General features: G+C 31.6%; 3 protein-coding genes across 7 annotated transcripts; 1 reads left to right on the top strand and 2 right to left on the bottom strand.

The window, feature by feature from the left end:
- The first annotated feature begins 18,985 nt into the window (after nucleotides 1-18,985).
- LOC107418851 (histone deacetylase 15) lies at nucleotides 18,986-31,154 on the top strand. Its single transcript, XM_048473376.2, has 18 exons — nucleotides 18,986-19,144; nucleotides 20,323-20,637; nucleotides 20,753-20,926; nucleotides 21,121-21,235; nucleotides 22,373-22,449; nucleotides 24,972-25,047; nucleotides 25,192-25,256; nucleotides 25,469-25,524; nucleotides 26,429-26,552; nucleotides 26,658-26,783; nucleotides 26,928-26,978; nucleotides 27,320-27,388; nucleotides 28,148-28,256; nucleotides 29,299-29,378; nucleotides 29,798-29,880; nucleotides 29,996-30,041; nucleotides 30,275-30,446; nucleotides 30,841-31,154. The coding sequence occupies exons 2-18, from the start codon at nucleotides 20,419-20,421 to the stop codon at nucleotides 30,963-30,965; spliced, it is 1,767 nt and encodes a 588-aa protein (XP_048329333.2). The 5' UTR covers nucleotides 18,986-19,144; nucleotides 20,323-20,418; the 3' UTR covers nucleotides 30,966-31,154.
- A 346-nt stretch (nucleotides 31,155-31,500) lies between these two features.
- On the bottom strand, nucleotides 31,501-33,021 carry LOC107418859 (transcription factor MYBS1). The gene is made up of 2 exons (XM_016027544.4): nucleotides 32,491-33,021; nucleotides 31,501-32,167 (listed from the first exon to the last, which is right to left on the bottom strand). The coding sequence occupies exons 1-2, from the start codon at nucleotides 32,907-32,909 to the stop codon at nucleotides 31,693-31,695; spliced, it is 894 nt and encodes a 297-aa protein (XP_015883030.3). The 5' UTR covers nucleotides 32,910-33,021; the 3' UTR covers nucleotides 31,501-31,692.
- Nucleotides 33,022-37,290: 4,269 nt separating this feature from the next.
- On the bottom strand, nucleotides 37,291-44,858 carry LOC107418857 (uncharacterized). Of its 5 annotated transcripts, none has more exons than XR_007240941.2 (5): nucleotides 44,567-44,858; nucleotides 42,357-44,120; nucleotides 42,000-42,192; nucleotides 37,732-38,098; nucleotides 37,291-37,616 (listed from the first exon to the last, which is right to left on the bottom strand). XR_007240941.2 is itself a non-coding variant. In XM_016027542.3 (4 exons), the coding sequence occupies exons 2-4, from the start codon at nucleotides 43,967-43,969 to the stop codon at nucleotides 37,880-37,882; spliced, it is 2,025 nt and encodes a 674-aa protein (XP_015883028.2). In that variant the 5' UTR covers nucleotides 43,970-44,120; nucleotides 44,567-44,858; the 3' UTR covers nucleotides 37,291-37,879. The 5 variants fall into 5 exon arrangements, 3 of the variants coding, with proteins under 3 accessions (XP_015883028.2, XP_024929500.2, XP_024929501.2); XR_007240940.2 differs by having other exon boundaries at nucleotides 37,291-37,619; XM_016027542.3 differs by having other exon boundaries at nucleotides 37,291-38,098.
- Between the last annotated feature and the right edge of the window lie 19,811 nt (nucleotides 44,859-64,669).

The raw sequence follows: 64,669 nt of genomic DNA on the forward strand, positions 1-64,669 counted from the left end.
ATCCCCATCATCACACCACCTTGACATGAAATTTTGTGTCATCAAACTTCAATCGTTGATTATGGGGTTTAAATTCATCATTGCAATCTATTAACCATGGGTCCACCACCATTCATCACACTAAGTTTTATCCCATGCATACACATGGCTCTATATGGATTTTGGCTCTGTAACTACTTTTTATGATTCTATGACCATTAAAAACATAAAAAACAAAGGAAAACAAAACATAAAATATCAAGAAGAAAATGATATATTATTTTTCTCTGAAATCCATGCATAAAAAAACTTCTCTAAAAACTATTTTTTTGAAATCTCTAAAAAATCTATACTGTCTATGATACAAGACTGAAAGCCTAACACATATTTATAAGATTTTAAGGTTACTATTTTACAAATTAACTTGGCCACTAAATAAACTTAACCACTAAGTTAGAGAACAAGTAAAAACCTTAATAGGTTGGGTTTTAGAACAAGCAAAACCCCACAATGCTGGCTCGTACATATTGTTAGGACTAATTTTATATCAGCTTAATCACATATATATATATATATATATATAGATATAGATATTTCTTTCTAAAACCTCTTAATCACATATTTGTGCCGAATAAGTTCTTCTGTATCAAAAATTAATACTATTTTCAACAGATTCACATCAATTCCTTAATATTTAACTCATCTTCACAATTTTACTACCTTGTTATTTTGAAAAATATAAATAATATTTTTCCCTTACATTTTTTTTTTTCAAATTTTTGTTTAAAGTACTATATACTCCCATGAGCCTTTCAAAATCAGCAGTTGGAGAGACTTTCCACTAGCTATTTGATAAATATTAAGAGAAAAAATTTTATGTAGACAGAGAAGTAATAAATAAAGCCTTGTTAGACGACAATATATGGAGACTTGGAAGGCATTAGGGAAGATTCTTATATATATATATATATATATATATGTAACATATACTGTTGATTCCTTTGTAATCTCTTGATTTACCATGTTTATCATCATGTATCTGTATAAATGTAATATTTTATGTTAATGAGTATAGCACAGCCTTTACACAATATTGTTCAGTTATTATAAAGGGGAGAAGAAGAATACAGAGACAAGCAAGGAAAGAAAACATAAAAAGGTGAGAGCGACATCAATTTTTAATGAATTAGAGTTTTATTTAGAAAAAAAAATGCACAATGCAACTAAAGTGTAGGTACTAATTAAAATTTAATTCATCCTAGATTAAAGATACAATAAATTATTTTAGTGATTGATCAATAAAGAAAAAAAAATCATGAATTCCATTGAGCCAATTTTTAATTATATTCCATACTTATCAAATCCAACTCATAACTGTTTTTAAAATAGATAGTAATTTAGTATAGTGACAAACCTTAAAGAGTTATAAGGTTATACATTGTTGGGTTTCACCTGAAATAAAATTAGAATATGAAGACAACTTCGAGTAATTTTCGAACGTACAGAGATAGAGTATAATTAAAAGGTACATGGACCATTTTTTAAATTTATCCTATAAATAATTACATCATATACTTTAATTTAGATTCCCAGACTGACCATTCTAACAAGATTTATAATACTTTTCCACACATTTAGCAAGAAACAAAGAGTAAACAAATAATTACTACCTTGACTATTCATTTGCTTGCACTTCGATTTATTTTTGTTTTTTATTGAAATATAAAAATTATTTTTGTTTTCCTGATTATTTTAAGTAATCAGTCTATTATTTATTATTTTAAGTAATCAATTATTTTTTGTTTGAATTATGCTATTTATTATTATTAATAACGATTATTAGCTTATATGATAAATTTTAATTGGTGGATTTAGTTATGAATTGTTATATGAAAAACAACCTATACCATTCTATAAAGGTAATACATTACTTATTTATTGCATATTTAGTTATGAATTGTTATTATATCTTTTTAATTTAACGTATAATTAAATTTATTAGTAACTTTGTATGTGTTTTTATTATTATTATTATTAGTTATGTTTCATTTGTTAATCAATGTTGTTTTTGTTTGCATTAGTATCTTATTGTTAGTAAATTTATTATTGGTCAAATTTATAAGTAACTTATATTAATTTCTTTGTATGCATTTCTTCTTCTTTTTTTCTTTTCTTTTTCTTTTTTGTTTATAATCGATCATATTTCATTTGTTAATCAATGTTATTAAATATGTTTTAAATTTGCAGCAGTATTCCAATAAAGATGAGAGATTTAAGAAGGGAACTCTTACAGATTGTGGTGTGAAGTGGGGAAATTTAAGAGTTTCTTGTACACAAAATATGTTCAACCATATTTTGACACACCTGAAGTATTTAAGCATCCACCCGAAATATATCAATTCATAACCCAAGACATATGGATTGAATTTGTAAAACAGAGGTTGACGAAAGAGTTCAAGGTATATTTTTAAGTATTTATCAAATGCAATAAAGTTAAGTTACTTATATAATTGTGTTGTCATTATTTACTTAAAAATAAACTTAATTTATTACTTGATTATTAATTATTTAATTTTCTAATATATATGTGTTTATAATTCTGCAGGAATTAAGTGAGCAACAATCTCAAAAATGAATACCAAACAAGCATCCACATAGAATGGATGCAATGGGATATGCGAGCTTGGAAAATGCCATAGTATGTATTTTATTTTAATTTGCATTTAACTATATATGCATTTTTTATTTTAATCACATGGTATTATTAATATTTAATTGTAATTGTTGTAGGAAATTGAAATAGGCACCCAAGAATATGTAGAACATGAGAATTTATGGACATGGGTACAGATGGGGAAAAACGAAAAATATATAAATGAACAAATTAAAATTTTAGTGGAAAAATTGTAAGTATTTTTATTTATGATTGAAGTATGGAACATTTATATATGTTTAAATAATAATATTTTTATTAATTTTGTTATCATTACTACCATGAAAAGTATATAAACATATATATATATATATATATTTCCATATTAATTAGTTTTTCTAACTTTATTTGTAATGCAGGATGTTAAATGCAATCTTGCACATAGTAGTGTTGAAAATATAGTAGCATGTGGTATTTTGGTTTCTTCTATCCCAAAGAATGTGTGCCATAGTATTATGCTAGGTGCTCAAAATTTGAAAGTCACTATCAATGAGGTGATTGATGGATTTGTCTTTCTGCCTGATCCGTCCTTTGATATCAGACATGTTGGTAATGCAGAAGGGGCATTTATTGCATGGTCTAGATGTAAGATCTCGCCCTGAAGTACATCAAAAATGTTTCTCATGTTGACCAAGTTTATCGATGTTAACAAAGTGGGGTATGCTTTGAATTTTTGTTCCAAATAGAATTTTGTGTTGACTAAGGTACCATTCAAAAGTACGTGTCGACCCGAGTTCATAGACTAGTAGTACATAAAAAACAGAGCTACAGTTTAAAAGTTATGAACGAAAAAAGTTGCAGTCCGAACTATCAAAGTGGTGTCATGTTTGACATTTTATTTTTGCAAAATTTTATTTTGACTTATGTATGGTTGTAAAGTACTCATTTATACGAGTTCATAAACTAATGGCACGCTTAATTTGGACACTTGGTTAAAAACTTATGGACCTGTAAAAAATTTTTGAGATTGTGTTTCCGTGTACAAAATTGTGTGCATGTGGAAAATGTGTGCACGATGCCCACCGATACTGTACCATGTGTCACTTGTTTAACCAACCCGTGAGTGCACAATGGCACCCACAGTGGTGTTTTAATTGGTGGGACATGTGAGGTGGGGTGAGAGAGAGGAGAGGGAAGGACAAAGAGGAGAGAGAAAATAGGCCTTATGCCATTGACCCAATCACCATCAGTGTGTATGTGCTAAACAACCGTGTTGATGACCTTAAAACTAGTCGACCGGCCAAATTCCACAGCCAGGACGCCGGCAACATGCCAGAATCGAGGCTTTTTTCGATGATAGTGTTGTCGACTTCAACAGTCGATTTCTCCTAATCCGGCCATCCATTTTTTGACACCGTTGGTACCATTGTGTTTACCTTCCCACCAATTTTCATGGCCAATGTTAATCGAACATGCCGCTATCAGCAATGTTTTCCAATGACCACGGTGGCTCACCAGAAGTCTTAGTTCTGGTGAGTTTCTAACTACACCACCTGCCCTTTCCCACTAATTTGACCTCCCTAAATTTAAATTCGAGATCTTTTCCTCTAAATCTCGACGGATTGAAGATTTGAGGATGTTTAGACCCGATCCTTCTCGTTTAGATTTCGGCCACCACATGTCCAATCTCTGAGAGATAAGACCAATCTACAATCCTCATGTTAGGTGCACGTGTGAATCGTAGAATCGATCCCATGGAGGATCTTGATTGATTCACATACTTAAGGTGAGTGATCCTCTTTCAAATGCTATTTTTGGGTTGTTAAAAATATATATATTTTGTGTTATTTGAATTTATGAAAAATAATATGTATTTAATATTTAAGAGAAATCGTTATTTAAAAATTATAATGCCAATTTATGATGAATTAATATGTAAGTTGCTGCCAATTTATATTTTAGGGTCTTAAAAGAATTATTGTTTTAATTTTTGTTCAATTGTTGTTACATTATTGTAGAAATTATGATGCATAATATATGTGTTTATATGGATTTAATTATATATGAATCTTATGTGGTTTTAGTGTTATTTTTTATTTGAATTGATTTTAAGGATTTGAGAAAAATATTGTTTTAAATAATTATGCTAAAAATATATATTTATGCATTTAAATATTTGTGGATTTGATTTCATTGTGATAAAATTGATGGATTTATGGCGATGATTTAAAAGAAAGATGGAATTTTAATGGGTTTAAAAGGATGAAAAAATCTGATGATATTTATGCGATTTACGATTTTATGATTTTAGATACATTATATAGTATTGGTATTCTGTACTATATTTGTTATATGTTGTTAAGTGCGCAAGTTTATATGGTCATCTTGTGGAATGTCATGGATCTGAAGGTTGGCAAGTATTATACTGTGAGCATAAGTCATCCCCCTCTATGGCCATGATGATTGTTATAAGCATCAGCATCATTAGAATTTCAAGACAACCGTTTGCAAGTTCGTCTCTTTAACCTTCCTGTTAGGTGGTACATTGAGATGCTAGATACCATCTGATACCACTGGTATATAGTGTGGTGCATCAAGTTGTTTCTTAACACGATTTTAAAACAAAAATATTTTAAAATGCATTTTTATCATGTTTTTATTATTAAATTCGATTTAATGCTTTCAAATAAATCTTATGATATTTTTCTTGCTTATTTCAATGGATATTCTAAATTAATTAAAGTATTTCATTTATTATTTAATTGATTTATTAAATCAAAATTTTATAAATTATATATTGAGTTTAATTTTGCTTGGATACCAAATTTCTCTAATACAAATTTCAATCGTGATTTTATTTTATTCACAATTTAATAAATTGTTACTAAATTATTTTCAATGTAAATTTTAAAATTTGAATTATTTGTATTGCACTTATTTACTTATTTCCATATTTTTGGGGTGTAAATGATGGGTTTTTGTAAAAATTGTTTTAAAAGGAGAACCTTTTCAAGTGAGTGAAATTGTGGGGGTTTTGAGAGAAAATTTTTAAAATTTATTTTTTTATTATTAATCACATTTATTCTATATTATTATTATTGTTGTTGTTGTAGTTAGGGTTATTCACTGGGATAATTAACATCTCACATTTTTAAATCCATTCCCTTAGGCCTAGATTTGGTAGGTGCTGATCATCTAGGGGTGAGCTCAACGTCTTTGTTTTCCTCCAAAGTCCAAGAAGTCTTTTTCTTTCTTTTATTTCTATCCTGTAATATTTCTCTCTATCATGTGTTGTATTAAATTTTATACTTAATTGTAACCCTATAAGGCACTGTATACTGTGTTGAATATTTATTTAATTAATATTGCACTTATTCCCTGTATGTTATTTGAAGTATTGAAATTTATGGTAATTATTTGTAGTAAGATAGGAGGAATAAGATGGTGGTTTTAGAAGTGTATTTTCTGTGAGGGAATTTTGTAGTCCAACCTTTAGGGGAGATGCTGCCAGATTTTCCTTTGGAAGAGTCGGTAGGATTTTCCTAGGATCGGGCTTGTCTAGGATTTTTGTAAGGGATCTTGGATAGGTCTTGACATTATAGAATTTGTAATTTTACCATCGGATGAGATACCATTTGATACAATTGTATATAATAATTTATATGTATATGTAACACCCCGTCCCAAATCGCACCGGAATCCGTGCACGTTGACCGAGGTTGACTGTTGACCGTTGACCAAAGGGGTCAAAAGTTGACTTTTTGACTCGGTGGGAATTTCGAGTTGCCTAGGGTACCGTGGCGAAGTGCACGATGCCACGAGTTCGTAGACTGGTAGCACGTCGAAAACGGAGCTACGGTTTGGAAGTTATGGACGAAACAAGTTGCGGTCCAAACTGTCCAAGGAGTGCCGAGGTTGACTTTTTGTTTATGGGGAATTGAGCTTTGACTCATGCATGGTTGTGAAGTGCTCGTCGATACGAGTTCACAGACTAGCGGCACGCTCAAAATGGACATCCGGTTAAAAAGTTATGGACGTTTGAAGTTTACCGGATACCGTATTATTTTAATGTTTTTTTTGGGTCGGTGAACAGTGAAACGCCACGTGTCAATTTCTGATTGGTCCACGTGGCATGAACAGTGTCACACAAGGGTTTCTATTTGTTAAAATTATCGGGGAAGAGAGAGAAAGAGAGAGAGGAGAGAGAAAGAGAGAGAGAGAGCCACCGCCGGCCACCGGAGTTTTCCACTGTTCCGGCCGAGTTACTGTACACGCGCCGGACAGAAAGCTTGCCCACCTCATTTCCGGCAAAACCTCCAAGTTTCACGGTGAACGGCCGCCGGACGCGCCCGGATCGGACGTCCGAAGTTTGGCGGCGATTTTTCCCCTCCACCGCCGGCCACCGCGAATCGGCACTGTTCCGGCCACTTTCCGGCCACACGCGCCTGACAGCCTTGATCCTCTCCTCAAGTCCGGCCTACCCACCAAAAATCACGGCCATCGGACCACCGACGCGCCGGGATCGGAGCGTTTTCCGGCGAGGGGTCGAAAATCTTCAAACGGTGATTTCTCCGCCGTCCGACCTCCGTTTTGCTCACCGTTGGTCCCGTTGGATTGCTCTCCTCACGATCTACAAATCTGCAAAATTTCACAGCAAACGGCCACCGTCGGAAAATACTGTTCCGGTGACGGTTGCCGGTGACGTGGCGGCCTGCCGGAAATTACTGTTCCGGCGAGTACCCGAAAATTCCGGCCAGCTCCAGTCCGCAGTGTTCGACCTCCTGAACCCAAATCCGACTTCCGTTTCCGCCAATTCGCGACGGTTTGGGAGAATTGCGGAGCCGAAACTCGAAAAGCTTTCCGGCGAGATTCCGACCCCGTCGGGTTCGATCACCGGAAAGTAAGACCGAATCCGTGATCCTCATCACGTGAGCTTCGATTCGGTGCACGCGCGAGTAGTGGAGTGGATCCCGAGGAGGATCTTAGTTGATTTGCGCTCTCCAGGTGAGTGACCCACCTTCAAAAATTATTTTGGGCAATTAATTAAATTTAATTGGTATTTAATTTAGTATTTAAATTATGCTCATGTGGTGTGATTTATGTATGAATTTTATTGTGGTTTAAATTATTTATTATGCATGAGCAAGGTGTATTTTGGTAGTATTTGTATGTGTTTTTTTTAAATTTGATTTTTCGGGCATAATTGGGTTAAATATTTTATGAAAATATTTGGTTAAATTTTATAAATTATGCCCGCTGTATTTTTATGGTTGCATCTTGTACTTCGAGAAAATTGTGGTTTGTTGTTATCGCTGTTTCGTACCGGGTTGTTTAAATAAAAATATGTGGGATGGTGTTTTGTGAAAAATTTGGTATACTTCCCACGGTGGTTTTTGGAAAAACGGTACGGTTGGTTGTGTATGTTTATTTTTAGACGCACTCATACAGTATTGGTGTTCTGGTGTATGGTGTATGGACACGTGGTAGTGCGCGGTTATTATCTGGTTTAGCGCACGGTTATTACTTCACCCGTGAGTTGCCATTGGACCGTGGGCAGGCAAGGTTATTGTTGCGCACAGCCGCCCCCCTCCTTGGCCGGGTGATGGTTTTTAGCAGTCGGTACTGTCGGGACGCCGAAGTGACCACTGCAGGTTTATCTCTTTAACCTCCCGCCAGTCGGTGCTCGGGACGCTGGGTATCGGAGGGCATCACCGGTATATGGTGTGGTGCGTTAGGTGTAATTGTCGGTGTAATTGCAAATAATGGTTTAAACCCCAAAGGTGTTCAAAATTTATTTATTATAATTTATTATAGTTTTATTATATATTTGGGGTATGTATTTATTTAATTGTTGTTGTTAAATTATTTAATCCCTTGGTTTTTGGGAGGTATGCACATTGGGTTTTGCGAAAAGGTTTTAAAAAGGGAACATTTCAAACGGAGCGATTGGTGAGAGTTTTGAGGGAAATCATTATTTTCCAAAGGTTATTATTATTTATTATTAATTGTTGGTATTTGTTCCACTCCTTAATTGTTATTATTTTATTATTATTATTAAAAGGTGTTCAGTATTTCGGGTTACTCACGGAGATGATTAGCATCTCACACTCTTAAATTCCGTTCCCTTAGGTGCAAGTGGTGGTAGACGTTCTTCCGGAGCGAACCAAGTTTTCCGCTGCTGTTGTGTTTCGAGGAGTTTCTTTGTACTCTTTCATTTCAGTGTATTATTTCTTTTCAGCCTTGTTGTATTTCTGTTGTTTAGCACTTCTTAAAGCTCTGTATACTATTGGAATACTTCTGTTTTATTTATGCACTGGACTGTTGTTGCTTTGAGAAGTGCTGGAATTTGTGGAATCAGTTTGTAGTTTGTGGGAGGAATAAGGGGATGTTTTTAGAAGTGTGTTTTCAGTGCAGGTAATTTGTGGTAAGTAAATCCCTTAGGGGAGGCTCTGTCGGATTTTCCTTTGGAGGGTCCGGTAGGGTTTCCCTGGGATCAGGGCTGTCTAGGGTTCCGGGGAAGGAATTCTGGACGGGTCCTGACATATATGTCTTAAATAATTTTGTTTTTATTATACAAACATTTTGTTTGTTGATATTTGTAGGAAAATTCGAAAAAACCACATGTTGAGGATGATCAAGGTGGTGATGATGATGCCTTAATAGTTACCCCATGGAGCCGCGAGTTATTACATCGGATCGAGGATGTCGAAAGCTATCATTTATGGATATTTTGTATGACTGAAGAAACCGTGGGGTATAAACAAGATTTGTGCGTATCAAAGAATGATATAAGTGAGTTTTGTTACATGCACAAATTATCTTCCAAGTGCATCTTGTTAAGGTAACTTAAATTTAAATTTGTTTATATCTAATTTTTCAATCCAATTAATTATAAATATCATTATAAAAATTATATTTACTTGTAATTAGATGATGTAGACACTCATATAATGGATTCATAGGCATCCAAGATGAAGGAAATTATTATTTTGTTCATCCCACTGTCATTACACCAGCTGGTCATCCAAATCCTCATGAAAGATTATAAATATATTGAGTAGATGGCAACATGCAAAACAATGTCATCTATAGTTCTTTCCATATTGTGCAAGGTATATTGTGTAAAGTTATAATATATTTTGTTACATAGTTAATTTAATAAAGTGACATATTAAGTAATAATTTATGGGTGTTATTAGCAATCATTGGATATTAGGTGTCGTTGATCTCTACTGAACAGTAGTATAATATCATGATTCATTGAAGAATTATATTCATAAAACCTTTAGATCTTTGCTCGATAAGTAAGTTAATTAACTAATATATTATTTAATTAATTGCGTAATAACTTTCATAATATTAAAATTATTATACAATATTTATATTTGTATAGTGTATTCGTTAAATGGAAATAAGGGAAGACACCGGAAAAAAAGCTTTGATGGCGAAACAACAGAAAGGTAATTATTATATTTAAAGTAAGCATTATTAGTTATTAATTTATATACTTGTTATCTTACACATGAAGTACTTCTTATCTAATATTACATTTAAATTAATGTTTGCAAATTTAGACTCTTAAGTAGCATAGGAACATCGAATGTGGTTTTTATATCATGATGATAATGAGAGATATCATTAGGAGAAATATACGTTGGAAAATCTTATGAACAATTATAATTTTAACATTTCATATATTTATTTACTTTATAATAATTAATATTTATTTATTTTGTATATATGTTAATAATTTTTTAACATAATTTTTTCACGTCTAGTATGAGGGTGTAATTTGGTGATGAGATGATATTAATTGGTTTAGAACCGAATAGGCATCAATTATGATCTCAAACCTTTCATCTCAATAAGTATAGTAGTTTAATTACTTTTGTTTGTACCTGAATATATAAAATAGTTGATCAAATTCTAAAATTATTATATGAGTTAATATTTAATTTATTTGAATATTATTTTGTTATGCAAATATTTATTTTAAATTTGTTATCTATTAATTATTTTGTATTAAGGTAGCTATTAAACAATTTGAATTTGACGAAATTAAAAGCACCATTCAATTTTTTTATTTTTTTTAAAGGAAGTAAAGACGACATTTTTTCATAAAAGCGTCACTACAAAGGAGAACAGTCGATCTTTTTTTGAAAAAGCATCACGTATTGTATATATTTTTGGCAACATTTTTTTGAAAAGTGACGGCTATTTTGTCAACATTTAAAAATCTTAAGAAAAGCTGATTTTTTTTAAAAAGTATCGCTAAATGTTCACATAATAGCCGACGTTTTTTAATAAAAGCGTTGTTAAAAATATATGCAATACCCGCCGCGTTTTAAAAAAAGAGTTCACTTTTTTTTTTAACTTTTAGCCACGTTTTTTTTTTTTTTAAAGTATCAGTTATTACTGTACATTTAACGACACCTTTTCATAAAAGCGTCAAATACATTTAACAATGTCTTTATTTAAAAAAAAAAAAAAGTTGGCTTTTCTTGAATCTTAGGCGACACTTTTTAAAGTGTTGACTTTTTTTGTTTAATAATTTTAGTGACACCATTTCAAGCAACGCTTTGTTAAATATCGGCTTTTATTTTAAACGACACATTAATTGGTCTCCTATCATTGCGATTCTTATAGTGCCTATTAGTATCGATCATATAAATATAGTAAATTGTTTAATTAGTGACTTTGAATTGATATATATATATATATATATATGGTAGAGAAGCCAAAATGTTTAGAAAATTCATTTATCAAATTACATGTTGAATGATGTGGTAATATTTTATTGATTTGTATTAAGTATTTAGTTATCCATTTAAATATTTATTTATCTATCAAATATGGCAGAGCGCAAGCTAATTCATATTTAAATTATATTAATTTTTTAATCAATAATATGTTTATGTATTAATTTGCCATATGAGTAAATAATTGTGTCTATAGTAATAGCACGTCTAGCTAGTTGAAAAATTCAGCTCACGATGGCTGCCAGAAGTCTGTTGAGATTCACATCATTCCGACATGATTGATTTAAATATGTTGAATCTTTTTTTTTTTGTCATTAAATTTATCCAATCAATTTTGGTTAAATTTTAAATAATACAAAATAATTGGATAAAATTTAAATAGTCGATCTGGTACAATCCAACATTTCTTGATCGAAAGAAAAAAATTAAAAAACATCTAAAACAAGCCTCTCATAGTTGTTACTATAGGTTTTTGGGCTGAAGTACCTAGCATAAAAGTTCTTAGAAATAAAATATTACAGGGATAAACAATTTTCCGAAATATGGATGAAAAGATTAATTTTATTTTGGTACCTTACAGTTTTAGAATGATGCAATTTACACCTTCAATTTTTAAATTCACCATATCGAGCATTCTATTTTTGATTTGGTGCATATTGAGCTTTTGATAAACTTAATAATTATAGTTTTAACCCCTAATGAAGTTATAGAGTATGGATTGTATCCAAGATCCCTTATCCAAATATTAGATAAGCCGTGTTTTTCAGAAAATCCTATTGGACCTTCTTAAAAAAAATCCGACAGCATCTTTTCTAAGAGTTGGACATGTCATAAAATTTTCTACATAAAAAACACACTTGCAATTTTTTTCCTCCTACTTTGCAATAAAGATTCCACAAATGCAATGCTTCAAAATATAACAAAATAGGGAACAACATAATATTAAATAATTAAATATTCAACACAATATTTAAAGCATACTAGGGTTTACAAATGAATACAGAGTTTAATACAACACAAAGGGTTAAAGAAGAAATATTATAAGGAAGAAAGGAAAACAAAAAGAGCTTTTTGGGATTCTGCGATGAACAAAGGCATCGAACTCGCACCCAGACGGTCAACACCTATTAATCTGGGCCTAGAAGAACAAATTTAAAAACAGAAAAATAATGAAATGTTAATCATCCCAGTGATTGACTCAACTACTACATAAATTATAACAATATAATATAATACAAAATAAAGGTGGTTAATAATAAATAAACAAAAAATAAATAAATAAGTAATTAAAATAATGAATAAATGAAATTAAAAATTTTCTCTCAAAACCCTCACGATTTCACTCAGTTGGAAAAGTTCTTATTTTTAAAATTATTTTCACAAAATCCATCATTTTAAACCCCCAAAATCAATAAAATAAATAAATAAGTAAAATACAAATAATTTAAAAATTAAAATTGACATTGAAAATAATTTAGTAACAATTTATTAAATTAAGGTAAAATAAAATCATAAATAAAATTTGTATTAGAAAATTTTAATATAAAAACAAAATTTTAATTAATTTAGAACATCAGTTTGAAATAAATAATAAAAATATGATAAAATTCATTTTAAAACATCAAATTGAAATAAATAATAAAAACATGATAAAATGTATTTTTAAAATTAAAAATAAATAATAAAGATATGATAAAATACATTTTAAAACATCAATTTGAAATAAATAATAAAATATGATAAAATACATTTTAAAACATTTTGTTTTGAAAAATATACTGAGAAAACAAGTGATGCACCGCATTATATATTAAGTGGTGTCAAGTAGTATTTTCAGCAACCCAAGTACCACTCCTATCGGGAGGTTAAAAAGAGAAACTTACAAACAGTTACCTTAACATCCTAAACAATGGCATAAGAAGTTTGATAAAGTTATTTTAGATTATGAGTTTAAAATTAATAGACATGATAAGTGTGTGTTTTATAAGGAAAATAATGGAGAACATGTTATTTTGTATTTATATATTGATGATATTATGATATTATGATATTTAGGACAAATCTAGAAATAGTGAACGATGTAAAATTTTACTTATCTAGAAGTTTTCATATGAAGGATTTGGAAGATATGTGATCTTAGGTATGAAAATTGAGAGGAAAGAATAAGGAAGTACTTTAAATTAAACTAGATTCATAGAGAAATTGTTGAAGAAGTTTAATTATTTTGATTGTAATCCTAAGACAACACCATATGGTTCAAACATACACTTAAGAAAGAATTTAGGTGAACTGCTTTCTCAATTGAAATATTCTCAAATAATATGTTTTTTATTATACATAGCTAATACAACTAGATCTAATATGGCTTATGCAATTGGGAGACTTTATACATACGCACATAATCCTAGTAAAGAGCATTGGAATGCCTTAGAAAGAGTACTTAGATATATCAAAGGATCGATAAATTATACATTATGATATAAAAGATTTACTAATATTTTAGAGAGATCTAGTGATGCAAATTAGATAACCAATAATTTAGTTGTAAAATCAACTAGTGGTTATATATTTTTATTTGGTGGGGTTGCAGTCTCTTGGTGATCAGAGAAACAAACTATTATATTTAGAAGTACTATGGAGTTTAAATTGATTGCGATAGATACAACTTGTATTGAAGTTGTATGGATTCAAAATTTATTATTGGATATGCCATTAGTAGATAATCCAATACCTCCTATTTCAATTCATTTTGATTGCAAATTACAATTGATTTAGATGATCTCATACTAATAAAAAAGTTAATAGATATATAAGAGTAATATACAAATCAGTAAAAGGTCTTTTGAGTAGAAGCATTATCTTATTGGAATATGTGAAATTTAAGGATAACATTGCAGATCATTTGACAAAAGTTCTTTCTAGAGGGAAAATTGTTGAATTGTCAAAGGGGATGGGCTTAAGCTCGAAAAGAAGTCATGTAGGGAAGTAACCCAACTTTTGTGATTGAAGATCCCATGAATGAGATTCAATGGATAGAAACAACCCATACTGCATGACTTATTAAGCACTACTTTTGAGGAGATATTGTAAAGGTGACAATGTTGCTCATCCTTATGTCAAATTGCGTTTTGATAATGTAATGTAAGGAAATGTATTAACCTTGAATTAGTCTAACGCAAGCAAATTCTCGCAAAGTATAAATCACATATACCCTTGGAAGATTCACCTATGTGGGCTATTCTCTAAAACTCTCATGAAAAATCAAAAGATGAGCATATGACCATTAATTGCGCTAACTGGCTAAGCCAAGTCCTATATATCTATACGATGTGTGAAATAGTAAAAAGTTTGATGAAAAAGATAGATTTCAACACATAATTCACTCAGTTTCTTCAAATGGAGACTATCATCACTAAGTGAAGGTTAAAGCTTGGAAGCACCTATATTGCATGGTATAAAGTTGTCCAAAATTATATACATATATATATATATATATATAGACACCTCAAGTTTAAAATTCTTTTTATGGGGATTGTAGAAATTAAAAGATTTTTAAAATTAAATTTTAAATTTCATAACTAGATATTTATTATTATATTAATTGGACAGTTTTGACTTTGGTTTAAATGTGTCTAATTAATATTTTTGTATAGGCTACAAATCTAAGAACCTATATAAGGCCACACATTCTAGCATTCTATGGACACATAAAAATTCTAACTTTACAAACAGTTTTGCTACTCACCAATTTTAATTTTGTTCTTTTGAGTGTTTGAGCAAGATGATATTGTGATTTGATGTATTTACAAGGTTTAAAATATACAATATTTCCTCGATATTTTCATTTTTTAAGGGATCAAAATAAAATTTAGATACAAAATAGAAATGGATTGAACTTTCATAATATCCATTAAAATTTTTAAAATTTCGTCAAAATTTCCATGGAAATTTTCATAAAAATATCCATATCAAATCCTTAACAATTTGGTTAAAAAATCTATAATTTCCATGGAAATTTTTGAAATTTCAAAAATATCTAGGGAATTTTTTTAAAAAAATTCATAATATTATTGACATTTAGTAACATTTTTAATCAAATTAACTTCATTGATAATTTTTTTTTTTTACCCTTTAAGTGCTTTTAAACATTTAGTGCTATAAGCAGAATGGAATGAATTGAATTGAATAACATTAATAAGTTCTACTTATTAAATATCAATAAAGCAAAAATACAAAGATTATAAATTATATTTTTTAACCTGGCAAATCTTATCGTTGGGAATATCTGTTTTACAAATGTGGATAAATAGATGATGAAATATATACATGTGAAATAATAATGTTTGTTTTGAAAAAAAAAATCCTAACAATTCACATGTTTTTTTTTTTTTTTAAAACATTTTTGAAGAAGTTAGAAAAGGTAGTGGCCAAAGGGAATCACCAAGTCAAGAAGTTGGATTAAGTCCATTTACTGGTGAACAATATTACACACATGCAACGCAAGATGAAGATCATGAGAGTAGAGATGCAAATCAAAGATTCGGTACTGTTGAAAAAGACTATATACGTAAAAATAAATCTATAATGGAGATGTCACCGCAAGAAGAAGATTTGATTTTTATGAATTTTGGATCTATGAGAGTTGGAAGTCATTTTCATAACCCTTATTCATTGAATATTTATGGAATGTCATCAAGTAACAACTCATGGGTACTATCTCAAACTCAACCATCAGAAAATAGTAATTATGCACATAGTCAACCAATCATGGAAGATCCATATGGTTGGCATATTAATAATTATATGCAAAATTATTAGGGAGATACATCTTTTCATAACTATTTCTCACATTTCACATCTTAAAATCAAAATGAGGAAGAAACCGATGACTTTCAACTACCCAGAAGTTCTATGTGGTATTGAGATGACATTTATGAACTACAATGTAATTGTAATAATTGTTTTATATATTTTAGTTAATAAATAATTTTATCATATATGTATTTTTTGACATATTTTTATTAATAATAATTCATCTATAGTTATTAATGCTTATTATAAATCAATTCATTAAAAAAGATATAACATCCATTCAATATTTTAGCAAGTTTTATAATCAATTTGATAATTGATGCATTAAATAAGCTAATTCTAAAATTTTAATAAAAATTTTCATTTTTTAAAACAAATTTTCATAATTTTTTTATCAATATTTGATATTTTCCGATATTTTCATAGAAATTTTCATATTTTAAACTCTCAATATTGATTTTTTTGAACCTTAATGTATTATTCAACTATTTTGGTTGTGAGTTTTTTGAGATCCTATCTTGAAGTCTTTGTAGACCATCATAACCTAAATAAGGAAAGGCTATAAAGGCTTTAAGATGGTATCTTTGAATGTGCTTCTCCAAGCCAAGCTTGTTTTCTACTTTCTACTTATAATTATAACATTATTTTTATTACAAATATAATATATTCCTATTTTGTATTTTATCTATTCTAAAGTATCAAATAATTTTTTCTAAAGATTTTGAGTACACAATTATTTTAAAATAAATTCACAACACAATTTCTGTAAAAAGTAAAAATAAATTATCTTCTAAAGCATGTAAACGAGGAAACTCACTCGCAGACATGTAGAGTGAACCAATGTTATTAAACTTACGTGATTCTTCAAATTTGTTTTTATTTAAGTACCATCTTAGCAAACTCTAACAAAAAAATTACAAACAAGAAAAATAAAATGATACAGAAAACAACATATATAATACTACCCAACTTAGAAATCGGTATGCTCTTGAATCGAAACAAAATCTAAGAAAAAAACTATGCAATCCAACCATCTTATTTCTAAGCAAAACCCTTCTCAAAACTAAACAAAAAATAAACAAATAGAATAAGAAAGTATGCACAATAACTAAGTATAAATGAACAAAAACACTTTAACTAAAAGAAAAATAATTTTCAATTCATAAAATACCTTTCCAATTCAACTTGACTATGTAAACCTTTTTTTTTTTTTTTTCCCAATTGCCTTCATAAAAACTTTCATAAGAATAAAACACTTACATATATACATAACAAAAATATAAAATAAAAAAATTTAAAACTTTATGAAATTATAAAAAATCAAACAAGGTACTAACTGGCATTAAAAAAAAGAATATTAATTCGAAAAGCCTATTATTAATTTCAAATAACAATGGTCTTATTATAATCGCTAAACTTATTTGAATTCTTTCTATTAGGCTATGGAATCTAAACCTCAAAATAACCATTAAAAATTCAAAACTTAAAACATTTTCATTTTGAAAAATACTATTTTCCACAACTGACAACTTATATGCCAAATAATAATTTAAATTATCATCGTTAATAAACATACTTTTAAAGTTTTAAAATAAACAAATAAAATTAAAATATAAAATATAAAATGATGATAATTACTATGATAACAAATAAAAAATGGTGATAATTATTAATGATAACAAATAACAACACACTTCCACTTTTCTTGTAAGAGCCCCAAACCATATTAACTATAGTTTTAAGTGAAAATAATTTTCAACACATGAATAATACATAACTATTCACGAAATGACCACAAAATACAAATTAAATCTATTTTTTAATCAAATTATATCAATTATACACTAGAACAAATACACTTTTCCCATTTCATATTTTTTTTCAGTTGATATTTGCTCAAATTATTCATGCACATATATGAACAATCAAAGTGCTTATAAATGACAATATTAGATGTACACAAACTTAAATTACAGCTATAAACAAAAAATACATTTTAGCCACTTACAACACAAGTGCGAGAAACTAATACTTATGAAATTGCAATTTCATATTTACATGTGCAAGTCACATGAAATGCCACTAATAATCAAAATCAAATCACGCTAAATTGTATTGTTAATAAAAAATTAAAAGCCCAGATGGGCGAATCTTAAAAAAAGACGTTCATTCCCAAGCCCAAAAAAAAAAAACAAAAAAAAGACGTTCATATTATGGGTTTTGCTACATTAGATTCGAGAAAAAAATAAAGAAAAAAAACCTTTGCTTTTTAAATTTTTTAAAATACACGGACTATAAATTCCACAAGTAACATTTCCTCCTAATAAAAATGTTAAGCAAAAATATGTCCAACGTGGAGCCGTAATTTTTTTTTTTATATTTATATAATTTCACCCTTACGTTAGATCCAAAAAAGAAAAACAAAAAAAAAACTTACTTTACACTTTTAAATAAAAAGTCATGCCAAAAATAATTATTTGAGTTAAATTAAATGTTTTGAATAATTAATTGTGCTTCTAAATTTATTTGTTTGTTTTTAACTTAATAAAATACCCTTTTGTAATACCTATTTCGTAATTTTTGTAATTTAAAATAATTATATTCCAAAAACCAAAAAAAAAAAAAACTACCTTTGAAAATTAGAGGGGAAAAAAAAAAAAAAAAAAGAGCGCGGATTCGAAAATAAAGTCGAAAACGAAATGTAAAAAGATTTTGGAGAGAACTGAAAATACAAAAGAAAGAGAGGGCACCATTGCAAAATAAATAAATAAAATAGAAAAAGGAAAAAAAAAAAAAAAAAGGTTTCAAATTCTTTTTTCGAAACGGCGGTTCCTAGCTCGAAACCCCTTTTCTTTCATCTCGAAAATCTTGCTCTTGCTCTGTCTCTGTGTGTGTGTGTGTGTGTTTGGATCAGTAGCGGGGATTCCCAGAATATTCTCAGGTAACATTTTCACATCTTCTTCTTCTCTTTCATCGATCTGTATTTTGTCATACTCGCCTATGTATTTATGCTCTGATGTTGATGTATGTATCGTATTTTGTTCCGTACAAGTTAGGGTTTTATCGTGCGTCGCTCTACACTCTGCCTAACCGTACATTTTGCTAGTGTTCGATGTTTATCATTGAATATTCGCTGCTCGCTCTCTTTTACTTTACGCTCAAATTTTTTTTTTAAAAATTTTTTGTAAAAGATTTTCCGCGAAAAATGTAACTTCATGTTTCGATTTTTTATTAATTGCAGATGCATCGATTTCTTCAAGTAATGATTTGTACCCCAAAAAAAAAAAAAGAAAAAAAAAAAGGAGAAACAAAGAGAATCTTTGTGGAAACCAAGTTGTTGTTGTTGTTTTTCTTGTTCCTTTTTTTTGAAAATAAATTTGACACCAGTAAAAGCATAATGTGGAATGGGTTTTTATGTTGAAACTTAGGATTTGTATTGCTATTGTTTTCAATTTATTAATTGGGTTGCGGCTTTACTGTCAATTCTTTATCTATTTTCTTCTATTAATCAATTTGCAAATTTTAAAGCTGGTTCTATGGTAGCTGAAATAGATGTAGTTCATGAAGTTTCTTACTGCATTTTACCTGTTTGTGCAATCTACATATTACTTTTTCTTTTTCTTATTCTCTCTTCCTTCTTTTTTTTTTTTTTTTCCTCCTCCTTATGGTATGATATCTATTGATGGTTGTGAAGGTGGTGACAAACATTGTGATTAAAATATTTGTCCTATGGCCTCAAAGTTTGCTCCCTTTTCTGGGTTTCATTTGTTTTTATTAATTTTGTGTTGGTTAAAATTTAAGTCATTATTAAGTGCCTTTGGAAGTGATATTACAATGGTTAAAATCATTTTCAAAGAGATAAAAGCACTTCCTGTGGTGTTTGGCAAAAAAATGTGAAATCACTTTTCGGTGATTTGGTTCTTGGAAAATCACAAATTTGGTGATTCTAGAAGTAAGCACTAATTAGATGACTCTTGATAAATCACTTCCCAAAGGTGATTGTTAGGAATCATTCCCAAGCAGGTCCTTATTTTCTTTCTGGTTTTCCGTTTAGGTGCATTTTGTTTGCTTATATATCCTATTCACTGTATTGATCATGTCTTTTGGCACTCTCGGCAGATGATTGGGATCTTTGTAAGGGAATGATTGTGGCTGAAAACCTTCATGTGAACACTGAACACGAAATTGTTCCCAAAAAAAAAAGAAAAACTTAAAATGAGTTGTTTACCCAATGGTGATCGTGAGACTGAGATAAGTCTTCACAGACAAAATGATCAGGTGCAGTATCAAGGTTCCATTGGAAGATGTGGAAACTTTGATGGAAGTAATGCTAGACCTTGTTACAATGAAAACTATGGGGAGATAATTGTATCAGGAATATCCAACAGTTCTTCAGAAAATCAAAGTGCAAACTCACAAGTTGATGGTGTATGTGTAAGTATACAACATGTATATTTGAATCAAATTCTAGTAATACAGTTTTTGGTAATAGTGCTTACTTCTTTCACTTGTGACTGCATTTAGAAATTCTTTTTTTGTTTCTCTTCAGAGGAAGGCAAGGCAGCATAAGGAAATGACACTACAAGATATGTATAACAATCAGAACCTATTTGATGATGATGATGATGACAGTGACTGGGAGCCCTTGCAAAAGCATGTTGAAATTGTGAAGTGGTTCTGCACCAACTGTACGATGGTCAACTTTGATGTTGCTTACTGTGATGTATGTTTATGATTTATTCTTGTTTTTCTTTTTTTTTTTCTGTTTTCAGATATCTTGCATAATCGTATTTCAACCTTTGGTTCTTTATTTATATTGAAGTAGTAAGATGTTAACCTGCACATGATACTATCTATTGTTTTTGTAAAGGAGACATGCTTGTCGAAGGATGATGTGGTGTCATTTTTTCCATGTAGATATGTGGTGAACATAAAGAATCTGGGATACTGAAGCATGGGTGTTTTGCATCTCCCTTTCTGCAAGATGCAAACCTACCTGGTGTTGAGTCAGAAATTAAAGAATCAAATAAGGGTAGGTATTTATGATTGGCTGCTAGTTTTATTTATTTTCTTTGTAGAACAAAGAATATTAGTGCAAAGAATGTGTAAAGTGTAAAGAGAGGAGCTATGACATTTTTTTTATTTTTTTTATTTTATGTGTGAAGATTCACTTTTATGTTAAGTTATCTGGTCTCCAATTCTGTGTTTGGAAAGAAACCTGATATAATACTTAAAAAAAAATAGTAATAAACAATTTAATGGAAGGATCTGTGTATAGGTTATGAAACAAAGCCGTTATATCTTGAGTTGTGATTATGTGTTTTTTCCTTTTTTAATATCAGTTACTTTTTGAAATAAGCAAGTGATTGTTGATTGTTTTTATTCTCGTAAAGAGGGTTAAGTGTCAAAGCTATAGTATCCAGCCCTTTCAGTTTTGTATTTTAGTATTGGAAAATGAAAAGGGGCAAGTACTGCATCTCTATGCAAATCCAACCTTGCTTAATCGTGTTAAATGCATATCAATTCTTAAGGTTCCAACTTCGATAGTAGATGTGAAAATTTCCATCCAAGCAGCTTCCTAACTCCCCAACTGACTGTGGCATCATATGTTGATCACCAGAGATGATAAAACTCATGTATCTCTAAATTAAGGGATTATAGTATGATTTCTATTTTGACCCTGTCACCGTACCTTGAATGGCAGAGACAATGAAACTCATGTCTCTGTATAAATCTAGGAATTATGGTATCAATTCTCTGTCTCTGTGTGTGTGTGTGTGTGTGTGTGTGTTACAAAATGGTTTTATTTTTAACTTGTCCCTCTATTGGCATTATGTTTATAGATTTAGAGTTTGTTCTGGCCTTTACCATTCTAGTGGATCCTACAGTATTCTGTTGGCATTAATTATATGTATACTGCATGTAGATATTTTTATTATTAGTTGCAAGTTTAGCTGATGCTTTTATCTATGAATATAAATTGTCTAGATAGCGTGATCTTGTGTACTCATTCTTTCCTATGCTCACATTTCTCAATGTTATACTTCATTCTTCTTATTTCATTAAAACATGGTAAAGTTCCTGGTTGTTACTTTACAATAAGTGGATATAGTAGTTAGACGTGTCAAATGATTACATTAACAATGGTCTGTTTGTTCCTGTCATGTAGACATCCAGATACAAAAATCAGCTCCAAACAACACAACTGCAATAGGTTTTGATGAGAGAATGCTGCTACACTCTGAAGTATGGTGTTTGCTGTTCTAGATATCTCCTTCAAACACTATGTTAATAAGTTTCATATGTTTTTTTTTTTTGGGTTGATTTTAATCTTTTTACTTGCCTTAGTTTTATGGCGTTATTATTTCTTCTTCCCACTTTTTTATATCTAATATTGGCAAATGTATGACTGCGCATGGGATATCTTTATGTGTGCAACGAAAGGTTTAGCATATCTCCCATGTTTTTTCTTTCACGTGCCATGTTATTTTTGTGTGCATTGTCTTATTAGATATGTAATCTATTTTGCATAGTGATGCAAGATGGAAGCAAGAAATTGTTGCAAACTGGAAACAACCTTTGAAAATTTATCAAAGGAGAGGAAAATCAAATTCTAGAGCCCACACATTGATTTGGGATGATCTAGGATGAAGATGGGCATATATGCCTTTCATGGATCTAATAGCCTTAGTCTAGCTTAGTTTCCTTTATTTAATTAGAATTATTTTATTATTTTAGTTTTCTTATGTTGTTAGGAATTTTTATTAATTAGTTTCCTTATTTAATTAGGTTTCTTATTATTTTAGTTTCCTAATGTTTTTAGGTATTATTTTAGTTTCCTAATACTGTTAGGTGGTTTTATTACAAATAGGGGTCTTTGTAACTCTTTTAGTGAAGTTGATTAATAATGCAAGTTATTTTCTGAGAGTTATTTCTTTGGTTTTGTGTGAGGCGAAACAAACTTAGGTTTGATGACTAAGGATTTTAGGAGTGATTCCTAAAATTTTTCTAGTGTTATACTAGAGCCCTATCTATCAATTTTCAGTTTTCTTTCCTTCCCCACCTGTCCTACATCACATAGTGCTGTATTCCATGTTAGGAAAATTTGTATCATTGATCACACCTTTTTGCATCATAGAAAGCAATGATTTATTTATTTATATATATATATATGTATATATATATATATATATATTTTTTTTTGGTGTTTTATTCACTTTAAGATGGGAGTGAGTGATTGAAAAGAAGATGAGTGGAAGTTGTTTGAGATGGTTTAGTTGTATTCATAGAAAACCTAATGATCCTCCCATAGAAAATTAGTTGTGCAATGGATGAGAAAAACTTAAAAAGACATAAATTATTATTAAAACTGATGATGGTTAGGAGTAATCAAGAAGTAATTAAGTATCAGAAAGGACAGTTTATATAGAAATAAATGGCCAAGAGTAATTATGTTGAGGTGGAACCAACTAGTCTCGGTCCCTTGTAGGATGGCTTATGTAGTTGAGCCCTTATATTTTAGGACAAAAGCTTAGTCAAATCGAAAGTAAATCTTTTAGGTTTTTTCATTAAAAATTTTAAAGAAAAATCATGGTAGACAAGGAAGATGTGTGGTTGACTAAGATTGTTATTAAACCTGCACTATCTGATGGGCAACTGGTTTTCTTCTCAGGCTGTTTTGCCTACATTTCTATTACAAGTTTTATGTAAATCTAGCTTAAAGTTGATGAGGATTGAAAATTTTTGTTGAGAATTAGCTGTTCTTTGTTTCTGTATTTCCATCTCATTAGATACGGGCAGCTCGAGTATGGACCTGAGAATTATGAAGAAGTGTAGGGTATGACCTTGTAAATAACTATAGATTTGTGTATTGGCTTTTTTTTAATGCTTAAATTTGTTACCCAAATGGATCTGCAGCTTAATATTCTTGTTAAAATGGTTACTGCTTGATGGTCTTATCAAAAATCAATACTATTCAGTTTTGCAGACGGCAATGCAATGCATTAGATATTTTTATAGGTTAACAATATAAACTACATATAAAAGCTAAATTTGGAGAGGGAGTGTGAGAGATTGAAATATGACACTTGACTGTGAGCCCCCTGTAGGAGTGTTCACAACCTCTGGCTAGGATCTGTCTTATTGTTTAATTTGAAAAAAATGAAAACCCTGAGGCATATAATTAGATGCTTTGTTTGAATTTATTATTCAAATATCTGCTTCAAATTTATAAAATTATAATAGTTGTGAAGTTTCAAAGAGCTTGTTATCTTTGAAGTTGGAAGATTTTTTTCACTTTACTTGGAAAACTGATATGATAAGGTCATTCCCTTTTTCGAGATCTGAATTATTCATCTCTTGATTTGATATAAATTAGTTAAAAAGATTAATAATAAAGAGAATCTGTTAGAAATGGAAAGGAAAAGTCAGTTAGTAGCATACGGCTAATGCCATTTGATTCTGGGATATGGTGAGTTGCCTTTAGTAAAAAATGATATTAAAAAAAAAAAAAAAAAAAAAAAAAAAAAGAGAAAGAATGTAAGTTGTTGAAAAGGAAAGTAGAAGCATCTTATTATAGCATCGTTCTAAGTCGTTTATCTGTTACCATAGAATTTAATGGTAACTTTGAAAAATTCAGCATCTACTATCCATATCTTTTTTTTTATCTTATTTGTAAACTGGTAATTGCTGTAGTTCAATGTATTACGTACTCTCACCTTTTTCCATTTATCTATTTTCTTTTTTTGCTGATTGTTTTGCTAGAATAGGTTGAAATGAAGTCGCATCCACACCCAGAAAGACCAGATCGCCTTCGAGCTATTGCTGCTAGCCTTGCTACAGCTGGTAATCAAATCTGTTATCTTACAGATAGACACTTCACATTTTGTAATATCTACTAATTTATTCCACAGTAATTTATTCACACTGGCTTTAAGTCTCCTCTATAATCAAACTGATAACCAAATGACAATATTTTAACCTTAACAGGTATATTTCCTGGAAAGTGCTTTCCAATTACAGCTAGGGAAATTACAAAAGAAGAGCTTCAAATGGTGAGCTCACTATTTCGGTGACCTACATGTGCTTCCTTGTTTATTTCTCCATTTATACTTAGCTTGTAAAGCATCTGTAACTCTCCAAATTATTCGGTGAGGTCACTTTATGGCTGACCTATATGTGCTACCTTGTTTATTTCTCCATTTATACTTAGCTTGTAGAGCAACTGTAACTCTCCTAATTATTGGCTATGCATTTGGAATTTAAGGTACATTCTTCAGAGCATGTTGAAGCTGTTGAACTTACCAGCCACCTTCTTTCTAGGTATGTTAATTGTCATTTGGTGACTTTCATCCCTCTGTCCCTCATTCTTTATCCAGTGCAATCATTTACGCATGTGCGTATGTGTGTATTCACTTATATCTGAGCTTGTGTTTGGGTTAGTTTAGGTGCTTGTTTATGCTTTTTAGTAGGAAGCAAGTTTCACTTGACCTGGTTTACATGCCATTTGGAATGTTGGCGATATTAATATTTTTTCTTGCTTTCAAGCTATTTTTATGGATTGAATTACTAATTTGTTTCTGATATTGCTTAAAATAACATGAACAAATAGAGTGGGGAAAGTGCATTTGGAGGATAAAAGTCTTTTTACCATTCTGTTTGTTACACTTAACACTTAATCGTAGGAATTAGTTAAAATCGTTTTTAGCTCTAAAGAAGTGTTAGGGGGACAAGATTGTCTTTTCAGCTTACAACCATATTAGCTGGATGATTATTGCTCAGGATTTTATATGGATCGCTAGATACTTAATAGTAAAAAACTCTGGCAGCATTATCCATTAATAATTATTTTAAATGTGTTTATGAATTTAAGTTATGTTAAAATGTCATAAAACATTGGATAATCCGTTTAAATAAAACTAAAAGATAAGATATATCATATTTGATTCTTTTAAAGCACAAGCTGATGTTCTTTGTATGTGGGCAATGGCCAGTAATTGTAAATATTGAATGTATGCCTGTTGTAAGAAGCAGCATGAACCTCAGGAATAGTAAAGGCAAAGGTAAGCTTAGATTTCAAACTTCCTATGGATGAGGGAATCTAATGCCTGCCACAAACAATTCTCTTTCCAATCATTATTGAGTTAACCTATTTAGTTCGATAGTTAATTGTATTATTAATGACTGTTAAGATGAAGACTGGCTTTTCAATTTTTTTCCCCTGCAGTTATTTCACTCCTGATACGTATGCCAATGAGCATTCAGCATGTTCTGCAAGGCTTGCGGCTGGTTTATGTGCTGATCTTGCTTCAGCCATTGTTTCTGGGCACACCAAAAATGGTTTTGCTCTGGTATGAATAATTTAACCCCACGTGACCTTTTTTAGAATCAAGGTTAAATGTTTTTGGGGAAAGTCATAGATTCTCTAATCTATTCTCTTTTACTGGATGTATCAGGTTCGACCTCCTGGACATCATGCTGGTGTAAAGCAGGCCATGGGGTTTTGCTTGCACAATAATGCAGCAGTTGCTGCGTTAGCAGCTCAGGCTGCAGGAGCCAAGAAGGTGCTAATCGTTGATTGGGTGAGGTCATTGCTTTCTTTAAAGTCAATTTTATATTTTTCATCTAATCATTTAATAAAGTGATTCCTTGGCTACAGTCATCTGTATGGCTTTTTTTTTTTTTTGCTTTTTTCCTAATGACTGTTTGGTCAATGATGACTGCAGGATGTTCATCATGGGAATGGCACACAGGAAATATTTGAGCAGAACAAATCGGTAGGATCTTAGTACTTGAATTTTAACCTCACTTGTACACAGCAGTGGACCCAGTAGTTATTTCTAGTGGAGTTATTTTTGGAGGAGGTGGTTGGTGTTTGGTGTGTGAACTTTATATATGGGATGAAGAATAAGCTAAATCTTGTGCTCTATGTTAGGGCTACAGAAACTTTGATATGAGCTATAGATGGCCATTTTTCTAAAGAATCTGGATAGTTGTCTAGACTCTTTGGCTAATTGCATAAAGCAAGCTTCTTAGGATATCCAACCCTTCCCTTCCACTGCATTACATGCCTATCTACATAAAGGATTTAGTGCTGATGAATGAAGCCATTTTCTAGGTCTTGTATATATCCCTACACAGACATGAGGGAGGAAAGTTCTATCCTGGTACTGGGGCTGCTTATGAGGTATTTGATTCATCATCACTGTTTCTTTTTCTTTTTTCAGTTTCTTCCCCCATTGTTTGGGTCAATATAGACAGCTCTTCTTGTTTGTACATTACTCGAAAGTTCTAGCCTAAAAATTAAAACTAAAGGTGCTTTGGTTGATATCAAGCCTTTGAGGCACTGTGTGGATGGCTTTTCAAAGTTATTTTCTTGTTGTTTCGTGCAATATGCATCAACATCCAAATCATCTTCCATGCTATAATTCCCATCCGTCTAAGGTTTTAAACCCACAAGCAATCAAATATAGATATCAACTTTCTTGTTTAGTTTCCAAGCTTTGACACACTTTATAAAGCTTAATATAAATTTTATTTCTCTGCTTTTTCAACTTGATCTCTACCTGTGTCAGCTAACATGTCTTACATTAATTGTGGATAAGATCAAAGAAGACCATCCCACTTTAAGATTGTATAGGTGAGATTCTGATGTGTAGTAAATTAGATGGATAGAAAGTGGAAAAAAAACTTCTTATTACGAACGGTTTAGATTGATAGAAGAATGATTTTATTTTTAATTATTTGTATCTAGGCAAATGTTCATATACATGTGTCTTTTCCTGCAATACCTGAAGAAAGTAATGTTAAACAACTGTTAGTAATTTGCATGCATCTCTTAATTTTTCTGTTGGCCTGCTTGTAAGCTGACCCATGCTTCCTTGTACCATTTAGTGTGTATTTGGGAATATAGCTAATGAAATAATTTCATTTTTCACTCTTCCAGGTTGGTAAAATGGGGGCAGAAGGATACTGTGTGAATGTTCCATGGAGTCGTGGCGGAGTTGGTGATAACGATTACATTTTTGCATTTCAGCATGTTGTTCTTCCAATAGGTTATTATCTTCTATGATCTGTTTTTAGTACCAAGAGGTGTTTAGAATTTACTTTTTTATTTTTTTGGAGAACGTTTAAAGTGGTCACTCTGTAAGAGGGGCATATTGGTGAGGATTCTTATTGCCATTTTACCACCTGGACATTGCCTCAGGTGGTGAGGGTTGGGGGATTTGCTGGGGTAGAACCTGGGTATGAATCTTGCTAAGTAGTGAAAGAGAATGCATATTGGTGAATATTTTGATCTGAGTCTGAGATGATAGATGCTGGGCTTGGATTGTTTGTAATTGATAGAACTTTGTTTGCTAAATAAGCAATTTAACTAAAAAATTTATCTTTATTATAAAGGGTGTATGATTATTATTGCAGTGCTGGAACCTATTGGTTGATGCTGTTGACAGCTCTCTGCTTATCTAAACTATCCAATTTGCATGATTAGTTCCTGTATGGTATATTGCTTTTTGCTTTATTTACTTTGTATGATATGATGTGAAATAGAATATTGTTCCTGGTATTATATGCTTCAAGGATTTAAATCTTGTTTGGCCATGTACTCAAACTATTTTCTGGTTTTAAAAGCAATAAATTCTTAAGAATTTTCATCTTTAAAACAAATAAAAAAATCGTTCATGAACAAGCGTGAGTCTAGGTTTGAGAATAATCCTTGGTTTTTATTTTAATATTTCAGCAAAAGAATGTCCAGATTATTGGCCTTCACTGTTGCCACTGGTTAATTGCTATTTTAATATTTCAGCAAAAGTATGTGTAGATTATTAATTAAGCTTTATATCTTTTGTATATTAATTGCTACTTTTAATCCTTGATTTTGTTTTGTATTTTGTTGGTTTTTTTCTCTTTTCTTTTCTCTTTTATTATATTTATTTATGCTTGTGGGTAAAAAAGTTCCTTTTGCAAAATGTTTCTGTTTGTCATGGACTTTTTATTCTTGATATATATTAATGAAAGTTTCCAAAATTATTTAAGGTGTTAAATATAGTGCAGTCCTTTGCAATTAATAATCTGGGTTCTGTACCTCATTTACAGCTTCTGAGTTTGCTCCCGATTTCACCATCATATCAGCTGGATTTGATGCTGCAAGAGGTGACCCTCTAGGTTGCTGTGATGTAAGTATTCACTTCATTGGCTGATATTTTTTTGTTCTCTTTGTTAGTTCATTTCGAAAAGCTATAGTGCATGAGTTTCTCGGTTATGCATGCTGCGTCTTATTAGAAACTGTGCAATTAGGAGTCATATGAAAAGAAGTTAAGCAGCCATGATATAGTCCTTTTTTTTTTTTTTTTTTTTGGTTTATTTATTTATTTATCTTTTTGAGTGAAATTAACTTAATGCTTGAGATCTACTGACATATTTTTTATCTACCCCACCCCATTTGCACTGTCACACCAACTAAAAAGGAAAAAGAGAAGGGATTTAGTATTTACTAGCACATTCTTGAGTAGTGGGATGATTTATGTCAATTCTCTCTTCAATTGAATATAATATCTGCTCAGTTTCTTGTGTGTAATTATTTTCGTTGCTGTAGGTGACTCCTGCTGGCTATGCACAAATGACACACATGTTGAGTGACTTTTCTGGTGGAAAGTTGCTTGTTATTCTTGAGGGCGGGTTTGTGGCTCACTTTTGATATATATTATTTATTTATTTTTTTTTTTTTTTATTATTCTCAACTTTAGTTTTTCTACTTAAGCTGAGTTAGACTGGATAATGTATCTGTTCACAGCTATAATCTCCGTTCGATATCATCATCTGCTACTGCAGTTATTAAGGTAATTATTCTCGTATTTTTAGTTTTGTATTTGTTATTGGCAGGAATGTTTTCCCTAGGGCAGTTCATGTATTCCTTTTTATGTTGTAATTTCTTAATATAATATTTTTTTTCTGTATTGTATCGGTCAATTTTAATCATGATCAATAATTTCTAGGGTTTTTTAAGTTATCAAATACTTGTAACTTGTATGCGAATAATTCATTCTGTTTGCCTGTCTTTCCTCTTGACAAGGTACTGCTGGATGAAAGTCCAGAATGTGAACCGGAGAATGTTTTACCCACAAAAGCTGGCCTGTTAACCATTCTGGAGGTCCTTAAGATTCAGATGAACTTCTGGCCTACACTTGGATCCAACTTTATGAAATTGCAGTCACAATGGGGAATGTACACTTTGGGGAGCAAAAGTGAGAATCCATCTCTCTCTCTATCTCTCTCTCTCTGTGCGTCCTCCATATCCACTGCAATTACGTGTCATGATTATATTTTTGATTGTCCATATTTGTAGAGTCGGACTGCATTAATATGTGAAACTGGAAATAAAATGATTGGATATTTAGATTGAGAATACTTATCGCAAGGAACTGAGTCATATCATGAAGGCCAATGGTTAAATTGGAATAATCTGGAACAAAGTTCTCTCTCCAGAATGATTGGATATCAATTTTTGTATGCATGGTAGGAAACCGAGTCATATTGTGAAGACGGGCGATGGTTAAATTGGATTAATGTTGAACAAAGTTACTCTCTCCGTACTTCTTGGATATCAATTTTGTACTAATTACTTATTATTGCCTGCAGAAAATAAACAAACAAGAAAAAGACGTCAGGTTGTGGCGCCCATCTGGTGGAAATGGGGACGGAAATGTCTGCTTTATCATGTCTTAAATGGGCATGTCAATGTTAAACGGAGGAAAGTCGATTGATTTTGGAGGCTGGAGCTTCAAGCATCCCATTTTTGTAGTACTTTCTGTGCATTTTTTTATACCATTTGATATTAGGGAATCTCTTTGCTTTGCTTGACCTTAGATGCTATAAATATTTGCATTTACAGCTTTAATTCGAGTCCTTTCTTAACAGGAAAAAAAAAATATATATATATATATATATATATATACAGGAGACTCTCTCTCTCTCTCTCTCTCTCTCTCTCTATAAACAATCATTGGATGAATGAAAACTAAGGCAGCTGTTTTCTCAAAATAATCAACTACACCTTGATTGCCAATTAAACTTGTGGGACTTACTCATTGCTTCTTTTGACTCCAAAACAATAGTGCAATTATTTCTATGCCACTGAAAAAAAAAAAAATTGGTTTCTCAACACAGCAAACTGCTTAAAGCTACAATGCCTTTGCATTTGACTAGTTATTTTTAAGCAGCTTTTCTTGCAAGAAAATTTGAATCGCTTAATATAAACGATTCGTTGGCAGTTCATAACAACTACTTGCAAAAACTTGGGAGGGTACAAGTAAAGAAAAATCTCTATGCTGGTGTATGTACAATATGGAAGAAACTAATAAACATGGTTAACCTTTACCATAATAGAATTCTTAAATCCATTCCAGTGAATCTTCCTTGTAAAATAATTGTCTCCTTTCACCATCCGTTGAAGATTTTTGCAAGTTTGATAAGAGCTAAAGAGAGGAATTGTTATTGATGCATTGTTGGCGGTGCCATTGGATAAGCAACTGGGACGACATAGGGAGGATGAGGATGGGGATGGTGTCCCGGCGGCAGCATAACCGGAGTCCCTAAAGCGGATCCCATATGCCCTGGAGGAGCTGCAACCGGATGTCCTAGTGGAGCTCCATACATGCCTATGCCCGGCATATGTGGCTGACCTCTATGCTTCACCGGAGGTGCTATGGCGGCGCCTGCACTTGATGGGTTGGCGGTCGTCTGTTGGCCGGTGATTGGTGCTTGGTGAGGTGTGACATCTGCATTGTTCACACTGGTAATGTCATGGATACTAGATCTTCTCCTATCTCTGTTCATTGAGTTCAAACGAATGAAGTATTTCTGAGCGTGGCTTGCAACTTGTGTAGGAGTCCTGGAAATGACAAAGTTTCTTGAAATACTTCTCCAATCCCCTTTGCCAAACTTCTCAAGACCAAGTAGAAACAACCTTAAAAAAAAAAAAAATGATAATAAATAAATAAATAAAATAAACCAAAAGAATTTAAATGAAAAACCAGCTTCAAAAAACCTATCCTAATACACAATGAGCTTCTTTTTTCCAAACAGATAATCAAATCAAAACCCATGTTCATATTCTCTCCTCCAGCAACCAAACTATAATCCACTTCATTTCTATATATCACAAAATCTATCAAAATCTTCCAGAGGCACGCAGATTTTTTCTCACTTCTCAAGATTCACGACCACATAGATACAAACATATATATATATATATAGAAGGAAAGTCCATAGATATAGATATAGAAGTACCTGTGCTCTTCTTCTGTCCATGGAATACCTTTCCTTCTCTCCTGGTCTGACCTTGATCCTCCTTTACCTCCATGCCCAGATGGGTCTTGACCCAAACCAGAAAACCCACTTCCATGGCCACAATTCAACCTCTTTTCTGAAGCTGCGGAGCCAGAAGAGCCATGAGAATCCTTGTTTAAAGAAAAGGTTTCGTCTCCAACGTAGTTTGGAACGGGTATATGTCCAGCTTCAATTGCATTTACATCATCAACAAGCATTTGATAGTGTTGTTTAAGTTCTTCCAAGTTCTTGTTTGGAACCATGGAAGCAATCTTTTCCCACTGTTCTTTGGACTCCTTCTCATCTTCTATCCAATGCATGGCTATAGCGTTTTCAAAGGCTTTTTCTTCTTCTTTGCTCCAAACTGTGCTACTTGACATGGTGTGTTTGTTGGGGATTGGGGAAAAAAAAAAAAAAAAAAGAAAAAAAGAAAAAAAAGGAAAAAATTGGATTTTCAAAATTTTGAGCTTGTGGAAATGGAGAAATATGGTAATGAATGGGGTTGGATTTCCATTTTGTGTTTGTATTTTTCAAAAAAAAAAAAGGGTGCGTAGGATAAGAGAGAGAAGGGTACAGAAGGTGTGTGTAGGATAAGGAGTGAGGTTGTCAAACTATCAATTTAGAGAGGACCACTTTTGGAATTGAAGGGATGGGTTATTTGTCATGTTCATATCATGCTTACAAAACTTTACAAACAACTCAAAACTCTCTCTCTCTCTCTCTCTCTCTCTCTGACTTACTTTTTCTTCTTTCTCTCTCTGCATTTTATTTCTCACTTACTGTTTGGATGGTGAGACAATTGTAATGATGACTCGGTGTAAAAACAGGGAAAATAAAAATAAATAAATAAATAAAAGGCCCATAGAATCTTTCAAAACTCTAGACATTACATATAGTTTTCGACCCTATTTTGTTCACCACCATGATTCAAGAGTACTTTAAAGTTCCATTTAAATCCAGGTGTTAAATTCCAAATTAGTAGTTTCTCTTTTCATTTTTTTTTTTTTTTTTTTGATTATGCCAACCAAATAATTCCTAAACCTTTATCCTATATACGACAAACAAACAATGCCGTAGAAGAGGAGGAGAAAAAAAAAAAAAAAAAAAAAAAAAAGAGAAAGTTTTTACATATACTTTACTACTGTTTTGTTTGGATAAATTTCATTTTTTTTTTTTTGGGTTTGTTTTGTATTGCATTTGACTATTTTTTTTTTTTAATTTCTATAACCTCATTTGACACTTTAAAATTCCAGAAGAAAAAAAAAAAAAACTACCCAAAAAAATTTTAAAAAAATTAGTTATTGATGATAAAATCATTAAATACCAGTGGCACCCTAACTATCCATTTTTAATCCTAATTCATTTTTTTAAAAGAAATTTATGATCATCAATTCATTTCAAATAATTTAAACATTCCCTATTTATTAAAAAATAAATAGAAAAAAACAAATTTAAGGTAAAGATACATGAACTATCAGGATTGTGTAAGCATTTAATTGTTTTATCACCATTAGGTAACTTTTTACAACTTGGAGGATATCAAATGCAAAAACAACTTTTTAAAGATCTAAAATGAAATTTATCTAATAAAAAGATAGTAAAATGCATTTAACAAATATATATATATATATATAGCCAAAGCTCAAAAACTTTAATATAAAAATTAAGATTAGTTTCTTTTTTTTAGTTTTTAAATTATATTAAATATTAAAATTTAAAATTATATTTATTAATGGTCAGATTCCAATAATGTTTATTTGTTTTTAAATCTCAATTTTTAATATAATCCAATGATTATAAAAAATGAATAGAATTTTATTTGAAACTATCTCTCTCTCTCTCTCTCTCTCTCTCTCTCTCTCTCTATATATATATATATATATATATATATATATATAGAGATATTTTGATAAATTTTCTATCAAAACCTCATTTATTAGTTTTTGACTTTTTTTCAATGATCAAGAATTAAAAATACATTTGAGATATATACGAATTTTAACAGGATTTATTTTATTTTTTTAAAATTTTAATATTTAACTAAACTAATATAAAAATAAATATGTTTTTAAATTTTAATTTTTAAAAAGATACTATAAATAAAATTTTAATGAAAAATCCATCAAAATACTTTGATAAATTTTGCATAAAAACATCTTGACGAAAAGATCGACCAACGTATATAAAAAAATTGTTTACCTTGATGGAAAGATTTTTTTACCCTCAAACAAAGGTTGGTTTCCATGGGAAGGTAATGTGACCTTTCTAAAAGGATACACTTTCTCATGTGAATTGGCAAAAGATTCTCATTCTCCCTCTCTTTCTCTCTCTAAGACGTGGCCAATTTTCCATTTCTAGTTTTGGCTAAAAGGCGCCTCATATAATTCCCAAGCTGTTTAGCCATCTCTTTGGTTTAAAAATAAATAAATAATAATAATAAAAAAAATTTAAAAAAAAAAATCAATACAAGGCTACCAACATTGACCATGATTCCAAATTTAGGGGGGTTTGATGGTGAATTATTAATTTTATATTTAATAATTTGAAATAAATATGGTATTTCTGGCTTTAGTTGAAAATTTTGCCTCCTTTCTGTAGTTCCAATATAGGGAATGAAAGGGAAAGGAAAAAAAAAAAAAAAAAGTACTCCAAATTCTGGCATTTTGTTTTAAAAGTATTTTTACATTTTCAAAGGAAAATGAAGATTAAGAAAAATAAAAAATAAAAAAAAATGGCCAATATATAAATTTTAGTTCAATAATTAGCTTTTCTGAAAGCACTTGAATTTGTGCTTTGATCTTAAGATATCAAATTAGTATCCAAAAATGTTTGTATTTGTATATATTTATAATAAAAACACAAGCTCATGAATAAAATTTAATTTGTTTTTATTCTCAAATGACTAAACATAATTTTTTTTTCTTTCTTTTTATTCATTTGATGCTTTAGTTTATTGTTTCATCAAATTGTTGATTTAGCAAATTGAATGAGCAGGAAATTCTAAGGAAATAAATCTGAAAAAATAATTATATATTAAAAAAAAAAACAATCATTTAAGGAGAATAAAGAATTAAGAAACATATTGAGGTACATAAAAAACCAATCCAGTGAACCTGAACTACAAACATGGCAATTGTACTACGCGCCAGCAATCAATTAGCGCTTTATTTCTATGAATTGCTTCAATTCTTTTTTAATAATTTATTTTATTTTATTGTTTTAAACCCAAAAAAAAAAAAAAAAAAAAACCCAAAAAAACAGAAGCATTCAATCCTCCAGCTCAAAGAAAAGAAAATAATTTAAAATTCTCTTAAAAGGGGTTTTGGAAAGTGAACATTACCAAAAGGGACGGTCTTGAAAAGGTTTAAATTCTTAGAACCAATTTGCATGTGCAGTAGAAAAACTCAGGAATATTTCAACACCCAAAGAATTTGCCAAGTACCCTTTGCCAAGTACCCTTTCTTCATCTTTGCCCAAAATTCATTAAATTTTATTTTTATTCGTTCATTCATACATTTTTTTAATATATTAAAAATGGGCATTCCAACTGTGATTTATATTTTGAGGAAATATTTGCCTCGCCACTAGATTACTCCTATTTTTAAAAATAAAAAAAAGAAACTGCTATAAAAAATTATAAATCAAAATATAATTCTGCTTTTTTGGGATTTGATAGTGTTTTTATTTATTTATTTTTGAATTGTCATTCCATGTCCCATTGGATATGTCAAAACAGCATTGGATATTTGGTTTGAAAAGAAAATTTCAACCAACCATTAACCAACATATCAATCATTTCAATCATATTTAAAGGGTTTTGGGACTCATCATGTATTTAAAAAAAAATTTAAAAAAAAAAAAAAGGGTACAAACCAATAATGGGCAATACCAATTTTATTGACTAAACCAATTTGGAAAAAGATTTTTCTTATAATAGTTTGTCCCTGAAGTTTTCAGGCAGTAGAAAACTATAAAAATTGTCACATTCAACAATCAATTCTTGGTTTGCAATCTGACATATCATGAAAGAGATAAGATTTGCGTTGTGGTCCACTTCTACTACAACGAATCTTTTTCCTTTTCAACTTACAAGGATGGTATCTTTTAACCAAGCAATTATTAACAGTCATGGTCAGTTTGGTCTCACTCAAGACAAAGTGATTTGGGAAATTGACTACCTCTTCAATTAAACTTCATATTCTTATTATTCTTATTATTCTTATTATTATTATTATCATTTATTTTATCTGGCTAGGGAGAGAACATTCCATTGCATTACTGAAAATAGCTAGATATTTTTCTTCCAAGTACAAACCAAAAGACGATTTTTTTCAGAAACTTAGAAATTTCTCTGAAATAAATGGTCAATAGTTTTAATATAATATATCCATCATTAGAACATAACTATGCCTCTAAAGCTGTCTCTTTCCACAAATTTCGAAAATTCCTTTATAGGATGCCAAAATTCAAAATATCTTCTAATTAATTTCTCATAGGTATTATAACACAGACCCACTGAAGAACCGTTTAAAACAGAGAGATTGGATTGAATTCCACTAAACCACTTCAAATTAAGCCCAATTAAATTGGTTCAAACTCAAAATAGTTCATGCCAATCCATTCCAATCCAGTCTTAGATACCAAATAGATGTATGCAATAATTTTGTCTTTCCTACCTAAGCTTGGCTATTCCATCATCCGTACTGACCAGAAACTGCAGGAAAGTGCAAAAGAATCAATTCTATGTATCAAAAACAAAAATGAAAGTAAAGGTCTATTTTCAATTTCACTTTGCTTTTACCAAGAAAGAACCAACCAATCCTCCACCATTCAAAAGGTACAAGCCATTGCAAAGACTGGAAAACAATGTTGAATTTACAATCCTGAATGATTTCTACATGGTAAATAAAACAACATGAATCTTCAACCTCTATTAGAAGAAGAGCAACTACCGAGTTCGCAGGAATTATAAACAATTAAAATCTTTTTGCAGTTGAAAAGAAGAGAAACTATCTGAACTGAACTGGGGAGCAGGGTGTTTCAGGCAAGAGTTCCGTGGTCCTTGTGCAAACTGTTATTTTTTCCTTCTTCTTTTTTCTCAATAAAATTGGAGAAATACAAAAAGTCAAAAATAAATGAAAATACAACAAAGTTGCATGATTTCATTAGAAAGTGAAGAAGCACCATACATGAACCACATACCTGGTAGAACAACTACGCTCAAGATCAGAAAACCCTCCCACTCCAGTAACAGATGAGCTACAAATAATCACAACAGCTGTTCTTTCACAGCATAAAAGGTCCTCCTCCATACCGGGGGCCTAACCTACTTGTAACCATGTTTTGCATACTACGTTGGTGTAGTTGACGACAAAACGACTTCTATTAGTGGGCGCCCTGGAAGTTTTGTGCGTTCAGAACTTCCTTGCAGAAGAGCTTCCCTTTCAGGGTTGAGAAGTAGAAGCTGCTGCATGTCCTTTGGGAGCACATGGAATACTGCCTGTAGATCTCCCTTAAGTTTTTGGCAAGTTGCAATAGAGTCTGCACTTGCCTTTCCTGATTGCTGCAGCTGAGAATTGCATACAATGAAAAAGGTAAACGGATCACTATAGTTTCTTCATCTACGTAACATCCATAACACAATACAAAGATGAATGCATAATAAAGACCAGGGTTAGAACAAATACATTGTGGACAACAACTCATTCATAAATGGAAGAAAAGGGGTACATCAATGCAATTATTTATCCAGAAAGTGAAAGCCCCAGGGTCTCCTGTAGTAGTATTGTTCATATTCTTTATTTTCCTTATTTATTTCAGATCAACTCAGTGGGGGACAAACAAGATGATTCTTCAAAATAACCTCTCCTTTGGAAAAGAAAAGGGTAAATTCGTATTAGAAATCCAGTAACTGAGGTCCATAGCCCACACAACCTTGTCTATTCGATGCCACAAAGATTATCATACAATTACTACGCAAGCATGTGTTTCCTCCTATTACATGTTTCAAAATTAAAGAATATCACAGAATGGCTGAATAGCAACAAGACATATAGTGTCCACAGAGTAAAACACAAGAAGTAATATATAATTTTTAGGGTCATTAACACATTGCACTCAAACTATGTGCTCTTTTTCCCCTTTCCACCCAAACCTTTAAAAACTGTCACATTGCACCCAAAATTATTCCTTTACTCCATAAGTTTGTATCCTAAGAACAAATTTCAATATTTGTTTAATAGCTTTCATAGTATCATTTTATATCAACTAATTGCAACAAAAACATCTGCAAGCAAGGGACAAACGAGAAATCCCAACCCTTTTTTCTTTATCTATTTTCCATGTTCTTTCATCCCTAAATATTATTTCCCAAACTGCCAAGCACATGACCCTGACATGCTGCTCATTCTGTCCACTTTATATGTCTGTTATCTTTTAGACCAAGAGGAAAAGGCTAGATTAGGGTGCAATGTAAAAAAATTTTACAGATTGGGTTGCGAAGTGAAAAAGCAGTGCATAAGTGCAGAGTTTGAGGACGCAAAATATTTTTAACACTAATCTTTATTATAGGGGAGCTCCAAATGGCTGGGCATGTAAGGTGCCGCAGCAAAATCACAAACATTGTTCATTGAAACCGATTAATAAGATACAGCAGATTTTTCTTCACAGAGAATAGATAAAATATCTTGTCACTCAATTTTACTTGTATTCCCATCATTGATAAAATTAGCTAGCTGCTCAGTCAGACCCTTTAAAACTTCTATGTCAGATAGACTAGAGACCAAAAACAGATTTTTCCTTTTTGTACGAAGCTCTACCAAAATGGAACGAACTCTGATGACTGATTGTGTTGCATCTGGCTGCATCTAATGTTAGTATCAAATCCTAAATGAAATTAATGCCACCATACTGTGGGGTGTCTACCAAATTTAATACTTGAATGTTTAACTACTTATGCACCCAAAATAAAAGTGTTTTAACTACTACAGTATCTTTATGCCCTAAAGAGTTGCGCGGTAGGTAAAGTTGCATTTGATTAATCCGATAGTGTTATTTTCACATGCTATGATGTTGCAAGTGTACCACAGCCAGCAGCTCTTTTTAGCTCTTTCAGATATTCTTAAATTCATCTTCTAGATTCTAGTTCTTAAAGTGTCATGTTACTTGCAAGGCTTCTAATCAAGCACATTGCTCACCTGTACATATACCAAAGCATCCAGGCCAATATCTCCTTTCCCCCAGATAAAGCTCTTGTATCGAAATGTAGACCTTAGTGCAATTTCAAAATTCTCAATTGAATTTCACTTTTGGTTCATCTGTCACATTTCCTTCAGAATAATAACTCATATTTTCCTTCAAAATAATAAATCATCCCGCTTATTATTCTCTGCATCACAATCTACATGATAAAGACTATAAATCATAGGAGGGTTGAAGAAGACTCTAGATCAACTACATTGTTGTAGTTACGTGGTCAATACAAAAATCAATTTCTAATTCGTGTCATGTGTTATGTTAAAAGCTCTCTTAATTCAAACCTATAATTACATCAATAAAATCAACATATAACAGAAAAGGTACTAAACTTGTGATATCAGGCTGATATGGCTTCAGAAGTAAAAAAACACTTCAAGAAGCAATCCAAATATTAGAAATAAAGAGGCACCACATAGGTTCACAATCCTATATACTATTTGAGCCACACCCTATTCCTATCATGGGTATATCCATCGATGAAAAATAGTTTTCTCTTTTCGAGTCAAGGATAAGAAATAAAGAAAAATAATGCAAGAGCCTAAGCTAAGAATAAAGAAATAAGGAAAGGTTATGGAGCCAAGAGAATGAACAATGGACTAGTAATGGTCCAGTCAATTATTTTTCTACTATTAAATTTAATTTCCAACAAATCCCTCTCTCATGGTGCAACTCAAGGTATATTTACTATAAAATCACTTTCCATACTAATCAGCCTTAAGCTCAGAGAGCTGTTTCCTTTGAGTAGTACTTAGAAACTCTGCCTTGAGACCATTTTGCCTAAGCCAATTGAATAGCAAAAAATAAAATTCCCCCTCTTTAAGCAATGACTCCAATCTTGACTCAGATTTCGAAGCAAGCCCCCACTAAGGTTGAGCTCCACCAACCCCACAAAGAACACAAAAACTTGTTCTTTGAGTTCTTGTTCATGACATACCCAACTAAGAACAAGTCCAGAAGAAACTTCCTATCATACTCATCTCAAATTTCAGAAGCAATTTCATGATTCAAGCATATGGCAGGAAGGAAGTCTACACCAAAAAGTTTTAGGTAACCACAAGAAAGAGATAGCTAACTGATTCTCCATCTTTTTAGCTGTCTATAGTTTGCTATGCAAGAGAAGGCCTAAAGCTCTTCTAATTTTTACTATCTAAAAATTAGAAGAGCTTTAGGCCTTCTCTTGCATAGCAAACTATAGACAGCTAACATCTTTTGAATAACTCTCCAAGCCAATAGCTTAATTTTACAAGTCATGTTTACTAATCACTTCAATAGAAAATATCCAAAATTTGATGGAATCTGACAGAAAGAAGACAACTTCACCCAAATAAAGGTCAACTATGAACTATCTCTTTTTCTTTAAGTAGAAAAATGAAAAAGGCAAAATAAAAAAATAAAATAAAAAATTAATAATAAAAAATTACAATTTTGCTCTACTTCAGAGTTCAACATCTCTTTTCTAGCTAAACAGGAGAACGTTAAGACAAATACATATGAAAGACGTCTATCAATAAAGAGAGCAAAGGTGACATCAAATGTATATCTTCTAGAATAAAAGAATAAACCCCTAAAAATTTATTCAGAAATACGAGGAACACCACATGCATGTAAAGAAGCTGTAAGCTCTGAAGAGAAAAAGTAAGAGAAAAGTGCCCTATGATGGGAAAAATTGAAAACTGTCATAACTTAAGAAACAAAAAGCAGTTCTATGGTCGAATAAAACCAAGTCATATCCAGCCTTCCACCAAAATTCTATAGATCTCAATGGTAAATGAGTTGTAATTTATACTATTTAAGACAGAAACAACATCTAAGTTTTGAAGGGCAAAGTGTCTATATATATTGCAATATGGAAACCAGGAGGACGCATTTGATATATAACTTTCACGTGAGCCTATAATATGATATAAAAAGATACCCATTCCTCATCAAAATGAGCAGTATTACTTACTCTCTAACAACTCATATAATAAGTAACAAAAAAATTAAATTCCATGTAATTAAAAACTTCAAAGATGCACATGTGCCACATACACATAAATCATCACTCAATCCCCCTATCTTTAATTCAGTTATAATAGAAATTTGGCTCATGTTGCATCTTAACCTCACACAAAAAGATATCAAGGCTTTCTTAACGACTAGAACTAGCTGAAATAATTTTTTGGTAAGTATAGAGATGGAAAATGACATGCTATCATAGTATGGTACAATACCTGTATCTCTCCAAGAATATGCCTCTCAATTGCATTGAAAGAATCAACACCTTCAAGTTCAGACATCTTTGTTATAAAATTCTGTATGTCTGCATTCATTCTTGCATGCCTCCATAGTCTCTGTTGTTCTTGTTCAGCAACAGCGCGCCTTCTTTGAAACCATGGTCTAAAGTTTGGGCCATTTAAAAACCGCCTACAATAGAATAGAAGATTCAATGCTAAAACAAAAAGACTAACAGATAATCACCATAAGCTACGAAGCACAGATGATGGAATAATGATAAAATACCATATGAAAAGAGAAGGGTGGGTGACAAGTGTGGTACATGATGTATATTGAAATTACATTCTACACACCTGTACAAGTCCAGCCAGTTAGATCTCATCCGCTTTGCCATAAACTTCCCTGGTCCCCTAGCTGATAAGCTTGCAAGAAATTCATCAGCACTAAATTGAGGAAGAAGTGGAGGGTCTACAAATGGAGAAGACCCTTCTGTTGGTGTTGTAGTCTTAAAATATGGGCCAAAAGGTGCCAAAAAATTGGTTGTGAGCTCCAAGAAATGTCGTCGCAGTATTTCATTGTTAACAACAGACATTGACTCCTCAATCCTTGGTGACATCCCAGCATCTATAAGTCTATTCAGGATAGATGTATCTGGCTTGGTTGTTGCACTGTAAGTGCTCCATATGGCTTCCCTATGTTCTGTCATGAGACAAAGGGGACCATCTCGCCTCAACTTTACAGCATTTAACAAACTTGAAGGAGAGAACTTTTTTAAGGAAAGTTGTTGAAGACCAAATACTTCTGGTTTACCAGAAATTCTGCCAGTAGAAGACCTATTAGAAAGGGCAAAGCGGTTTGAATTAGTAGCAGGGCTTCCAACTGAAACAATATGGGGGATGTTACGCAGAGCTTTAAGGAAAAAGAGGTTAGTCACACCCAAAAGCATTGGAGGAAATGTGTCTCCTTCTTGAAGTGAGTTAAGGTAGGCAAATTCAGGATCATGAATTGTAAAATAAGGTCTAAAATCGACGCTACAAAGTAGAGGCGCAATCAAACTAACAAGACCCGCCACAGCCTCAGAACATTGAGCAGGAGTTGGAGCAATGATGAGAATGGGCTCACCAATAAGTAACAATTCCCACAACACCCAAAGCTGCAATAGAAGAGCCCGGAAAATACCAAAAATATCTGAATCATGAAAAAGGCCCTGTGGAATTGACTGATTATTTGGAAGAAAAGGAGCCATAGAAGAAGCGGATTCTTCCAACAAAATTCCACTTTCCAACGGTAAGCTATGAGCAGGTGGCAAGTTCACTTTTAGCATGGCATTCCCAATTGGAAGTTCCATAAGCTTACCATGTACAGGAGCAGGCCACATTGAAACATAAGCAGCAATATGTTCAAGAGCTCTCTTTCCAATATCAAAATACAAAGGGCCCATGATCTGTAACAATGGTTTAAACACACTCGAATAGGGTTTATGGGATAAAATTACAACAGATTTTTGTTCTCCACCCCGCTTTAGTCTCTCGTCATGTCTCTGTCGGTTGAAAACATAACCATACATGTAGCTTGAAACATTAGCATTATTGTCACTTTTCGACCTTCTAGAGAATCCTTTGTCTGTGGAGTTTATAGCTGATTCCTTATCAACAGTAGTCATCTCAGTAGAAGCCTCATTGCTTGCTTGAGAATTTTCCCGCCTCCGTAGACGGAAAAAGAAAATACAATCATGAATGCTTGAACGGTTTTGGTTCTGGGAAACAGAATCAGGGAATGAACTAAAAGCAATTTCAAGTTCCTCATCTTTTGTAAGACAACCAGGTGGGTAACACTCTTCAATAAGCTGACCCTGTTCAAGATCAAACCTAATTATACAAAAGGCCACAACCCATTGTCTCAAGGATTCTGGATCAAGCTTTGGACTGAGTTCCGACTTCACTGAAAATGAAGGAGACCGACTCATTTCCAATAAATTCAATACAGAATGTTATTGATCAAAAGGCCATTCTCCATCATCTTCAGCTATCATTTCCACTATAAAACTATCAAGAATTTCATCCTCCGAAAAGCAGAAAGTAAATTTTCCCAGGGAAAGTGCTATAGAATTTCTCCACCTATAATACATGTAAAAAGAGAAAAATAAGCTTATACAGAACAACCCATATAAGATCATTAACTTTTCAGCTAAAAACAAAACAAAAACCCAAATATAAGAAGCTTTTTTGCGTGACCACAATGATCTCTAATACTCCATAGATACACCGAAGAGGATGCAGAAATAAAGAAGAAATCTAAAAAAACCAAAATTTAACCATGATTTCTAATCATTTCGTTATACAAACTCTGCCCAGATAAGTTAACCCCAAATTCTTGCTTAAAAATGGAAACTTTAACAGTTTACAAAACAATGCGTAAAACAATTAATTCAACCTCCATATTTTAGTATTTTTCCCTCATCTTTTCCAGCAACCAAACATAACGCACAGATACACAGAAACGCGGCCACAACAATAACATCTCAAACTGACAATTATCAATAAATGGGTTGCTCACATTTTACCTGAATTCAATAATCTCGAACCAATCTGGATCGACCCAGTTGGTTAAAAAATCAAATGGGTTGCTCCAGAAAACACTGAAAAGGTTGGAAGGCAATAAACTTTACACCCTGCTGGGCTTGGACAAGCCTCTGGGTCTCTATGAAACGGTAAGAAAATTGGAGGTTTTTTGAGTGTAAATTTGGCAACAACAAAAACTAAATTTTGATTGTTTGAAATATTAAGAGAGAAAGCTCTTTGACCTTTTTTTTTTTTTTTTGTTTTTTTTTTGTTTGGGGCAGGGGGGGCCGCCGGGGGGGAGAGGGGGTGGTGTAAAACGAGAAATATACCACTCGGATTAAGGGAAAGGGTCTCTTTCAATCTTAGGAAACAGAAATCAAGCTGCGTCTCGGTCTCATCTAGAACTGGTACGTAATTGTACTCACTGTAAGACTTTTTGATCCTCTCTGCCGTTAGATTTTTCTTCACGTTGTATCCGTGAACCGTCCTGATTCTTTTTCAGTTAAAATAGCGTTATAAAAGAAATAATTTATCAGAGTTTTGATTTTGATTTTTCTTTTCCAAAAAAAGGAAAAACGATATCCATTTTAATAAGAGAAGCAGTTTAGATTTCAATTTAAAATATTAATTTGTAGTCTATGAACTATAAAGCAATATTTTGTTGCCGTTGGATTATGTATATTTTGTAGGGAGAATAAATGACTTTTTAATTAAAAAAATTGGCGTCATTGCAAAAGGGTTTAAAATTACTTTTTAAAAATATAGAATGTGTTTGGTTAAAAAAACAAAAAAAAAAATGAAATCATTATTTTATTTTGAAAAATCATATTGATGGAAAGAAAGAACAACATAAACAAGATGATTCTTGATAAATCAATTTCTAATATAAAAGTGATTCCTAATAATCATATTCTAAAACGGCCCCTATATATAATTTAAAAGATATATATAGTGAAACAATGACATGAAAAAATGAGTATTGGAACCAATAATAACTGAACTTATCTTCATTTACACTTCAATTACTTACTATTATTATTATTAGTATTATTTTGACAATCACATCCCAAATTCAAAAAAACTTATATCTCTTTAAGAGTTGGTAGTCACTCCTCTAATACACATATAGTCCCATATATGTTTTAAAGTAGAGAGAATAATATAGGTTGACATATGTATTAGATAGTACCAACTCCCATAATACAATATAATAAAATGACATAAATCTGTACAATAGTTATGGATATGGTTTTAGATTAACTATACTATATATTAGTATCATCCAATATGATCCAATAAACTCATTAATATGTAAAAAACCCATTAATAAGGATATTTTCATAATTATATAAGTATAATGTAAGATTTATGATCACTGAAGAATGCACGATAATAAAAAGGCATGATCAATAAACAATATATTGTGGCGGATTATGATGGCTAAGGGTGAACCTCATAGGAGCTGCCTTGAGAATCTCCTAGGATTTTCGGATAGTCTCCCCTAATGAAATTTCATTTAGCAATCTTAGCATCACCTACCGTGGACAACCAAAGTACACTATAAAATAATATCTCAATATATAAAGATAAAATCACAACAGCATGCAAATATCAATTACAGTTAACAATTAAACCCATCATACTACTAGGTTACTATTATGTCCATACTTTATATTAGAACATTTTAGAAATAAATATAAATATAAGTTATACAAATGGTACGAATAAGTTTACAAAGATAAAGACAAAGCAAGGAAATATAAAATACTGCTGCTACAGTGAAAACTGTAAAAATGATATGTGATGCATGAAGGAGACTTCCACTAATTGTATGGACCTAGGAAAACAAATTTAAAATAAGTAAAATATGAGATAAAAATAATTCAATGAGTGTACAATAGAAAATTAATATTTTTATTTTTTGTCTCAAAAGCTCTTGTTTTACTCTTCCGAAAAGTTTTCTTTTTAAAATTCATTTCACAAACCCAACTTATGCCTCAAATCAATATCAAAACTAATACTTAGATATAATAATTAAATAATCATTAAAACACTACAAATAAGATCAATCATGATTAAATATTGACATAAAACAATATCCATATAAATTCATAAAATAATCATAGAAAATCCATAAAAATTTATAAATATATCATAAACCCAATAACGTACCAAAAAATTAAACAATGTATCATACGATATACTTAGTGCTACCAAGTGGTGCATGACATTTCAGACCACCATCAACAGTAATGAAAAGGAAATAGAAATCAAAACCATGGGATGAACCAATCATACAATCCTTAACATCCCAAAAGTATTATGGCAATATAAACTATGAGAATAATCCATCTCATGATCCTTAACTTCTTAAAAGTGTCATGACAATAGATAAAACATAGGGACAAACCGATCTCACAACTTTTAACATCTCAAGATGTCGTGGCAATCAAGCATGCTAATAACGTAATAACATAACCGAATAACTAGTACTACATGGTATATTAATTAATAATACTGTACCATAAAGCATAATTTAATATTCAAATACAACTATTTATTTAAATATTTCAAAAATTCTAAATCACCATTTCATGTTAAAACATAAATATCAACAATGAAATATATACTACCATAAATTATTTTAAAACACTTTGAAAAACAAATCATCTAAACCTGTTTTAAAATATATACAACTTTTCAATCTACTTTCTTAAAATTAATTATTTTCTAAAATGATTAAAACATTAATTCAAATGCCAAGATATTTATATACTAAGATTTATAGTTCACTATGAACTTATTAGAATTCAAAACCATTTCAAATCTTGTCAAAGTCATACAAAATAATAACATATATATGTAACAATAGATATTTATATATGCTTAAACAATTATTTAAATAAAACCATATGTATATGCAGAATATTTAAACTATTTATAAATTATACTAATATGCCTAAAACATTTAAAAATATAAGTGCCTTCAAATGCGATATAAGTACGATATAAGTGCCTTCAAATGATATAAGTGCCTATAATATAATAAACTATTCTTCAAACTCCGAAAATCAAACCAAACACATGAATGCGTTCCAAATGTTTTAAAATAATTATATAACTATAAAATTACAATAATTGAACACTGAATGGTCCAAGTATACTGCGAACCATTAGGATTCAGTATTCAAAATTAAGGTCTTTCACTCGACAGTCAATTTTATGAAATTGAACTTTTCAATAGTTCTTACTAATATCTAATTACACTAAACCAACTCCTATTTGGTCCTAAGTTGTCCAATTTTAACTGGTATTTAGGTAATTGATCAAAAAATGGAAATATATTCAAATGATGTCCAATATCACAAACTTTATATCAATGGAAAGTTTGTGGAATGGTTAATAAGAATTTACATGCACCTTGGTCCGAAAACATCGCTGGTGGTCTTAAAATACGTTAGAAAATTCAGCTAGATTTGATATTGATGGATCTCTCAAACTACAAAGAATTTTGACAAACAATGGGTATTAATGGATTCAAAGAGTCCAAAAATAGTGGGTAAGAGGTAAAAATAGTTGGTAAGAGGTATGGATCAAGCTGGAATGACCGAAAAATGCCTAACTCACTGGAAAACCCACAACTCACCGTTGCTAGCCGCCAATCTTGACTTGTGCGTTAGCTAATTGATCGGAGAATTTGTGGTCGAGGTCACCTCGAGTGGGCTTCCATGATGGTAGGCTTGTGTAGTGTTCGGATGGCTAGAAAATGATCAAAACGGACTTGACCCGGTTGGTATTCAAAAGGGTTTGGGCCAACCTAGTTCAAGTCTCTCTTGGGTCTGCTGTTTTTTTGGGACTTTTTTGAGTATTTTTAAAATTGTTTAATGAAAATAGGCTTCCCCACATATATATAGGCTTTTAGGTCAGTAACAGATAAAAATTTGGAATTGGTTTGGAAACTGATATAATTGTTACAAGAGATTTTTTAAAACTATAACTTTCTAACTGTAACTCGAAATCATGAGTGCCACTAATTTATAAACTCGTATTGATGTATTTTATGCAATGATATGACAATCAAACCTAAAACTTGACTATACAAAAGTCAAACCTATGACCCATATATGGTCAAACTTATTCAAAAATTCAAAATTTCAGGTATTTTCTGGGAGGGAATATAATGCCACCATAGTCAGTATAGGCAATTGCAAGGCATTAGCAGGCTATCTTATTAACGAAGCCCATCTGGTGTCCAATCCGATATCGACCAGATGTGTAATAGTGATGGTTCAAATGTAAAACATGCACTCTCTTTGATAGTGCACTACTCCACCGCTATAATTTCATTCGAAAAAATGCGAGCTTCTCAAAAGTAATCTAAGATTTTTCCAAGTCTTGAAGTGTTATCCAAGGACTAAATCACAGGATCTTAATTAGTCGAATCCTATCCAATTAATTATGAATTCCAAACTCTCTTGTCAATCCACCTATGTCATAGGAAAGATTCTAATTTATTTAATATCAGGATGTTAAACCCCATAATTTCCATACAAAGTTTCAAGCTAATTTCCAATTCACATATTGAATCTTAGTGAATGTATCAAATAATCTTTTGAAAAGGAAATTCCCAACCTCACAGTCCACTCGCCCAAAATCATGTGCATTGGACAAGCTTCCAATTACATTAATATTTTGGATGCTTTCCTTACCTTAAGCATATCACATGCCATCCAATGGTACAAGATTCGATACATATATATATATATATATATATATATATAAAGAGAGAGTCTAGCGTTAGGTCTGATCGGATGCTTAATGTTCAAACCAAAAACATGTTAAAATTCTTAGCCATTGGATTGTCACACTTGACACGGACAGCTTAGATGGAATTGCAACTCATGTGAGAAAGTTTGCCCAAATCTCCCCTTCCCATTCATATAATGGCTTTTCTCCTTTGATTCCCATTTGCACATTTCTCTTCTCCTCTTCTTCTTTTCTCTTTTACTTCCTCACTTCCACCGTTCCAGCGACATTGTAAGCCATCACTATCTCCAGCTCGCATGTAAGCCGTTCCAGACCCCATGCAAGCTATTCCAGCCCCACCACACTAGCCATCCTAAATCCAACCCCACCATTCTAGCCACCCCAAATCTAGCCTAACTGGCCAAATGATCAGAACCAAAAAGGGTCGCTACTGTGAGTGCCAGACCACTACCTCAGATTCCCCGCTACTTCCACTCGCCAGCCCTACTCATCGACAATTCCAAATCCATCTAGGGCTGGGTTAAAGGTTAGTATATGAAAATCAAAATGTAATTTCAGTCAACTTAATTGCTCATAACATTCATAGGTTTTAGAACTTCTACTTTTTCCTTGTGATGAATTCAGTGTACAATTTTTGTGTGTAATATGTGTATAGAAGACAAAAGTTATGCCATACATAAGTAGTTTCAATAGACTAGAGGTTTTCCTAATTTTAGTATGCATTCTCAATGGGAAACTGATATATAAATTCCATTTAATTTCTCAATGTTATATTCTTTTATTTTTAAATTTTTTGTTTTTGGAGAATATGTTATATTCATTTATTTGGCAGAAGAAAAGAGGTAATTGTACACACAATATATAGCGTGACAGAAGAAAACAGGTAATTGTAAAAGATATTAATGCAGTTCTATATCTATATTACTCATGTGGATAGGAGTCACTTTAAGGCATTACACACTTATAAATCCATTAACTCTCTTGTTACTTTTGGTTTATCTTGCTCTTATTTGCTTTACATGGTTCTATTTTTGACAATGTTTACTTTGGAACCTGAAAAATAGTAGACTAGTTTTAGTTAAGATAACTTAAGATCTTAGTTTTGCAAGTAAGGTTGTATGGAGGGCTAACCAATTTGAAGAATTATTATTCCCTAGTTGCAAGGTAAAGTTCAATAATTTCTTTTTATTTTTGTCTTTCTTATATTAGTGGTTATGGTTATATCCCAATTTAATTTGAAGAACAATGTGCATTAATTTGTTAAGTGAGTGTTGCACAAACAATGAGCGCAAATAACTGAAAGGTGTGTTTCTTTTTATTATTTCGAGCAATTATAATAATTTTTCCAATTTTTGTGTCTTGAATTTAAAATTTTTCAAATGTAAAAGTGGGTGGTTAGGTAAAAATGAGAAATATAAAATTATAATAACCAAAAGAGTGCATTCCTTGTCTTTTGGAATAGGCTATTTTGGGAGCTCTATGGAGCGGCCCAAGGTATCCCCTTTTGTTTGAACTTTTACTTCAAAGTTTGAATCTGTGCTTTTCATATGATATCCGGGCTTTTTAATCAATTTTAATCCCTTCTAGGAAAAGGAAAAATACATGTTAATGGATTTTTCTATATATAGGTATAATTGAATGGTATATGAGGTGGAGGCTTAATTTGGGGATTTGGACTAAAACAATTGAATATGATGTATATTTTTATAAGCATTGAATAAGCATTGTTTGAACAACGTGTAGGTTAAAAGAGATAGCATTGTACCTTTAATTGCTTTGATGCATTCTTGTTATTTGCATGGAGACATGCAAATGCGCTTTGGCATGAGCTGAATGGTTATTGCTTTGGTATTTATTTGATCCTTGTTGGCTTAGTTTTTCTACAGTTATGGTATTTAAATCAATGCAAGATCTATTTACATGTTTGAAAAGCTGGAAACTTTTTAAATGCATCATGGGCTGACTCTAGAACTAAAAGTAAAAATTCTTTTTTATTCAGGTTTCAATCCTTAGGAGTAAAAATCAGCAAAGAAATGGTGTAGACCATTTTGAAGCGCGGATTGATCTTTCTGGAGAAAAGCTGCTACGAACCATCTAATGCTTGAGCACATTGCAGCTATTACCCTTCATATTAGTGACAATATGAGTGCTGAAAATTAATGTTGAATTGTACCATGAACAAGTTTTAAATTTATTAGAAAAGAAAATTTTGATAATGTTATCAAATGATTGGATAGAAATTGTTGTAGCTCACGAGCTTTGAAAGTATAACTTGGATGTTTGTGTTGTGAACTAATTATAGAAATTTAAGTTCCATAAATTCTTGTTGCATTTTTCTTCTTTCCTTTTTTCTTTTGTTTTTTAATGAAAGATTAGTTTTTTAATGGATTTAAGTTATGGCATTCTTCCCTTTTTTTGGTTCCCCCATATAGCCAGCAACTATAATATGACAATTATTTTCAATGTTTTAGTTACTAAATGACTAAACGGTAGCTTTCAACAAGTATATCTTATTAAGATACATTTTTAAAAATTTAGTCGTATGATTCTCTCAAGAAGCGAAAGGAAATATTGCTAATAGAAAATGAAGAAACAAAAACACAATATTTTCTTCACGAAGCTTCTAAAAGGTTCTTTAAATATAACTATTATAAGTGAAATATACATATTCCAAGTAACAAATTGTCTACATCTTCCCTTTACCAGCACTAAACAGAAATTGAGATCTAAAAACAAATAAAGAAGTAACTATTCATTAAATGATACTACCTGCATCAACAACGCAGCAAGCGTTCTCATCATTCACATGCTAGTTCAACTGTTGCAACAGTTCCTAATTTTGCAGAGCCATTGCCGCTTAAGGAATTCACACCCTCGTTATGGGCCTTTAGGACCAACTGTGTTGCTCTAATAGTTAAAGGCAAAAATAAAAGGAAAAGGTAAAAAGATGAAAATATATATGACATTAAAACAAAGGGAAAATAATGTTGCGACTGATGTGGTCCTTGAAGGATGTAAATGCACATTCGTTAGGAGAAGGAATATCCACCAAATGAAATTCAACTGACCAAAAATCATAAATATTAACAAGTCTGTTTCACAAGATCATGCCTTGACTTTTAGGTTACAAAGCAAAGGATATTTGCTTATTGATATCATTTACATGATAAAGACTAAGAACTTTGAGGATTATGAAAGCATCTTATCTATGAATAGCTAATAAAACCTATTTCCAAACACAAGTATAAACATGAGATTATTCACTACATTAATAAAGATTGCCTAGAATGCCATTAGAAAAGTTAAATGCTAGCTAATGCAAATAGAGGTGCTGTTTTTCCTACTACATTCTTGTACTTGACATGTCCGTTCGGTTGTCTGTTAGCCCATTGGACAAGTGAAGGTGGTTGCCAACACAGCATCAACATACTCCTATTTGTCCATTTTCCAAAAAATTAAACAACCACATGAAAGTTTCAAGCGCTGGAGAAATTACTAGAAGTTATGAATCCGTTCCTGTTCCACTGTGTAGCACCACCCTATCCATCCTCCAAAAGACAATATATAAAAAATCTCCATTGAAAAAAAGATCATATTCTTGATATTTATTTAAGAGAAATAATGCCAGACACTATCAACACTTTCTCATTCATTTTCTTATTTTGTATTTTCTGGTTGAAATTTACATATCAACATCAGTTGCTATTTTACGTCTTTAAAGTACATACACACTGGTCATATGACTCGTCAACTCTAATGTTAACTTCTTATTCTCCTACCTTTGCAATGGAAAAAGTTCAAAAAGAAATTAAAGAAAGTCTTGTGAATGAAAAGTCTAAAACCCTCAATCCCCATTCCCATTGCAATAGTAATTTCAACATGTCTCGTACATATGTTTTGACTTGTACAGGCAAGATAATGTAATATATTCTTATGAAGCAGATAAACTTAAGTGTATATTTCTAGAACTATATAGCTAAAAATATGTGGAAATATAATCAAATGAAGTTAATTCAAAAGATTCAGCTGATTGTAGAAGGGGAATCAACTTTACTGTAAAGTTGATTCCTGTACTGCTAACAGTGTTTAAGCAGATGAATATGGATACAGAAATAGAAACCATCATACTTTGGTAGCCCACTAAAAAGAAATTCCAAAAAGAGAATCTATGTCAGTGACATCAAATATAAAACCTATTGGATAAACTAGGAACTGAATGAAAAGTAGGGTTCATCTGGAAAACATTAAGCTTATCGGAAGTTCACAAGAGAAATAGTGATCGTGCTAGTTGCATAAAAAGCAATGGTTCCCTTTACAGTTGAAATCCAATTATTACAAAGATTTCAGCCGATCCAACTCGAGGTCAAAGATTTCAAATTCAAATTCCGATGTTGGTGTGAGCTGGTGTGGGAATCAGATTTGCAAGCTAGTGAAAGCGGGAATGGGAATTAGATTTGCTAGCGGGAAGGGGAGATTAGGGCGAAATTTCTCACATGAGTTGCAATTCCATCTGAGCCGCCCATGCCAAGTGTGACAATCCAATGGTTAGAAGTTTGAACATGTTTTTGGTCTGGACATTAAGCATCCGATCGGATTTGATGCTAGACAATCTCTATATGAGATATAAATATATATATATATATATATATATATATATATATATATATATATATATGAGAAATTCTATTATCCGGACGTCCGGATTCTTAAATTTTCGAACTACTAGCAATCACATTCGCTAACACACTTGCTAACTTCTATAGCTGACATGTATCTTCCAACTTTTTTTAAAAACCATGACATGTATCTTCCAACTTTTTTTAAAAACCAAGGCACAATTCAAACAAGAATTTGACCTCCTCTTTTAAATTTATTACAATATTGCCATTCTATTATTTAAATACAAAACTTCTAATTTACAAATGTTTCTTTTCTTTCTTACTTTTTCTTTTCTATTTATTTATTTATTTTTTATTTTTTTTTGGAAGAATCTGGCTTCCTATTTATAACATATCCAAAACAATAATAAAATTTATATTTTTTCATATAAAGCTAATTAGAATTACTTTTTTTAGGAAACATAGATAACTAGAATAAAGTAAATATTTTTAATAAAATTAAGAAACACTTTAATTTGATATATGTTTATTTAATTATGTTGCATCGTGCTTACTTAATTATATTGCATCATATTTAAAAACACATGTGAAATAAAAGTTTCTTAATTGTATTAAAAATATTTACTTTATTTAAAATCTATTTTTCATAAAAAGTAAGATTAATTAGCAATGTATAAATAAATATTCATTTATTGTTATTTTGGATATATGTTGTGTTATTCTTAAAAACATATAAAATAAAAAATATATTTTAAAAAAAAATTGGAAAAGAAATATTTGTAAAAAAAGAGTTTTGTATGAAAGTTAAAGGAATAGGAATACTGTAATAAACACAGAAAAGGTGAAATTATTGTTTTAAGCATTGTATTGATTTTGGAAAGAGTTGTGAGACACATGTCAATTGTAGAAATGAGTGAGTGTGTTAGCGTGTGTGCAAGTGAGTGTTGCTGGCAATCCTTTTTTTTTTCAAACCATTTGAGTCGTTGATTATTTAATCCAACAGTATCTAATATTTAGCACATTGTTAGTTCGTAAATTTGACAATCCGGACGTCTGAATAATAGAACTTCTCATATACATATATATTTCATCCTGTATAGCTGAACATCCAGCATTGCTTCTAAACCTTCCTTCTCATGTGATCTTCTTACTACCACACTGAATCTATAATTTTCCTTGTCCATCCATGTATAACGTCCACAAGTTACATCCTCAACCAAAAATTTTGCACCTGATCAGTTGAACCAAATCTAGCTATATTCTATCCAAATCCACCACAAAGCACTCTGCATAACTGCAGATACTTCCCGGTGAGTTTTCTTCCTTGCTATGGTTCCAAGCACAATGAACTTTTTTTTTTTTTTTTTTTTTGGGAATATCATCTAATCAACCATAATCCATCAAAAATTTACAAGAACAAATCTTCAACAAAAGTTCTAATGCTCAAATTGTTGGGCCAAGGAAATTCCAAACCTCAGGTACATATTCTTCTTTTCCTTTTTTGGATCTTTTAACGACACGTATTCTGCAATTTTTCTTTGACTATAACATAACATTAAAAGTTTGGGAACGTCCCTTGGCAGGCACGCGCTTTCATCTCTTTTTTATTTAATTGTACCTAAACAACATGATGTACGCACCCTAATTTTGATGCTTAAACTGCAAAAACTTGTAAAATCTAAATATTCTTACTGCGTAACAATCTTGGTCTAGGATTCTCTTTTTAATTTGTGAGACCAAGGAAATTATTGGTCCATTGTTCCATTCTTGCAGGAAAATCCCCAACCGATATACCTGCTCCATCAACCGAGCCATTCCATTCCTTTAACCCTTTTATCAATATATGTACCAGCCATCTCAACTTCCATTCACACATGTTGGCTAATTAATCAGAGCAACTAATATGCCAATAGGTATTTTTATTCCTCATAGCTTTATTCTTTCATTAATGTTAAGACTTTTTCCTTGTGCTGTCTTGGGTTAAGGTTCTCTTTCCACTCTTGTATCCATTGGCATTCTTCTCAACCTAAAGTATTAGTTATGTACTTAGATATCTCAGGCAAATCTTCCATTTTGTCGTACCGAAAAAATGTTTATTTTTAATTTTAGTCACTACGTAAGCCATCAAACTGATTTTGCATGCATAGACGCACCACTTTCAATTAAAGATTCTTTGTCCAAATAAAATTACTGCATCATTCATGACTCCTCAAACACGTTTGATGACTTCTTTTAATTTCATCCAAGTATCCATCCATGTCTTTCTCCAAGTCATGTGGCACATCTCATTTGGTAATAGGAAATCAACTCTTACATGCCTTTCTTTTCTTTGAATTAAATGCTTGCCGTGTCTTTACTTAGTCCCACCTCCACATACATACATACATATATATGTGTGTGCATCTGTCCTTAAAAACGATAGTTTTTTAAAAAACCATCATTTTTATGTGATAGTATTGATAAAGGTTTCTTCAAAAATTATCATTTTTGAGGACATCCGTACCATAAAAATATATGAACGTCTGCTTCATATATATATATATATATATATATGCCTATGCATGCACTAGCGTACATAGTCACGTATAAGAGCGGAGCCAGATTTTTAGACAGTAGGGGAAAATGTAAGTAAAAATAAAATGGAACAAAAATTCTTTCTAAATTTGTAGAAAATAATATAAAACATTATTAAATTCTATAGTATAAAAACAAAAATAATTTGTAATATAATATTTCAATTATATCAAAAAATATAAATATTGTCAACTCGGTTAACAAATTAAAATAACTTTTTTGAAAAACATGTTCAACAAAAGAAATTATACTTTTCAAAAAAAAAATGAAAGAATTAATTAAAAAAAAGAATAAGTGTAAGTATTTTTGTTTAATAATGTTATTAATATCTAGTTTTTGAATTTCATAATACACATATATAGTATATAAGATTAAAAAAAAATACAATTTAAAATTCAAAAGAAATATAATTAGCCAAAATAATTAACTTTTAAAAATTATTAGAGTACTTTTTTTATAATAAATTTATTTAAATTATTTGTTATGATTTTTAGGTGACAAAACATTTTGTTTTGTTATTTATTTTTTTTTTTTTTCATTTTGGAGTATTTGTAGGAGAATATTATAGGCGAAAAAAAAAGGATGAGCAGAAGAAAAATGTTGACGAAATTTGATTGTTACATATGGGATGATTAAAAAAATAGGTTTTTTTGAAAAAAAAATAAAAAATATTAGTGAGAAATACTTTGAATGATAGAAAAAATTGCTTAATAAATGGTGATAAGAGAGGATGATTGCATAATAAATGCTAACATTTACTTTTTCTTTTATATAGGAGATAATTGCGGGAGAAAATTAAAGATCTAATCGTGTTACATTATTAACCTTTGTTAAACCATATGCACAATTCACTGGTGGGGGCAAAGTAATAAAATTACAAATTATTTTCCCTAAAAATGTGAACGATTAATAGTATTTTAGAAAAGGTTTTTGGCAGTAATAACCCCTGAACTTTTACCAGATTTGTAAATTGTACTTTGATCTTTATATTTAGCATCTATACCTTTTAAATTTAACAAATTTTGGCAGCATCAATTCAATATCTTAACTCCATTTTTTTTTCTTTCCATTAAGTGTTATGTGCTAAGCACATGGGTTGTTCTCTCTTACAATTTCAAAGGGTAAAATGGGCATGCATTTTATCTTCTTATTCCAAACCATACATTCCCTACAATCTGTTCTTTTTTTTTTTTTGGCCCCCTCCACTAACATGCTTCTCAAAGCATCTCCATGTTCATCTTTCCTTGCCACATATGCAGAAAACCTAGGCCTTTTGTTTTCCTTTATTCCTTCATTATCCTTGTCATTTTCTTATTTGGTTTCTTCTCTAAATTTTTGTGCCTTTTTGAATTCGATTCTTCGCTTCTCTCTGGAGAAAAATTGAAGTGGTTTATTGATGAGAATCCACCCGTGTCCGTACAATCGACTACCTGCTAGGGTGCTGATCCAATATGGATGAAGTGTGGGCTGATCATTAGGGCTCAAGCCAAGAGATTTAAGGACAATCTGGCTGTCTTTATACAGGATGCTATCAATTCTCAAAAGGGTTTGTCCACACCCAAAGATACAAAGCCTGTTTTAAGCATCAAAATGGTAGAAGCCGATATGGACCCGGATAGCTGTTTTCGTGTAAATATGGACTCCGGGCAGCATGAAATGTATCCAACACTTCATGGATTCAGTGAATATCATTAAGAGGTCATGCATTTGTGCATAGAGGGAATAGTTGGTCGGTTTTGCTATATTTTGTTGCTGGCTTTACTGTATTTTGTTGATTTGACATTTTCTCTTTATTCCAAGTAAGGGCAACATGTGGGACTCATAAATAATCCTATTTGGCATCCTACATGGCATATGGGAGTTGATTTGATGCTTTTGCAAGCTGGAATTTGGTCAAAGTTAGCTTAGTAGTCAAACTAGTCAACTAGTTTCCTAATTTGATTTTGATTTTTTGTTTTAGGAAATTAGTCTTTTATTTTATTTTTATTTATTTATTTGCTGGAAAAATCAACTTAGGATAATAAAGGAATTAATTAATCAAAATTAGAATTAGGAAAGGAATGGAATTTCGACCACATTAGGAAATTGACATTGTATGGCCGGTTTTCTCTTAGTTTTCTAGGGTTTATTGCTTTGTGCATTTAACCTATTTAAGGGTTATTTTTCAATGAGAATGCACCTTCAATATTATTCAGAAAATTAATTATGAGATAGAATTATCATTTTTCTGTTTGAACACCTAAAACACTATTAGAGAGTGAATGTTTTAGTTTTGACTTATCAATAGGACTTCCATAACCGATTATGATGTCTTCATTATACCAAGGTTTCTAATCATAGGTTGGTTAGGGGTTAAGGTTTTCTAATAAGAACTTAAACTTAATTGAGATCCGGGCTAATATAATATAGGTTTAGGTGTGAGTCGACCTAGGTTCATATCATTTGGTATCAAAGCTAAGATTTTGTTCAGGTTTGATCTATCTTATTTGTTTTATTTTGTTTTGTGTTAATCTGCAGTTTTAGCATTAGGCTAAGATTGTTCTTAGTTCATACATCTTCTGCATAAAAATAAAAAAATAAAAAAAAATTCCTTGTCAAATTAGGTTTCCTTGTTTTACCATATTTTTTTCTCCTACTTTGTTGGTTCTTTTTCATTATTGTTCTTGTTCATTTGGTTTATTGTTGATTTTTCTTTGTTTGTTTTAATCTCAATTAGTTGCATTCATATATTAAAAAAAAAAAAAAAAGAGTTTTGAAAGCATATTGCATAAAAATCTAAAAATTGTACAATTTGTTCCTATTAAAGTGAGGTCACGGATTTGGTGGAATTTTGGTGTTGGAATTGCAATTTTGTTGTTAATTCTTGCTATTATAGTTGAGTTTATATTCTGTGGGTAAAAAAAAAAAGGAAAAAAAAATTGTAGAAGTCCGGTTTTTTTTTGTTGAATTTGGAGTTTGAATTTGTTTGCTGAAAATTTGTTGGAGCTACTGAATTGTTGCTCATTTATTCAATATTTGAAGTTATTGGAAATTCAATCTTGCTGCTGGATATCTAAATTTTGGCTGTTAAAACTATTGGATTAAAATTAGTTAAAGGATTTGATACAAAAACTTGAATTACAAAGAACAACAACCAACAACTATCCTATATTTTTGTTCAATTTGATTCTTGTTCGTGTTTGAATATCTTTCTCTTTATTTTATCTTTGAATTATTGGTTCATTCATATTCTGGAAAGCTTTTCTTTCATTCCAAAAAATTTGCTTGTCGAGTTACCTTGTTTTTGCTTAGAAAGCCGAGAATAGGCATTTTCATTCCGTTCGGTATTTGTTGGATTTAGTTGTTGTTTTATTGATAAGTTTAAATTAAGGTACACTTGTGATCTAGTTGCTGTTTAAGTGTGTTTTAATTAGAACTTTGAGTTAATTCTTTGATTGGAAAAAGGCAAGAGAGTATGAGCTTAAAGGAGGGTTAAAAGCCGAAACTAGTGTGCAAACATGAGTGCTGGACCTAGTTTGAGTGAAACACGTACAAGAGTGAATTTGGTGAGGATTTATTTTATTTTTGCAATACTTTATTAACATGGCAGATTTAACAATAAGGAGAGTGGATGGTTCATTAAGAATTAATGAAGAGCATTCCGTAGGATTCAAAAGTAATTCAAAGGCAATGGGAAATGGAGGCAAACATACCGACATGATGGCGATCATGGAACAACTCCAACGGATGAATGCTCATTTTAATCACCTAGATCAAAGATTGGACAGAATTGAGAACTCACAAGGAGGGCGGACTACAAGGTCTAATATACATGGAGGCCGAGGTCGAGGTCAACAAGGCCGAGGCGACCTAGAGAGGAATTCGGGGAAGGTAATTTTGGAGATAACCTTAATGAAGAAATTGATGATATTTTTGCACTCCAAGGAATACCAATCCATGGAAAACCAGCAAGGAATGAGGATGATGATCTTGGAAATATAAAGGTCAACATACCACCTTTTATGAGAAAAAATGATCTGGAGGCTTACCTAGAGGGGGAGGAGCGAATGGAGATGATTTTTTATTGTCATAATTATTCGAAGGCTAAGAAAGCTAAATTGGCCACTTTGGAGTTTGGACATTATGCACTTCAATGGTGGACAAATGAGAAAAGTACCCGAAGGAGAGTTGGTGATGAATTGATTACTACTTGGCGACAAATGAAAGGAGTCATGAGGAAGCGATTTGTACCGACTCATTACCATAGGTTGCTGCATCAAAAAATCCAATCTTTAATACAAGGAAGTAGGACCGTGGGGACTATTACAAAGAGATGGAGATGCTCATGATGAGGTTGAGCATGAATGAGGACCGAGAGGCAACAACGGCATGGTTTCTAAGAGGTTTGAATATAGAGATAACCAATAAACTATAATTACAACAATATGTGGAATTGGAAGAGATGTTGCATATGACTATCAAACTTGAGAATCAATTCAAAAGGAGGGGTACAAGCTCATAGTTTGGAGGAGTTACAAACAGCGGGAGGTTAAATCTAAGTGCTTGGAGAAGCAATCCCATCTATTGTCAGGACATGTCCAAAATTTCTCACCGGAACCCTAGGCAAGCCCTGATCCCAGGGAAACCCTACCGGACCTTCTAATGGAAAATCCGGCAGAACCTCCCCTAAGGGTTGGACTTACCACAAATTTCCTGCACTGAAAACACACTTCTATAAACGTCACCTTATTCCTCCCACATTACTACAATTTGTTTCCACAAATTTACAGCACTCCAAAATACTAACATGGAATTAATGCAGTATTTAATAAAATGTGTCCAATACAGTATACAGAGCATGATACAAATAAATATGAAATTAATATAATGTCAGATAAAGAAGCAATACAAGATGGAGAGGAAAAAGGGAGGAAATGCTTCTTGGACTTTCAGCAATGAACTGAGACGTCAGGCTCGCCCCGGACGATCAACGTCTACCAATCCTTCTACCTTGGGGAACGGAATTTAAAAATATGAGATGCTAATCATATTAGTGAGTGACCCTATCTAATGTACAATTATAATAGTAACGATAATTATAGCACATTTGATTAATTAAAAACAAATAAGTAAATAAATAATAATTAATTGAAAATAATATTTTCTCCCAAAATCCTCACCATTCACTCCGTTGGAAAGGTTCCCCTTTTAAAACATTTTCGCAAAACTCAATCCTTTATGCCCCAAAAATCAAGGAATACTTAATTTAATAAATAATTAAATAATTCAAATACAACATAAATTTAGAATACTTGCATAATAAAATAAATTTAGAATACTTGCATTAAAGGAATATAACATAAAGGAAAAATTCAATATATAATTCATAAAATTTGATTTAGTAAATCAAAATAAACAGTATCAAAAATATAATTTAAATAATTACAAACAATCCTATAAAATAAGTGATAGAAAAACACTATAATATTCATTTTGAAATATTCAACTAAACCATATAATATTTTTATGGCAAGATGCATTTTAAAAACATTAATTTAAAATAAGTGATATAAAATATGAATAAATACATTTTAGAAAATACTAATTGGAAATAGATAAATAAACAATTTAAATACATTTAATTTAAAAACGGCTTTAAAACTTTAGGATTTAAAATTTATTTCAGAAAAATAATACTTGATGCACCACACTATATACCAGTGATGCCCTATGACACCCAGCGTCCCGAGCACCATCTGGCGGAAGGTTAAAGAGAGAAACTTGCATACGGTTGCTTCGGAGTCCCGACAGCACCGCTGTTTAAATCGTCAACCCGGCCATGGAGGGAGGCGGTTTATGTGCACCATATAGAACTTGCCTGCACTCGGTCCAATGGCAACTCACGGGATACATTATAACTTGCGCGCTCATCCACATATACAGTACAGAACACCAGTATTGTATGAGTGTGTCTAAAATAATTAACCATATTTATTATTAAAATACTCAATTTTTTCAAAATTCACCGTGGGAATTATACTATTTTTTCAAATTCACCATCCCACATTTTTCTTTAATAACACCAGCATAAATCCATCAATAATATATAACTTTTCTCATATCATAAAATCAACTAGATAATATTTCAAGTGCATAAATATATATTTTGAGAGCAACATAACTTAAATCAATATTTTTCTTGAAATCTTTAAAATCAAATCATACCAAAAATAATATTAAAACCACATGAATTTCATATATAATTTAATTCCACAAATCCTCAATACCATAAAATAACTTCCATGATGCATAAATTTATATAAATGCATTTTTTATTAATCAAAATAAACTCACAAATAAATTCCACAATAAATCAATTAATATTAATTTTACAATTCCTTTGAATATCAAATTGTCATAAAATCTAGATTTCCATAATTTATCAAAAATCATATATTTCAATTTATTCAAATATGGGCATCAAAATTTAATTCACAATTTATCTAACAATTAACATAAAATAAAAACATTCAAATATTAAAATATCACAATATAATTAATTTGACTCCCAAAATAATTTCGAAGGTGGGTCACTCACCTCGAGTACGCAATTAACCCAAGATCCTCCATGGGATCAATTCCACGATGCACACGTGCTCCTAGAACAATAATATTACACAACTCAAATAAATTAATATTTTATTTGGGTAAATAATACCCGGTACCCGGGGGGTTTAACACAAACGTTAACCAAAATTTATGAGTAATATACCGAATCGAAACTTGTGAAACGAGGATTACAAATCTGATCTTTCGGATTTTAGGCCTTCGACTCTCACAATCCGTTAAGAATTGAGGAAAGTGGACGCTGAATTTGGGTTCAGAGGGTCAGAATTAGTGGGAAAGGATGGGCGGTGCAACTGGAAACTCGCCGAAAAGTCGATTTCCCGACGAGCCACCATGGTCACCAAAATCCGCCACCGTCGGCGGCTCGTCTGGTGGCCAATGGCTGTGATTTTTGGTGGGAAGGTAGGTCGGGGAATGGATGACTCAACGGGACTGGCGGTGAGGCAAACGGAGGTCGGAATGGAGAGAAATCTGGATTTCAAGTAATCGGCGCCGCCGCCGAAAAAATCTCGATCCGGGTGTGTCGGCGGTCGGTTGGCCATGATTTTTGGCTGGCTGGCCGATTTTCAGGTGGGCTTCAAGATGGGATGGCATGTGTACTGTTCTGGTTGCCGAAAATGGGTGAACGTGTCAAGACCCGTTCAGAATTCCTTCCCCGGAACCCTAGACAAGCCCTGATCCCAGGGAAACCCTACCGGACCCTCCAACGGAAAATCCGACAGAGCCTCCCCTAAGGGATTTACTTACCACAAATTACCTGCACTGAAAACACACTTCTAAAAACATCCCCTTATTCCTCCCACAAACTACAAATTGATTTCACAAATTGCAGCACTTCAAAATAAAACAACAGCAGCAACCCAGTGCAATAAAGAACAACTACACGTCCAATACAGTATACAGAGCATTATACAACAAATGTGAAATTTATAAAATGACAGATAAGGAAACAATACAAGGTCGAGAGGAAAAAGGGAAGAAAAACTTCTTGAACCTTCAGCAACGAACTGAGACGTTGGGCTCGCCCTGGACAATCAACGTCTCCAACCTGGACCTAGGGGAACGGAATTTAAGAGTGTGAGATGCTAATCATCTCAGTGAGTGACCCTATCTACTATACAATATAATACCACAGTAATAAGTAGATAGACAATAATTATTTGGAAATAATAATTTCTCTCAAAACCCTTACAATTCTCTCAGTTGGAAAAGTTCCCCTTTTAAAACATTTTCACAAAACCCTTTGTTCGTATTCCCCGAAAACCAAGACATCAAATAATTTAATAACAACAAACAAATAAATAAATACATAAATAAATAAATAAATAATAAATACCCCAAATATAAATAAACTGCAATAAATTATAATAAATAATTTTAGAACATCTTTGGGGTTTAAAACATTATTTGCAATTTACACCGACACACCACACCATATACCGGTGATGCCCTCCGATACCCAGCGTCCTGAGCATCAACTGGCGGGAGGGTTAAAGAGAGAAACCTGCAACGGTCACTTCGGCGTCCCGACAGTACCGC

This window comes from Ziziphus jujuba, chromosome 2 (assembly GCF_031755915.1).
Source record: "Ziziphus jujuba cultivar Dongzao chromosome 2, ASM3175591v1".
NCBI classification, from domain to species: Eukaryota; Viridiplantae; Streptophyta; class Magnoliopsida; order Rosales; family Rhamnaceae; genus Ziziphus; species Ziziphus jujuba.

Bases quoted from the DNA above. Each gene is read 5' to 3' on its own strand.
- LOC107418857 (XM_016027542.3), bottom strand. From the start codon at position 43,969: ATGAGTCGGTCTCCTTCATTTTCAGTGAAGTCGGAACTCAGTCCAAAG. The intron at 42,193-42,356 runs GTGTGTAGAATG...ATTCTATTGTAG, and splicing joins AACTGGCTGGACTTGTACAG to GCGGTTTTTAAATGGCCCAA. The intron at 38,099-41,999 runs GTATTGTACCAT...TGCAATTCTCAG, and splicing joins ATATTCTTGGAGAGATACAG to CTGCAGCAATCAGGAAAGGC.
- LOC107418851 (XM_048473376.2), top strand. From the start codon at position 20,419: ATGAGTTGTTTACCCAATGGTGATCGTGAGACTGAGATAAGTCTTCAC. The intron at 25,525-26,428 runs GTATGTTAATTG...TTTCCCCTGCAG, and splicing joins ACCAGCCACCTTCTTTCTAG to TTATTTCACTCCTGATACGT. The intron at 27,389-28,147 runs GTATTTGATTCA...TCACTCTTCCAG, and splicing joins GTACTGGGGCTGCTTATGAG to GTTGGTAAAATGGGGGCAGA.
- LOC107418859 (XM_016027544.4), bottom strand. From the start codon at position 32,909: ATGTCAAGTAGCACAGTTTGGAGCAAAGAAGAAGAAAAAGCCTTTGAA. The intron at 32,168-32,490 runs GTACTTCTATAT...TTTTTTTTTAAG, and splicing joins TGGACAGAAGAAGAGCACAG to GTTGTTTCTACTTGGTCTTG.